This window comes from Theobroma cacao, chromosome 5 (assembly GCF_053813885.1).
Source record: "Theobroma cacao isolate CCN51 chromosome 5, ASM5381388v1, whole genome shotgun sequence".
In the NCBI taxonomy this organism is placed as follows: domain Eukaryota; kingdom Viridiplantae; phylum Streptophyta; class Magnoliopsida; order Malvales; family Malvaceae; genus Theobroma; species Theobroma cacao.
In genome coordinates, this window is record NC_142643.1 from 6,901,793 (window position 1) to 6,973,129 (window position 71,337).

General features: G+C 32.5%; 6 protein-coding genes across 13 annotated transcripts; 5 read left to right on the forward strand and 1 right to left on the reverse strand.

Moving 5' to 3' along the window:
* The first annotated feature begins 12,236 nt into the window (after window positions 1–12,236).
* On the forward strand, window positions 12,237–22,518 carry SPY (Tetratricopeptide repeat (TPR)-like superfamily protein). The gene is made up of 18 exons (XM_007027776.3): window positions 12,237–12,605; window positions 13,528–13,961; window positions 14,078–14,239; window positions 14,405–14,580; window positions 14,699–14,774; window positions 15,880–16,008; window positions 16,178–16,297; window positions 16,387–16,455; window positions 16,885–16,966; window positions 17,139–17,233; window positions 17,465–17,529; window positions 18,545–18,743; window positions 19,376–19,570; window positions 19,796–19,890; window positions 19,997–20,132; window positions 20,225–20,442; window positions 21,166–21,293; window positions 21,547–22,518. Exons 2-18 carry the CDS (start codon window positions 13,554–13,556, stop codon window positions 21,975–21,977), a joined length of 2,784 nt encoding a protein of 927 aa, XP_007027838.3. The 5' UTR covers window positions 12,237–12,605; window positions 13,528–13,553; the 3' UTR covers window positions 21,978–22,518.
* A 473-nt stretch (window positions 22,519–22,991) lies between these two features.
* On the reverse strand, window positions 22,992–26,468 carry LOC18598304 (Cyclophilin-like peptidyl-prolyl cis-trans isomerase family protein). The gene is made up of 6 exons (XM_007027777.3): window positions 26,181–26,468; window positions 25,968–26,063; window positions 25,815–25,876; window positions 25,304–25,437; window positions 24,192–24,276; window positions 22,992–23,193 (listed from the first exon to the last, which is right to left on the reverse strand). Exons 1-6 carry the CDS (start codon window positions 26,250–26,252, stop codon window positions 23,148–23,150), a joined length of 495 nt encoding a protein of 164 aa, XP_007027839.1. The 5' UTR covers window positions 26,253–26,468; the 3' UTR covers window positions 22,992–23,147.
* On the forward strand, window positions 26,463–30,849 carry LOC18598305 (mitochondrial fission protein ELM1). Of its 5 annotated transcripts, none has more exons than XR_001928067.2 (11): window positions 26,463–26,800; window positions 26,935–27,091; window positions 27,235–27,301; window positions 27,496–27,592; window positions 28,041–28,190; window positions 28,331–28,457; window positions 29,561–29,673; window positions 29,773–29,836; window positions 29,926–30,019; window positions 30,131–30,231; window positions 30,436–30,495. XR_001928067.2 is itself a non-coding variant. In XM_007027778.3 (11 exons), exons 1-11 carry the CDS (start codon window positions 26,618–26,620, stop codon window positions 30,535–30,537), a joined length of 1,263 nt encoding a protein of 420 aa, XP_007027840.2. In that variant the 5' UTR covers window positions 26,463–26,617; the 3' UTR covers window positions 30,538–30,849. The 5 variants fall into 5 exon arrangements, 1 of the variants encoding a protein (XP_007027840.2); XR_016026173.1 differs by having other exon boundaries at window positions 30,143–30,231; window positions 30,436–30,483; XR_016026174.1 differs by having other exon boundaries at window positions 29,926–30,023; window positions 30,123–30,231; window positions 30,436–30,452.
* Window positions 30,850–31,959: 1,110 nt separating this feature from the next.
* LOC18598306 (casparian strip membrane protein 1) lies at window positions 31,960–33,082 on the forward strand. The gene is given in 3 exon segments (NM_001404991.1): window positions 31,960–32,336; window positions 32,443–32,566; window positions 32,653–33,082. Coding segments are annotated over 3 exon segments (603 nt in total). The 5' UTR covers window positions 31,960–32,073; the 3' UTR covers window positions 32,869–33,082.
* Window positions 33,083–45,520: 12,438 nt separating this feature from the next.
* On the forward strand, window positions 45,521–49,048 carry LOC18598307 (mRNA-decapping enzyme-like protein). The gene is made up of 8 exons (XM_018122224.2): window positions 45,521–45,821; window positions 45,978–46,018; window positions 46,141–46,190; window positions 46,276–46,420; window positions 46,953–47,009; window positions 47,758–47,881; window positions 47,976–48,440; window positions 48,854–49,048. The coding sequence occupies exons 1-8, from the start codon at window positions 45,663–45,665 to the stop codon at window positions 48,908–48,910; spliced, it is 1,098 nt and encodes a 365-aa protein (XP_017977713.2). The 5' UTR covers window positions 45,521–45,662; the 3' UTR covers window positions 48,911–49,048.
* Window positions 49,049–50,605: 1,557 nt separating this feature from the next.
* Window positions 50,606–52,532, forward strand: LOC18598308 (RNA binding (RRM/RBD/RNP motifs) family protein). 4 transcript variants are annotated; one of them, XM_018120777.2, is made up of 6 exons: window positions 50,609–50,812; window positions 51,168–51,236; window positions 51,411–51,448; window positions 51,526–51,666; window positions 51,755–51,980; window positions 52,298–52,532. In XM_018120777.2, the coding sequence occupies exons 1-4, from the start codon at window positions 50,704–50,706 to the stop codon at window positions 51,628–51,630; spliced, it is 321 nt and encodes a 106-aa protein (XP_017976266.2). In that variant the 5' UTR covers window positions 50,609–50,703; the 3' UTR covers window positions 51,631–51,666; window positions 51,755–51,980; window positions 52,298–52,532. The 4 variants fall into 4 exon arrangements, with proteins under 4 accessions (XP_088662289.1, XP_017976266.2, XP_007027846.3 ...); XM_007027784.3 differs by having other exon boundaries at window positions 50,613–50,812; window positions 51,342–51,448; window positions 51,764–51,980; XM_007027785.3 differs by having other exon boundaries at window positions 50,614–50,812; window positions 51,342–51,448.
* Window positions 52,533–71,337: the final 18,805 nt, after the last annotated feature.

Genomic DNA, 71,337 nt, shown 5'->3' on the forward strand with positions numbered 1-71,337 from the left:
AAAACCTACTTAGAGAAAGCCTCTAGCCACATGAAAAACTAGGTAGATAAAAGTCGAAAGAAGCAACACTTTAAGGTGGGAAACCTGGTGCTAGTGAAGTTTGTGCCTAAACAACTTTGATTCTTAAGAAAAAGAAATCGAAGACTAATGCGAAAGTATGAAAGTCCAGTACCAGTTATTGCAAAGATGGGAAAGCCTTCTTACAAGATTGATCTGCCAAAGTGGATGAAGGTACACCTCATGTTTCACATCAACAACATGAAGTTGTTCCATGCAGATCCAACAAACGCAAGTAGAGTCAAGCCACCAGAGCCACCATTAACACCAAGCCACCATCACAACATAGAGTAGAGGAAACTTTAGCAAGAAAAACAACAATAATCATACAACGACCAACACAGAAGTATTTAGTGAATAGGAAGGTTTGGTGCTGGATGAAATCACTTGAGAGAAGGAAGTAGACCTACGTGCCTTCAAGCAAAAGATTGAAGAATTCCAAGTCAACAAGTCATCGATGACGTCAACAAATTAAGTGGGGGAAGATGTCATGAGCCAACCTTGTACAGTGCCATGACAAGATAAAATTCCCTAGGAGTTTAAGTCTTTTGTGCTTCTAAGCGAGATGTTCCCCTTTTCAAACATTGTAATGGCACTTGGTGATATTTGTAGAAATTCTTGTTAGGTCTTTAGGGGGAAAACCCTTTAGGAAAGAAATGCCCCCATCTAAAACATTGTAATGGTTATTGGTGAGATACTTGTAAAATCTTATAAACTCTTTATTAGGGGTGAACAGTCGGAGGATTGTTGCGCTACCTTACTAGTAAAGGTATGTTTGTAGTGAATCATCTAGGGCTGCCCTTATGGCCCAACAATGGCGTGTCTTGGTTCCTTTTTACTCATTTTCATATTAATAAAACACTTTTCTTTATTTGGCCTCAATGGTTGCGTATATGGCATTTAGTATGCCCTATATTTCGATGTGCATTACCTTAAGTCGTAACATGCAAGTCCGAGAACTCGACAGCTCAATGTGGAAAATTTAGGGAGACACCACTAATCTTTTTTGTTTGGTGCCATTGGCCACCTATTGATTTTGTTCTAGTCAATAAAGTCCTAAATTGATTTTAGGTCCATTGAGAGAACAATAAATTGGTCTGCTAGTTTTAGAGTGGGTTTGGGAATACAATTATACACGGGGAAAAATTAACACCCCCGTAACACCCGTTCCACTAACTGTACCATTTAATTATATTTATCCCATTTATACCTCAATTTTTATTTATTTTTGTGTTTCCTTATATATTATTTATTTATTTTATTAAATCAGGTTGTAACTTATTATTACATCGTGCAAATGATGCAATCATGAATTGCATGGTGCAAACACTAGTAAAATGTTGAATGAAAACCCTTTATTGAGGTTATTCCCCAAATCTGCCCATCATACTAGTGGAATTTAGGAATAACAACTCACATAGAGAATTTCTCGAGAAAACTCTCCTTCGCAAGTCTATCGGGTAAATCCCATTATCGGAGTAATCATCCATGTTTAAAAATAATATTTTTCGTGAATGCAAACCCTAATACGAGCGAAAGCCTTTTACTAAAGACATTATCTGAGCCTTGCCATCATACTGATAAGACTCAAAGATGTCCCTTCACCTAGGGAATTTTCCTATGGAATTCGCCTTCACAAACTCCCTTGGAAGGTCCCACCACTAGGGTTTTGACTTGTGCAGATAACATGTTTACATGTCATGACATTTAACAATGCAATTATGACACAAGAAGTGCCTATAAATTTCAATATTTGTTTCTTAACCTTCCTACAACTCTTTTGTTATTTCTTTGGGATTTCTTTTTTATTATTTTTCTTTGTATGCATATATATCATTAACTATATTTTTATGTTATTTTATTATTTATATCTTTTTATTCAGGTATTTATCTACTTTGCTATATAGATTCTCTTTTTACCTAAATATTATATCCTTTAAACAAAATATTTTATTTCATGATTATTATTATTTACGTATATATATTTTTTAACTCAACTTCTTTCCTTTTTTTTAATTACCTAACGTATTTTCTTTTTAAATAACTATTATATTATTTTCTCCTTTTTTATATTCTTATAAATCTATTTTTTATAACTAAGTATTTGCTTTTTATATTGTAGTTATATTCATTATTATAAATTTTCCATCTTTGGAAATTTTATTATTTTTTACTATTTATTTATCATCATGAATATCATTATTTTTCATAATCTTATATATTTTTTAAACTCTATATATCATCTATTCCTTCTTGTATTTATTATTATTATTATTATTATTATTATTATTATTATTATTATTATTATATTTATTATTTTCATTACGTCATTATTTTTTTTTTTGCTTCTATATTTTTGTTTGATTAGTAATTAGGTTAATGCATTTTTTTTATTCACTTAAGATTGAAAACATTAAGACTCCAAATTAAAACCCTCCCATCATACTGGTGGAGTTTTAATTGAAATCCCTAATCTAGAAAAATTTATTCGAGATTGCAACTTCTCTCATTCCGAATGAATATTCCATCATCGGTCTCGTCCAAGTAATAAGATATTATCCCCACTATTAGTGCTATATATTTTTTCTTTACCTAAATATTCTACTTTCCTAACCATTAATATTACCTATGTCTTAAATAATTATGGATATTATTTACTTCCCATATGTGTACTATTCTATCATTATTATTTTTTTTTTACCTAACCAAATCTACATATATTATTTTTGCTACTAGCCTTTACTCATTGTTTATATATATACATATATATATATATATATATATATATATCTAAATCTGTAAAATTGTTTATTAGATATTTTATTTATTTTTTAACCAAGTTTTTATCAATTATTTTTTTCTACCTATAGTTTTTTGTTTTTTTAATATATTTTTTATGTTCTTACCCTAAGTTAAATACACACACACACACACACACATATGCTCTCCATTATTATTATTCCTATTATTACTAATATTATTTTAACCATTAACTTTAAATAAGACTAAAAATAAGCCTAACTAAAATTAAGCTAACAAGTTAAATATCTTAATAAACATAAATACTGATATAGCTCAGCCCAATGAAATAACCCAAATAATCAAGTCAAAAAAAAAAAAGTCCATACCAAGTTTGGACTATTGAAGCCCAAAGTCCACTGAACCCAATAACACCCACTAGGTCTGGCACGTCCCACTTTAGCAATCCTTCTCCCAAAACTACGTCTTTTTGCCTCTCATCTACTAAACCTCTAAAATGACACCATTTTACCTTTCCAAGCCTAGGTATAAGAACTCTTCTTTTCACCTCCTCTTTTCAATTTACTCTCTTATTTTCTCTCTCTACCAGACGACACTCCCTCCTTTCTCTCCAAACTCCAACCCAAATCCTAAACCCTATCCACTTTCGTTTCTCCACCACCAACGACACCTCTTTCACTGAAACTTCTCCTTTCTTCCTCGCCTCCTTAGAAACTCCTTTTTCTTCCTTCAAAAACCTTAGCTTTCTCATTCTTCTTCACATTGCCAGAACCCTCCGTTCACCTTCACAATCAATCCCCACTCGAACCCATTTCCTAGATCGCTCTTTTTGTAAAAATTAGTTTTTTTGTTTAATGCTTTTTTTCCTTTCTTTGTGGTTTTTTTTTTTTGTGTGTTTTGCTTTTATTGTAGTTATCAACTAGTAGAAACTAGGGTAATTTTTTGTTTTAGGTTTTTTGGAAATAGGGGTTTCTCAGATTTTTTGAAAGCTAGCTTTTGTGATTTTTTTTTAGGATTTCATCTACGGTTCTTTGAAAATTCGGCCCTTCCTTTTATAAACAGGGAAAGAAGGATTTTGAAAATCTTTCCTCCTTGTTTGCTACCATTGGCAACGTCTTGGGTGTTACATGTTGCCAATGGCAGCGTCTTTGGGTTTGGCAACTTAATGCCAAACCTATAACTTTTTTAAATAGATTTTTTCTTTTCACAATTTGAAAGAAAGGGAAATGTGGGGTAAATCGTCAAAAGGAAGAAAGCTTAGCCAAAATTAGCATGCTTTGGGAGAAAAAAATGTTGATTCAATCTTGGAGAAAAAGAAAGTAGACTGCCATAGCAGTCCAGCCTTGGCTGGCTACCATAGCAACTGCCTCAACTACCATGCCAAGCATGGTAGCAAATCATTATTTTTTTTCTTTATTTATTTATTTATTATTTTTTCAAAATAAGTTTTTCTTTTTTTTTACTTTTGCTTTAATCATGCTTTGTTATGTTTTGACCCATTCTAAGTTTAATTTTCGAGTTGAATATGAAAAAAGATAATGTAGTAAAAATGGGTGTCTAAAACTTAGTCTAATTTGTTGCTATTATTGATATTTAATCAAATATAAACAAGTTAGTGGCTGGCTTGCATGGATGCATTCACTCAAGCGTCGCACAAATTATCGTATACTTAAGTGAAGGAGTGTACTTCATGACAACTTGCATGGTAAATCTGACAACAACACCCTGTACAGTTCCAATATATTCTAGAAGCATTTTAACAAAAACATTTACTTAGCCAAAAAGAGTTCTTAAGTCATCAACAGGTCATTTCACTTTGATAAAGCATATCTCAACAAAACCACACAAAGCATTCAGCACACCTTAGACTTTGGTCCGTAACCTAGAAAATGACAACAGCCTATAAATCCACCCAACAACTATTTTAGCAGCATCCATTGCATAAATGACACCCAGAACACCCATTCCAAAAATTCTTCATGTAGCAAATTTTCAAAAATTCCTAATGAAATTCTTTCATGGTGAAAGAATTGATTCTTTCGTGTATGTTTTAAATGCTTGAAGTCTTCAACTCTTAGTTTGATAGCTTAATTTCATCAATTAGGATTTAAAAGGATGTTTTGCCATCATTGAACTGATTCTTTTCTTCTTTTTTTTTTTTTTTTTTTGCATTTCAAAAATAAAATAAAATTTATTTGTTGCACTTGAATATTTTATTTATTTCATATGGATAAAGATGCATATGTGATAACTCTATAATATAGAGTTATTTGAGCTTAATTTTGATAATAATTTGGCTTAGTTTTGTAGTAATGCATGGAAACTAGTAGATTTTATTTAATTATTTTAAATTAGTTATTTTAGGTGAGTCAATCTAATCATGGTTAATTTTATACTTAATTTGATGTTAATATAGTTAAGATAGATTGTTATTGATTTATTTGTGCTTTTGTAGGAATTTGAAAGAAGAATTTTAAAGGAAGAAGGAGAGCAATTTCGATATGCGGACTTACAATGCATATGTTTCGATTTTTTTGTCATAACTTTCTCTACAGAGCTCCAAATGAAGCGATTCTTGGACCATTGGAAAGATAAGAGAAAAATCTAAAATTTCATACTTACAACTTCACCCAGTTCAGCTTATAGGATGGTCAAAAATCATGTCGAAGTTGATGCACTATAGCAATCTTAGAGCAATTACAATTTCTGTTAATTAATTTGGCCAAGCTACGACTTACATAGTCTGATGAGGAAATCCCAACTGAAATTGAATTCTTTCTTCACCCAACTTGGTCTAACTTCAAAGCCTATAAAAACAACCTTTCGGAAGATTTGAGAGAAGGGAATGAAAGGAAGAAAAACACCATATTGAAAGCTGAGAGTCAAGCCACAAAGTCATTGAACCTAAGAAGATTTTGAAGGATTCAAGAAGACTTGGAAGATCAAGATTATAATTCTTGAGTTTTATCTTTTTTATTATTCTCTTATTTTCTTAGTTTGTTTTTATTGTTTAAACTTTATTCAATGATAATGTGTGACTTGATGGGGAACTAAATTTTTAATCTAAAATTATGATTGAACTAATATATAATATGAATTATTTATCTCTCTTTCACTTATATTTGATAGATTTAAGTTGTTTATTTTATTCTGTTTTTAATGCTTCTAATTGTCTGATCACCAATTAGATTGAATTGGAAACCTAGGTTAAACCTTAACAAAAGAGATTTAGGTAGACCTTGAATAAAATAGCGTATGATCAAATGCACTTAGTTAATTAGGTGGTTTGATTTGCATATAGGGTAGACATACACCTATAAGCCATACGTAGCCCAAATTAGAGCACAAACTTAATGAATCTTTTTTCAATTTAATTTGCATAGACATATAGTAAATTAATTGGGATTGGTATTTTTATGAGAAACTCGACAAAGACTTGTAAATAATTTAAGACTCTAGGTTAACAATTTGATCCATTAAACTAAGTTAAGAGAGAGAGACAATAATCAGATAAAGTATTGAGGGATATCATAATCTTAAGTTTGGTAGTCATTCACATTTAATAAAGTAAATTTGCTAATAGATTTTAGATTAAGTTTTAGTTTTCGTTATTAGTTTATTAATTTAAATTTTTCTTTTTTAATTTTAATTGTTTAGATAAAATTAAGGTGTGCTAATTTTAGTAGTTAACTGTAAGGATTAATTCTATTCTCTATGGGATCGACACTCTACTCATCTCTATATTATATTTGCGATACGTGCACTTGCGTGAGTAGAAAATTGAACAACAATATGCATCATATATCATGGCATGCAACTGAGGGAAAATGTTGAGATAATTTTATGTTTTTTGACAAGAAAAATGTTGAGATAAACTAATGGGAGTGAAAAGATTAATTAAAGGTTCTTCTTTTTCTTTTGTCTTTTCTCCTACTGCAACTTTGTCTTTACAATGCAAGTTACTTTTTTTCTTCTTCTTCTTTTTTTATGGATTGATTAAGGATCAATTGGTTGCTATACTATTTTGAAATTTTTGTACAGCACCATACCCTCGCCCCAATATTATTCTTGTACTGGATCCACTTGTTTTTTGTTTAGTTCATGTCAAAACACAATTGCAGGATTGTAATTTTCTTTGTGATTTCTCTAAGCCAATTGTTATGAATATATGGGTATTCTCAAATCAATGAGAGAATATTTTAGGAGGAATATTTCCCTATGTAATCTTTTCCTATTTTCTTTTTACTTTACTTATACTCCAAAAAGTCTAGAGTTAGAATATTTCTTTATTTGCTATTTACTTTACTTGCACACCAAGTAGGTGTAGGTCTAGTTGGTTATTATAAATAGCTCCTTATGTAGTCTTTTATTTCCATCAAGCAATCAAACAAATTAGCTATCAAGGAATTTAGTTCTTTACTTGGATCTTTGGTATTTTCTACATGATATCAGAGTCTAATTGGTCTTTTTTATGAAATTTTTTTTCTATGGCATAAAAACCTAAGCAAAATCTTCTACTAAAACCATAAACAACAAGTTACTCCACTATCATTTAAGTAATTCTAATAAACCAGGTGATTTATTGGTATCCCATGCACTAAAAGGGCCTACTATTCAACATGGATGAAAGTTGTTGTCAATGTTCTTGGATCAAAACGCAAGCTAGTATTTATGGATGAAAAATTACCAAAATCAGAAAAAGAGATCCAGAAAAAGATGATTGGCTTATTTGAAATGTTATAGTAGTAGCATGGTAGTTAAACTCACTCAATTACATAACAGTGTTGCATATCATGACACTACTTATGATATATGGAGAGATTTGGAAGAGAGCTTTTTACAAGGAAATGGACCTCAAATTTCATGAATTGAAAAAAGAAATAGTCAACATTAGACAAGGTGAATTGACAATCTCAACTTAATATGCAAAAATGAAAGAAGTTTAGAATCAACTTGAAAGTTTTTTCAAGTCTCATGGACAAGGATGTATGAGTTGTACATGTGGAGTCTTAACTAGGGAAAAAGAAAAAAAATTGCATCAGTTTTTAATGGGATTGAATGATTTCTATGCTATTATAAGATTGAATATTCTCTATAAGGATCCATTACTAACTTTAACAACTACTTATTCTCTATTGAGTTTAGAAGAGGTAACGATGTCAAGGACAATTATAGAGATAGCAACATTCAAAGTATATGCTGGAAATTGTAAGAAGACAGTTCATATAAAAGAAAATTGTTTTAAGATTGTAGGATATCCACCAAATTGGAAGATGAGGCAAAAATACATGTATTCCTAACAAAAAGCAAATCAACAGCAAATTGTTCTAAATCCAGTAGAGTTATCTCAAACTCATTTTGATCAACTCATAGCAATACTTGATGGAGACAAACAAAGCTTCCATTGTCAACTTTGTTAGGGTTCATTCTCCACTAATTTGAGAAAGGCACAAAGTGGATACCCACAATATCGATGGCAAGCTCGATAGAGTTTGAACCTGTCACTCACTCCAACTTGAGGGAGGTTTTTACAGAATATATAAGTATCCTCAAATCAAAAAGAGGATATCTTGAGAAGAATATTTCCTTATGTAATCTTTCTTTATTTATTTTTTACTTTACTTGTACTCCAAGGAAGTCTAGGATTAAAATATTTTCTTATTTGTTATTCATTTTATTTACACACCAAGCAAGTTTAAGTCTAGTTGGTTATTATAAATAACCCTTATGTAGTCTTTTATTTTCATCAAGCAATCAAACAAATTAGTTATCAAGTAATTTAATTCTTTACTTAAACCTTGGTATTTTCTACACCTATAAAAAATTTCCAACTCATCTTCCTAATAGTTGTCATTGTTTAACCAAGCATATGACTCTTACTTTCTTATTAGTAAAATTTTTGTAGATTCACTGATGTAAGTGAATTTTGTTTCTCTTGTTGACAAATGATGGGGAAAAAAGTGTGTTTGGGAATATTCTATGGAGCATTATAAAATTTGAAATATTAGCAAATATGACATCAATTCTCATATCCAAAATATAAAATCAATGTGCAGCCCTGCAAGAGAATTTGTTGTTGTATGGCCGACCCCATTTCTCGGCAAAATGTTCCATTTTCCTTTAAGATTTTGCCACTCAATTTCATGCCTCAGACCTCGTCATGGACCCTACCATTTCATATTTTTATCATACAGAAGCTTTGCAAATTTTACAATAGAGCTGGCATTCTAACTACACAGAGCTTCTATCAATGAAGAGCTACTAGTTTTTTGCCCAAAAGATATAGTCTTAGAAGAGAAACCAAGAAGATTGCTATAATTGTTATATTTATTATTTCATCCATGCAATGGTTTATTGATCGATCCTTTTGGCATTGACCAGGAAGTAGGAATTAAGAGCCACCAGGTTCATCTTAGAGAGAATAATTTCGAAAGGCCAAAATTGTAGCCCAAGCCTTAGAATTGGAGATTGTGTTTGTTTTTCTTTTCTTTTAGTTCGTAAGAAAAATAAATGTTGCAATATATTTACTAGTCAGTATAAGTAAAGATATTTAGTTGCCGACATGGTGGTTTCATGCACTTAAACGGTTGTTGGGTTGTTTTGGGTGGTCGTTAAATTATGGTTTTGCCTGGTGAAGATTTAATGACTGTCGGGTTTTGTTCCCCCACTTTTCCCTTTTCCATACTAGTATTTGCAAAATGACTGTTGCTCTGCCGAGGGTCACTCGCCCTTGGAAGTTTAGAGCGAGCTTGTTCTGAGTTACTTAACAGGCTAAAACCATACAGTTTGTGATTTTCTTTTTTAGGCTGTTCCTAGATTTCCTTTGAACTAAATAACCTAGCTCATCTGTGAAAATCATACACTAATATGTAAAAGTGGAAGCTATTAGCTATTACACCTGCACTACTTTTAAAAGTCTTGATTATTCATAGCATAATATCATATTAACAATATAAATGGTCAAGTTATTGAAAGTATGCTCAATATTTTTCTTGTAGGACATACATTTTCATAATGGTTTCAAGAATAAATCATTGTTAAATTGTGGTTTGTTGTTCATAAATACTACTGACAATCAACCTGCTTGGTTAACAACATTTGCTGACAAAAATTTGACAATGACTATAACGATTTAAATTAGAGCCAGAGGCACGAGTGAATTCAAAATTAAATTTATTTTAAAAAATAATAATAATAATGTAATTATTACATAGAAAGGTATAAAATAAAAATAAGGAGCATGGCAGTGTAAAAACTAAAAAGTAGAAGCCTTTGGGAATTGTATAGTAAAATCTTAAACTTTTGCATTTGTTGCACATTTGGGGGCATGACAAGGAAAAACGGCAGAATTCAATGGGCTTGTCCATAAAAAGAAGAGAATGCATTGAAGCATCCAAATGAGGGGTGGATGTGATGTTTTGTGTTGACCTGTAACCATTTAAAACGCATGCTCTTTGGGAACATCCGTTACCATTTCACAACTAAACCATCACCACCACGTCTCTTGCATCTAGTCTAGGAATGATTCCATGTGACCAAATTTTTGTCTAACTACGTAAGCTTTAAAAGTTTTTTTTTTTTTTAATTTTTCAGGGTTTTTTTATCATGAATATCAAATATTTTATAGGCAAAATATGTTATGTTCAAAAAGGATATAAAACATTTTTCATCTTCTTTTTCTTTTCTTTGGGAATGATCTCATTACATAAAAAAAATATTACTCTCTCTTTCTTATAGAATCGATTCACCAATCAGCAAAATAATAAAGAATCATTATTTTTCTTTTTTTTAATATCTTTATTTATTTACTTTTTCAATAAAATCATTAATTATTTTTATCCAATTATTTCATGAAGATTATTTCACTATAATTATTTTTACTAAAATACTATAATCTTTGATATAATACAAAATATTTAAGGTCAATTAAAGAAAAAAGTTTATATAAAATAAGAAATAAGTTTTTCACTCAAAATTTTCAATTTATGATTTATCCACTAAAGAAACTAACCAGTATAACATTATAATGAGAAATAAATAAATAAATAAGGTCAAATATTATTTATATATAATTTTTTTAATATTGAAAAAAGTATTTTGGATGTCTTGTATAATTGATGAATGTTGATATCTTTGTAGTGTTATGATAAAAGAATTATTGAAGATAGGTTATGATGGAAAAGATTTTTTTATAAGAAGATACGCACAATAGAAAATATACAGTTTATTTAAATAAAAAAAATATTAGACTTTTCAATAAAATATTTTACACAAAAAAAAGTTTTCTTTGAACGAGTTATTTTCTAATTACCAAACCGAACCTAACATGTCAAAATTTGTTGTTATAAAAAAAATATAATATTAGATAAGTAGTTTGGTCTTTGAACAAGATTTGTTATATATTATAACACTATGGACATCAACAATAAAGCATCGATAAAATTCAACATAAAATCAAGCTATTATCTTAATGAACTTATTAATTATCTATAAACCTCTTGCTAATTTTTTTTTTTTAAATGTATATTTGATCTTTCTAAAGTCTAATTAACTCGCTTCTAATTTAAGTACAAATTTCAAAATAGATTAAGTGCTAGATTAAACAAGTAGAATAAAACTAGGATGAATGATGAGAGATGGATCTTCTCTGATTTAGACAAAGTGATGCAAGCATGTGAAAAGGTTGGGCGTTATGCAAAGCTAGAATTGGATAGCCATCAAATCTCTCTGGGCTGAGTATGTTCCCACATGCAAAGGTAACAACAACAAACCACTATGCATAAAAAGTACTCTTCCTTCGCCTGAGTATGTTCCCACATGCAAAGGTAACAACAACAAACCACTATGCATAAAAAGTACTCTTCCTTCGCCGAAAGCTAAATGATTAGCAGCCTTAAAGCAGTATCCCCGAAAATATTACTTTTGACAGCTTAGAGTTGAGTATTGGCATGCAATCAAGGTTAACAAAAGGAGTGAAAATGAGCTACTACTTTAAATTAAATGGAGGAGAAAAAAAGGTTCATTGTCAATGTGGAAATATAGTGGAGGAAAGCTACATAAATTCTTCTTTCATAGAATCAACAACTTACATAATTTTCACTACTTTACTTAAATTGGAATGTCTTTTCATAATTATAGTTAAAAAGGAAAAAGCTTACAATTATGCTATGTTTGTTTTTGCATTATTCTTGTTTTTTCCGTCCTAAAAAAAAAACATAAGAAAATGCGAAACACAACAAAGAAAATATTTTGACATCCCAAACCGACAGTGACCCATAAAACTTGGAAACCAAGCCCCCAAAGTGAATAGAGCAGCAGCCATGAGCCATTGGAGGGAGAAGTGGCAAAAGATGCAAATACAAAGGAAAAGCAAGGGCTAAGAAACAAAGGCCCTGCCCCTCTTATGCCCAAAAAAAGTTGTAATTAACGAACATACACCACCAGGGGCTCTCTCGCTCTCTCTCTCTTCGTCTCAGTTTGGGAGAACATCCAACACCCTCAACCCCAACACACCATCTCCCCACCTCTCTGTCTGAGAAACGAGAGGGTGCCCCCTCTTCAAAGCTCCATTTTTCCTCTTTTCGTTACACCAAGAAAAGCACCCGCTTTTCTTAATCTAGAACCTACCCTGTTTTCTTTGTTTCTTAAACTTCAACTAACTCAGTCTTATTCTTAAACTACATCCACCTTTACTTTCATCCTACACCCGTCCTACCCTCATCTTTTTGGGTAGTTTTTGGCATTCGCTATGTTGTGTTAGTTTGGGGCAAAGTTCGGTTGCTTCAGAAGTAAGTGTTAAATTCCCAATCTTTTATCTTGTTTTGGTTTTCCTTGCTGGGTTTACAAAGTTTCATTTTTTATCAGAAAAACCCTAATTTTTTTTGGTTGATTAAAGTTTCAAGCTTTTCTGGGTTTTAAAGTGCGATTGTTAGTTTTGTTTATTTATTAGGGTTTTAAGCTTTTTTGGGTTTTGATCAGTTTGCTAAAATGGAATGCCTACTTGGATCATTTTGCTTTGCTTAGGGTTTCAATTCGTGTTCTTGAAGTTATTAGAATGATGCGAAGTCATTTTTTCTTTAATGGGTTTTGCTTTGTTGAGTTGGAGGAGCCTTGGTTGAGATTTAGTTTGGTTTGGCTCATTACTAAGCAAAGTTAAAAACCTTAATTTTCTTTTCCATTTTATTTTAATTGTTTGATCAGATTTTTATCAGCATTGTTTCATGCAGTCAGAGAAGTGCTATTAATTCTAGTTAAACCTAAAAAAGGTTTAGATTTTCAGCCAAATCGGTTAATTACTTTTGTTTCTGGCACATAGTTCACATGCAATCAACTGGTGGATCAAAAGTTTAAAACGTCATTTGTTGTTCGTTATTGGATTGACTTGAGGATATCATGTGGCAAGAAAAGCATTCAAATTGTGCCCTGAAACCATAACAATAGATTTTGGGTTAAAGTAATCAATTTAGAAGACTCTGATTCATCACTTATAATTTTAAGAAATCTATATTATAGTTAATTGATTAATCATGTTTGAAATAATTAGAGACTTGTTTGTGAATTTCAAAACTTGTTCTTGTTATAGTCGTTTGATCAGCTTTAGAGTAAGCTTTATATCACATGACACGAGAACTACTATACTAACGGTTTGAACTAAAAGATGTTACCTTTTAAGACTAATATATTTTGCTATCTTTGATTTTTTCTGCACAGAAACTTGAGAATATAGCTTTACCTAGATGGCCTGGACTGAGAAAGATGTAAATGGGAGAGAGAGGGACCTGATTGTAGAAAATGGTTTCTTAAAAGAACCACAGTCTTCTTCTGGTCTAAGTATTTCAACAGCTGATGCAACTCCAGCACAGAAGGTGTTTGAAGGGAAGGATGCTCTCTCTTATGCTAACATTCTTCGGTCCAGGAACAAGTTTGTCGACGCACTTGCCCTATATGACAGTGTCTTGGAGAAAGATAGTGGGAGTGTTGAAGCCCACATTGGAAAAGGGATATGCCTGCAGATGCAGAACATGGGAAGGCCTGCTTTTGAGAGCTTTGCAGAAGCCATTAGGTTGGATCCTCAGAATGCTTGTGCTCTCACTCACTGCGGTATACTGTACAAAGATGAGGGTCGTCTGGTAGATGCTGCTGAGGTATTCTCATGAGATTTTTAACCATTAACTGTGTTTGGATCATTGATTAGTGGTTCATTTGTGGGATCTACAATTCGAGTCTACACATGTTTACTTGTTTTGTTTTACTTTTGCAGTCATATCAAAAAGCTCTGAGAGCAGACCCTTCATACAAACCAGCTGCAGAATGCCTAGCCATTGTTCTAACTGATCTGGGAACCAGCTTAAAGCTTGCTGGCAATACACAGGAGGGAATTCAGAAGTATTATGAAGCTCTTAAAATAGATCCACACTATGCTGTAATTTCATTCTCTCTCATCCTCCATCATTAATCCTTGTCGTCATTTAAATTTTTACATGCAGTCACGGTCTTTCTAATTCACCATTTTCTCAAGCTCTGCTATTATATAGTCTTCCTTTTTACATTGAGTTTATATGCTTATGCTAATACCTAATTTATACAGCCTGCATACTATAACCTTGGTGTTGTCTATTCTGAGATGATGCAATATGAAACTGCCCTTGGTTGCTATGAGAAGGCTGCACTAGAGAGACCTATGTATGCTGAAGCATATTGCAACATGGGTGTCATTTACAAAAACCGTGGTGACTTGGAATCTGCCATTGCCTGTTATGAGAGGTAGTGTGCAGTTAGTTGCTTAAGCTTGTTGCCTGCTAAGCCTCACATGTAGTTGGCTTATTTGAGCGATGTCTCCATCTCTACTGATGCTCTCTTTTCTTGACTATTTTATTGCCAGGTGTCTAGCTGTGTCGCCTAATTTTGAGATTGCAAAAAATAATATGGCTATTGCCTTGACAGATTTGGGAACAAAGGTGCTTTCTCCCCCTCGTTTTAAATAGCATTATCCATTGAGGTTTTTGATTTCCTTTATAGTTTTGTTCCCAACTTTGTTTCATGACCTTTGGCCTATAGTTTACAGGATGTTTATTTTGTTGAGAATTGACCTTTTCAACACTCGAGGACTCAGGACTTGTGTCCACCTGTGTCCTGCTCTTGTACAGTTATTTATATAAGGATTTAGCTCAATTCACAGGAATGGCTCTATGAGTTCCGTGGGAGGCCATTGCTTTTTCTAGAAGAAAGTTATGTATTGTTATTGTTTTTGCTAATTTTTTCATCATCTATGGTTTGGATAATGACAAGTTGACATTTGGTAGTTGCAGAATATCTGCGTATTACATGATAAGATTTTGTTTGATAATAGATTGTTTCTCTATGGTCTAGATTTTTTGAGGCTGCTGTCTTCAACATATGGTGTCAGTGTCTAGCCAGAAGCTTGTGTTTGTGTCTGGGGATTATAGCTTTTGGTAGAATAATTTTTGTTAATTAGATAGAATGTAAAACCATGTTTTTAGCTTTGTGACCAGCAAGGCATCAGATACATGTAGATGTGCATGAAACTGATTAGAGTTCAGAATGGAGATGCTCATTACATGTTTTTGTTTATGTTGTTTCAAACATATAAGTGTTTGTCTATCTGTATGCATATTTTTGGATTGGAGAGACTATCTTCAGTGACTTCTTTATTATTTGATATTCTGAGAACCAGAAGCATTTAAACACGGGTCCTATACTTGGAGACAACTTTTAAAGGAAAACAGAGGTGCTTTTGTTGAAAATATTTAAATGCTGCCCTTCTATTTATTGATATTTGCATCTTTGATTGTCAAACATAATATTCTTAACTTATTATTTGCTTGGGACTCAATAGGATTGGTTTGGGAATTGTTTGCAGAATCTTTTATCACATTCCATTCATGGTTTTTAACCAACACTTGCATTAGATCAACATGCTTTCTTGCGTTATGGGCAACTCTTATGGACTTATATGTGGAAGTCACTTTGTGCTTTCTTTATTATCAGTAAGTTTGTAGATTTTCTATCCCTGATTTTGCATTCAGTGATATGTCTGTTCAGGTTAAGTTAGAGGGAGACATCAACCAAGGTGTGGCATATTACAAGAAGGCTTTGTATTATAATTGGCACTATGCAGATGCTATGTATAATCTTGGGGTTGCTTATGGTGAAATGCTGAAGTTTGATATGGTAAGTAATTACTTAAGATTTATTTGCTTGGAAGTGCATAATTTTCTTTGGGAAACTGAATTTCTATTTGTCATTAATGGTGAAAGATTTATGCATGCATACTTTATAGGTAGTTTCTGTATTGTTTGCATCAGATAACAATCTAACCATCAAACTTTTGTTTGTGCAGGCGATTGTTTTCTATGAACTTGCTTTCCATTTCAACCCCCATTGTGCAGAGGCATGCAACAATTTAGGAGTAATATACAAAGATAGAGACAACCTTGATAAAGCTGTAGAGTGTTATCAGGTAATATTTGATGTTTGTGTAACAATTCAAGCCTTCATTCTCTATTGCCTTCCATGAGCATCGTTGTTTATGATAATATTTTTTTGCAGTTGGCTTTGTCAATCAAACCGAACTTCTCTCAGTCATTGAACAACCTTGGTGTTGTCTACACAGTTCAGGTTTGAATTGAAATTATATATCTAGCTTAGAGCTGGCAAAAATGATCCAAACCCGGAAAACCCTTTTGACCTTCTTGAACCTGATCCAACCCAATTTGATCAGAAAAAGTTAACAACTTGAACCCGAATGATCTATACTCAACATGACCTGAACCCAGACAATCTGAAAGACCAATTTGAACCGGCTTGAACTTAAATTGATCTTACTTTAAAAGTCAACAACTTGAACCTTGAAATGATTGGAATGTGAATGACCTAAATCCAAATAACTTTAGTGTCAACCCTAGATGATTTGAACCTGAAATGACTTGAATTTACTTCAACCCCAAGGTGACCAGACCTGACCTGCCCATTTTTCACCTCTAAATTCTAACTATTAGACATGACAATGTCTCAAACAGTGATTGACTACATGCTTACTATTGGCAGGGTAAAATGGATGCTGCTGCTAGCATGATCGAGAAAGCTATCATTGCTAATCCCACATATGCAGAAGCATATAATAATTTAGGTTTTGCTCTTGCTTCTTATGTTGTTCCGAAATCTATATGCTAGGGCACCTTGTAATGCACCATCAGTTCCTCGCTTTCACGGATATACAATCTTGCATCATTTCCTTTGGAAGATAATTTTATTTTTTGTAATTTATTTATAATTTTTATCTCTGCATCCTTTTTGTTCAGGGGTTCTTTACAGAGATGCTGGCAATATATCCATGGCTATCACAGCTTATGAGCAATGCCTTAAGATAGATCCTGATTCACGTAATGCAGGACAGGTATCATTACACGAGTCTTTATGTTGCAGGTTTAGTTACCTTGGAGCATCTTTGGGTTTTCCATGGAAATGCTCTTTTTGATACATTTTTCATTGATGGCACTGGTGTGATTGATAGAAGATGGTTTTTGTTAGTTTCTGGATGCCTATGCTAGTTCCATACTGGTTTTTCAATTGTCCTTGTTTATTTATTGATTCTTTCTGTTTGTATCTTATTTCACAATTTTTGCAGAATCGGCTGCTTGCAATGAATTACATTAATGAAGGAGATGATGATAAACTTTTTGAGGCTCACAGGTTTATTGAACTCCTATCAACCTAGCTTGCACTTAATGTCAAATTTTTTCTTAGTATCATTTTAACATTTGGTTGGCATTGCAAACTTATAGTTTGTGGCATTTCTGGGAGCATCTAAGAATGATCACATCAACTAATTGCAAGTCTATTTATTAGCTGCATCATTACAAATATTTTTCTTGCTATTATTGGATTGCTATCTTTAGTTAGTTTATTTCTTATTTATAATGCATTTGTCTAAGCCTTCATTTATATAAGTATGAGCTAATACGTAGTGCAAAACTGTTAAATACTGTTAAATATTGAACCATATTCTATCAGCCATGCCATAATCCTGCTTTAAGCAATGGCTTTTTAGTGCCATTAGGCCATGTAGCTTCTTTGTGATAATTGTTTGTTTCAGAAATGCACTTTTGCTTTGGGATGTGTTACTATACTGTTGAAGCATTTTATCTGACGCACTTCTTTCCCATGCAACATACAAATGCATACTTTAAGCCATAATGCCAACATTCTTTCTAGTTTCCTTCTTGTTTTCTTCTCCCGACAAGTAAAAAGTATTTTGAAAGACTGAAAGTAGACTTTGATCTATTCTTGGTAAATATATCTATTTTCTTTTTTTTTTTTTTTCAAAAAAAGATTACCCAAGAGAAGTAGAAATGAAAACTTTGGGATGGTCAAGAATTTTAGAAAGAAATGGATGATGATAGCAGTAGCTACATTGAGAATTTTATCCTAAGTGTAGTGATGATATCTCCAATACCCTGCTATGTACACATTAAACAGATGCCAAAAGAAAAGATTTAGATATCCTTTTTTACTTTCCTTCTCAAAGCTGTGTTTTGATTTATGCCCTGTTTGACAAATTATACATTTCTTGGCTGAATGTTTGACCATTTACATATGAATACAAGTATTGGCACCTTCTTAAAACTGGTTGAAATTTAAATTTATCTTTTGACAAATCTCAAACTAGCTTTCTGGAGGCTTTCTAAATTGAATTTTTCACACACAGGGACTGGGGAAGGCGATTTATGAGGTTATATTCACAGTACAATTCATGGGACAACCCAAAAGATCCAGAACGACCTCTTGTGATTGGATATATTTCTCCAGATTATTTTACTCATTCTGTGTCTTATTTTATTGAAGCCCCTCTTGTTTATCATGACTATGGGAATTACCAGGTGGTCGTTTATTCAGCAGTAGTGAAGGTACTAATGCTTGGGTATATTTATGTCTATTGCTTGGTGATTTCTTCAGCATCTACCATCTGTAATCTTACAGAAACTAGAATTGTTTGCATATTTAGTTGAATAAGGCCAATCTTGCTTTGTCTTCCCTTTTGAAGCTCATGGACAATTTTCAGTGATATTTCTATAACAGATGTGGCACAGAGAATGCATTAGGACTGTTACCACTCTCTTAATTTACCTCTATTTTCACCAGCCATTGAAAGGAATCTCCTTGATTACACCAATGCCAGTTCTCATGGCTGTGCCTAAGCCCTTAACTTCGTTACAACTAATTTCTTATGTCTGACGTTTTATCATCTTCATAAACTGTCATCCTCTAAGCAGTACTGTTCTTGTCACTATGTTGTCCTCATCAATATTTATTGTGCAAATAATTTGTTCAAAAAGTTAGTGTGATGTATTCAATGTCCACCTACTTGTCTTCCAAAAAAAAAAAAAAAAGAGTAATATGTGTTTAAGTTACTCAAAAGTCTGGAGCTATGACTTTTGATATTCTATTATTATTACAAACAACTTAGTAAAGGTAATATCTTCTTTTTTTATATGATGGATTGTCTTCTCTCTGAACTTACATTCTTATGATTTTGCAGGCTGATGCAAAAACTAATAGATTTAGGGAAAAAGTCATGAAAAAGGGTGGGGTATGGAGAGATATATATGGTATCGATGAAAAGAAGGTTGCGAGCATGGTTAGAGATGATAAAATTGACATCTTGGTAGAGCTTACTGGTCATACAGCCAACAATAAGTTGGGAACAATGGCATGTCGACCAGCACCTGTTCAGGTATGCTTAAGGTTCCATATTTTTGGTTTTTTTGATCGTTTCATGTTTAAGTTCGTCAATGGAACTAAAAGAATTTTCGTAATAGAAGAAATCTTTTGGAGTGAAACTTGAGTTGGTCTTTGGGTGTTTGGTTTATGCATGGTGATTTTAATTTTGTGGTATGCATGATTTGTAAACTAGGTATTTGCTAGATCTTTCTTATTTCTTTCATATTTTATACTGTAGGTGACTTGGATTGGCTATCCCAACACTACTGGTTTGCCTAGCATTGATTATCGAATCACTGATCCACTTGCAGATCCTCCTGATACGAAGCAGAAGTACTGTTTTTACTTCAGCTGACTGCATTTTCAGTTAGAATTAGTGTTAGATGCGATATGCAAAATGAGTTCTACTTACTTGGACAATAATCGTACCCAATGGCAGGCATGTTGAGGAGTTAGTTCGACTACGAGAATGCTTTCTTTGTTATACCCCTTCCCCAGAGGCTGGGCCTGTTTCACCAACTCCTGCTCTATCCAATGGCTTCATTACATTTGGTAGCTTCAATAATCTGGCAAAGGTATTGTTTGGGTAACTACAACCTAAAGTTATATTTCGTGTTTCTAATTAGTTATAGCATTCATCATAAACCTCTTATTGGAACCTTTCCAGATAACACCCAAGGTCTTGCAAGTTTGGGCAAGGATATTATGTGCAGTTCCAAACTCTCGTCTTGTGGTAAAATGCAAGCCATTTTGTTGTGACAGTGTTAGGCAGAAATTTCTTACGACACTAGAGCAGCTGGGTTTAGAATCACTCCGTGTTGATCTTCTCCCTCTAATTCTTCTTAATCATGATCATATGCAAGCTTATTCTCTTATGGACATCAGGTAAAATCTAATTGCACACTTTGTGTTATTGGCAATTCTAAGTTCTCAATTTTTTTTCTCTTCTTATCTCTCTTTCCTTGTGGCATAACTATTCCTGTATTGTCCCTCTCATTTTCTTTACCTTTGTTTCTTCAGCTGTTCTCAGATTTTACTCATTTTCATCTCATCTTGATTTGTCTCTGCTCAAGTTTGAAACCATGAAAACCACTTCTTATAAAGCTCTCTGCTTCATAGTATGCTGGACTTTTAACATTAGCCATCAAGGATTTTCTTAATTTGTTGGGAAGCACATAGGGCATAAGGGAAGTAAAGATAGCAGGTTTGTTAAAATCTGGAATTTGCAGGCCAGTTCAGTCAGTTATGGTAAAGATGTTAAACACTGATCCTGAGGAAAAATGGGTTAAACACTGATCCTGAGGAAAAATGGGTTTAGGTCTTTGGCTTTCAAGTGATAGGCTGATAGCTCTGCATAATATGAAGACTTGGATGTTTCTCGATATTCTATTAAAAATAAGAGCTTTGTACAGACTCTAGATGTGTGACCCATCAATTATTATGAGTCACTAGCAGCTTGCTCTTTTGTTATTAGTTCCACCCTCCTCTCCCCTTTTGATTGAGTTTACTAAGTGTTTTACTTAGGAAATAAATTCATTTTTTAGTTGGTCCTGGTTTCTATTTGCATCCTTTTTAGATGTTCTAACTTTTGTTACATATCTTATGTAGTTTGGACACTTTTCCATATGCTGGAACAACGACAACGTGTGAATCTCTATATATGGGAGTTCCATGTGTTACCATGGCTGGATCGGTACATGCTCATAATGTTGGTGTTAGTCTTCTCAGCAAAGTTGGTAATGAGCTTCACTTTCTCTTGCTATGTCTATTATCTATTTATGTTGTTTTTGTCTGGCTTATGTTATGTCCTTGGCCTTTTTATTGTTTTTGCTTCTGGTTTTCACTCTGATATACCTAGTATTCAAATTATTGGAACATCCCAGGCAGGACTTGTCTCTTATTGTTGGTTGAGGATGTTTTTAATTTATTCTTCTGTGATTTTTATAGCACTGGCTAAATGATGTAGCATGCTGGATATTTGCAATGTAGGTTTACGACATCTGATAGCCAAAAATGAAGATGAATATGTCCAGTTGGCACTACAACTGGCCTCAGATGTCACTGCTCTCCAGAACCTGAGAATGAGTCTTCGAGACCTTATGTCTAAATCATCTGTCTGTGATGGAAAGAACTTTATCAGCGGTTTGGAGGCAACATATCGGAACATGTGGCGCAGGTACTGTAAGGGCGATGTCCCATCTTTACGGTGTATGGAAATGCTACAAAAAGAAGGTGCTCCTGAAGAGCTAACTATCAAAACCTCTGAAACAGAAAGGATCACAATCTTGAAAAACACCTCCACTGGATCAGTCAAGTCTAATGGATTTAATCAGATTCCATTGCCTATGCTGAATCTTACCAGTTGTGAAGAGAATGGGAGTCAATTGAACCAGACTACAAATTCAGGCAAGTTTAGCTGACATCTAAATTTTGGTGCATATGTAGTAACACTTTTGGTGGTTTTTTGAACTTGGAAACGAAGTCATTACCTCCACGGGGGATAATCCCCTGTAAGGTACAACCATTGTGGTCATATTATCCACAGGAATTGAGGTTGGTGGATAACTATAGTTGCAGTCCACCTTAAGTAGGATTCCAATTTTTTTTTGGGAGAAAGAATGCCGGCGAATGTTGGTAAAATATGATTTTATTGTGCACCATACAAAAGAATAGCGGATTGGGAAGAGATGATGCTATGAGCTACTGATATAGATACCTGGATTGCTGTCGCATTTTTTCCTCCTGAACTAGAGGAACTGTAGAAATTTAGCCTGGTTTGTATATTATGAGGACAGTTTTAATTTTTACCCCTTGAGCATGGCTTGTGTTTTAGTGGTTTTGGTAGTGGCATTGTTGGTTGGCTTGCTGGAAGGTGGTGTTATATATATTTTCATGTATTAATGTCGTCCTATAAACTCACAAAATTTGATGAAATAGAACAACCTAATCTTTAGGCATTTATATGGCTTCGCACAGTTAAAGTTGTACTCAATTCCATTATGTTTAATGCCTAAAATTGGTATTTTTGAGCTTGAAATGCAATGCCAACTGCACATCCATGATATTTCCCTTCCCTTGTCTTGAAAATTTGCCTTTGGTACCACCTACAGTTTTGGGGTTGAGGTAAATCAATTCCGACATACTGCTATACAGATGGGGAGTTGTAGTTAACAAGAGCAAGCTAATGATAATCGAATTCTTTCCATTTAGGTGGTAACAATACAATGGAGAAAAGCCTCTTTGCTAGTCATACTTGGCAGTTCAATTGGGAACATATCATAAGAAAGAAAGACCGAGAGCCTTCTGTAAGACGATGATTATAGGCTACCGGGTACAAGTCCTTAATAAGATTTGATATTCAAAGACAAAGAAGCGGGGGGTGGTGGGGGGGGGCGCGGGGGCGGCACCAAAATCGATAGAAGATAAGACAAATGTAAAGAGAAGCTCCAAGAAGTGCCGGTGGTTTTACTTCAGCTAAATTAACTCTTAACACAATGGATAACAAATTTATGAATGATCCAGTTCCAAAATAGTCAGGGAAAAGAAAAGCTTTCCTAAGCACTAGAATTTTCATCATTGCAGCGCTGGTGCTAGTCTTTGACAGAAGTCCTTAATATCTTCACATCATGAATGGGCCTGCATAAACAGGGAAAAACGGTTAAACATGAATTCATCTAAATGCTGAAGTCCAACCTAGAGCAGCTTCTAATATAACAAACTTTAGTCATTAGTTGAGTGTATGAACTTTAGTGCATTCGAAAATAAGAATTGGACAAATGAGATTGCTAGCATGCCCTGGCTAGGGGTGGCAATCCGTATTAATGTCTTGTTGCAATAAAAGAATAATAAGATATAGCTCAAACTATGATGACCCGTTCAGTTAATCGTATTGAAATGCTCAACCAAAACACATTCTTTATTAAACTGGTAAAATAACCCAGCTCTAGTAACCCTTTTATTAAATAAATCTTTTGAGGTTGACTTGACATGGATATGATTATTTAACCTAGTTCATTTATTGAATAATTAGAAAATAAGTAATTTAACATAAAATGATTCAATTAAATAAGCAACCTTAACTTGATTGTTATATTACCCTTGCACTCTTATTAATATCAGTTATTACTCATTCATTAGGTTTATTTTGTAATGCTTGAAATGGCTTTTTGACAATAAACTGCTATTACTAAATTCAAGTAAATTTGCAACTTTGAACTAATGAACTACACAAAATCATGCCTTAAAAGTGGTTGATGAAATCCAAGTTATGCATTCCCTTTTCCAATAATTTGGAAACAAAATTTTGTGAAGTTCACTTTCAAAATGTAACATAACAGGGATAATAATTCCATTTGCCCTGAATTGAGGCAATAAATTTTTTTTGCTTTCTCAACATAATAGTTCTTCTAATAATAAGATTGTCTAAACTCTTATCAAGATCTACTGTAAATTGTTTTTCCTCACAACATATAGCTGTATGCATGTTTCCTTCCATAAATATATTAACTTGCACCCAACTTTGACTAGTTTTATCTGTCAACTGGGAAATTGTGAGAAAGTATTACTCTATCTAGCCATTGCTGTCATTGAGGCAATAAATATAAGCAAAAATTATATATGACCAAAGAACTTACCTGTCATTGCTGTCAGTTTGGACACTACCAAGCCTCTTGATAATTTCCATTCCCCTACATACCCTTCCAAATATTGTGTGTTTACCTGTAGACAGAATCGTCAGTCAAAGCATTACGCACAAGGAAACTCCATCAGATGATTAGCCCAATGAGTAAAACTACCAGACATCAAATTGTCCGAATACAAAATCACACAGCATAAGGGAAAGAACTGAGCTTGCAGTTCTCATACCAAAACTCACTGATCTAAGTTTCTTGTGGGGGACGACCTAAAAGTTTATCAAAAGGAAAAAAGATGCAGGAAGGTAAATACCATTCAGCAGTGAAAATTGTTGTCATCATCTCAATTTATATAATTTTTTTGGTCTTCAAGGTCAAAGGGAGGGTTAGACAACTAATTGATCCAAAGCACATCAAAGAAAATTGAAAACCCCTGAAAATATCAATCAACTTCCACTGCCTTTGCTTTTCTTGACAAGCTCTAAAGATTTTAGTTTTATATATGATAAGCAGGATAATAACTCAGATATAGTTTAGGATGAGACTCTGCCCCAAATAGGTTGAATAATTGGTCTTGACACCAATCCAACCCAGTTCATTAACAATTCTCCACAGAAGTCTAACCATCACCTCAACAATTTCAAAACAATTTGAGATGCGAGTCTGCTCCCAATAGATTGGCCAATTTACCTAGCTACAAATTCCAACTTGATTCACAGACAAAATTATCTGTGTAATTGTGACCATCACCTTAAATCTTAAATAGCTTTTAACTTTCACCTTAATAAAACTTCTAAATTCTGAACAGTTGCAATTCTCTATACAGAGGTATCATGGAAACTACAAGTAAAAGCATTAGCAGAAAAAAAACAATACAGTTGGCAACAACATTTCAGGTTGGACGTCACACTATAATGTAGCTAATAAAAAAGGATCTCAACATTGAAAAAGAAAAAGTACTAGCTAGGTCTTATGAATCAACAGATTCCAACAATTTTCTCCAGAGGTTGACCACATAATTCTTATTGTAAATAAGAAGAATACCAAAATTCTTTTTTTTTTTTTTTGAAAGGCATAATTCTTATTGTAGCCACGAAGAATAACATCATTACCATCTAAAGATGGTGCTGGTGACAAAGTAATGAAGAACTGACTTCCATTTGTATTTGGACCGGCATTAGCCATGGATAAAATACCAGCTCCTGTATGCTTTAACTCAGACCTTATCTCATCATCAAACACAGGGCTGAAATCAATGACAAAAACAAAAATCAGACAATCATCCACCAAAAACGAAGAAACTTAAAATCAGAAATAGAAATATAACTTCTTGCCACAATAAAACACCACCACAGCTGCCAACAATTAAAGCAACCAGATGCCAAAACAATATAAAACCATGTTAATAAAACTTTTTACAATGTCACTTCGAGTGCCAAAAACGATAATAAAAACATCAGCTTTGATCACATTAAATAAATAAAGAACAAAAAAAAATCACGGGAATTCTCCAATATCAATTACAAAAAAGTCCATAAACCAATTAAAGATTAAGCCCTTAGTTAATGACAACAAATTTATGAACTGTAACTCATGTGAAAGAAAAGAAAAAAAGAAGCATACCCATATATAGATTCTCCACCTTTGCCAGTCCCAGTTGGATCCCCACCCTGAACTATAAAATCCTACTTCATAATAACCGTACACAGCTTCAATAAACGAGTTACTCAAAAATCCAATGAAGAAAATTAAAAGAACAAAAAAGAAAAAAGGAACCTTGATAATTCTATGGAATTTGACATTGTCATAATAACCTCTCCTGGAAAGTTCAATGAAGTTCCTACAAGTTCTTGGTGCATGCTTGTAATATAGCTGAAAATCCCAGTACGAAACACACAGAAAAAAAAATTAAAAACAGGTTTAAGCTACTGATTATATACCCAATATATACTGAAACAAGCTCAGTAAAAAAAAAATGTTAGGTTTTACCTCAACAGTGAAGGAGCCCATGGAGGTTTCTAAAGTAACCTCCGGTGGACCTCCTTCTGAACTTGCCCACATCTTTCAAAGAGAAAGAAAAAAGAAAGGGTTTTTGTTCGGACAAGGAATTCAGTGGCTTATTTGGCTGTTACGATCCAACAAGGGAAGTTGGATCTTGAAAAAGAGAAGAAGAGAGAGCAGAGAAGAGATAACGATTTCGAAGGGGTATATATAGTAAGATTACTTGGGCCTGGTCCAGATGGTTTTCAGGATAGACTTTAGTTCTTTAAGGGTAAACCCGGCCCTAAAGCTTCATGTTCCAAAAAAATGCAAATGTTTTTTAACTTTCAGGTGCCGAAGATCCTCCACTTTCTTTTCCTGGTTCTTTGAAAAGAACAAAGGTCTTCTTCAATTACGAAGTGACTGGATCATTTCAGAGGCGGTTAATGAGACCCAACAGGCTTCCTGAACAGCCCGTAGGGAGGAGGAGCAGGGCGGAGGTGTTCGAAGGTGTGATTAATGGGGCGATAAAACGGGTTGTTGTGATTGGAAACGGCTTCTCGGGAGCTGAGAGTCAATGCATCGGCTTGGTTCGGGCTTTAGGCCTCTCGGGTTGTCATTCCTTATACGTAAGCTTCTTTTTGTAGCTCTTTTTCAAAGTTCAGTTTTTCTTTTTCCTTGTTTCTTTAACGTGTCCCGAGATTCAAATTTATGTTAAAATAGAGCTAAATAAAAAATTGGTTTATTTAATACTGTTATGCAGCGTGTTACAAGGCCAAGAGGAGGGATTAATGAGTGGCTTCATTGGCTTCCTGTTTCTCTTCATAAAAAGGTGAATTATATTATAAGGCAAATTTATTCACGATTTCAAATGGAAGCTAAAGGGAATGAAGTGGTGCCTTTTTCAGTTCAAAAAACAGGTAACTTTGCTTTGTGCTCTCTAACTAGATGTTTTCATATTATAGCACTAAACATAGCACCCTTTTTGGCTGAAAAGTCGTTGGTTTGGTTAATTTGTTTAACCCAAACAAATAAAATTCATATGAGAATGGCTGTACTGTAGGCTTATCCAATGTTCTAGAAGCTGATGCCAAGCAGATTGCAATGATGGCTTGTGATACATTTGACAAGTATATTCTTCTAACTTGGAACTAGATGGTTTAGTTTTCTCTTATTATAGGTGTTTCCTCAATTTTTTTACGTTTAGATGCATTTTCTATGTTTTTCGTTTAGATATATGTACTCACGTAGTACTTATGGCTCGTTTAGCCTCATTTCTTCTCTTCTGACTAAATTATGTCATATTTCTTTTTTACCCTTTTAGGGATGGTCCTCTGCTGGTGGTCGCATCTGGTCGGGATACAATTCCTGTTGCGAGCTCCATTAAACGGTTAGCTCCAGAAAATGTTTTTGTTGTTCAGGTTAAACTTTTTTCTCATTTCTTTTGTTTGTTTATATTTGAGTGTGATATTTTATTGGAGTTTCCAAAATTTTGATAGACAAGGTATTTTGTATGTCTCCTGTGAAATTATTTAACTGTCTTACATGATTAATTTCATAGTTGGTTAAAAGGTGGTCAGAAGATTCAATCTTTTTATACTTCTTTTCTGGATGTATATCGACTTTCATATTTCTCATAAGAAAAACTCCTAGAAAAGTGGCTTGAAGTCATCAGCTAGTACTTTTATATTTTAGTCAAGAGTTACAGCTCTTGTTGATTCATTATGGTGGTATGATTTTTTACATTTCCGGCCTTTCTCTTGTCCACCTTTATTATACGATCATGAGTGTGTTAACTTTTTCTCTTTCAAATGCAAATATTGCAATGTATGGTTCTAATAGTTTCTTTTCTTTGATTACATTTTTCAGATACAACATCCACGGTCACAGCTGAATAGGTTTGATTTAGTTATTACTCCACGTCATGATTATTATCCATTGACTCCTCATGCACAGAAACAAATTCCTTGGTTTCTCCGGAGGTGGATAACTCCTCGTGAACCTCCTGATAGATGTGTGGTACGTATTTCAGTTGTAAAGTACTCACTCTGGAGGGTTCTTGATGTAGGAAAATCTTTGGTGGCTATTATATTTTAGCTGCTCTTGTTGTTGGTTATGTGTTGGTATCTAACTCATGGCAAAGGTTTTCTGAATATCAGGTTCTAACTGTGGGAGCTCTTCATCAGGCTGATTCTCCTGCACTCAGAAGTGCTGCTTCTGTCTGGCATTATGAACTGTCATCACTTCCAAAGCCCTTGCTTGTTGTCAACATTGGAGGGCCAACAAGTAATATTCTGTGCATCATGGAGTTTGTTATCAATTGCTATTTATCATCTTTCTAAGGATCTATTTGTTGGATTTTGCAGTCTTTTATACTTTAGTTGATACTTAGTGATTTTTTTTAAGTCGACTGTAGTTTAAATTAATATATTCTTTTTTTTTTCTTTTGGTTCATTATTAATGTATCCTTTGACTATGTTGGAATTTGTCAGACTCTATTGCACCTAATAGAACGTGATGCTGGCAGATGTTCATGAAAAGATAATTGACTTTGTGCATTTGACCAACTTGGTTGGACAGAGAATATGAGGCATTACTTGTCGATAACCTAAAAAGACTGGTTATTTTTCATTCCACTTACTATCCTGAACTTTGGAAGTTTCCACAAACATTTAGGTTTTTTCACTAATTTAAGAACTTGCTACAATATAGGTTTGGTGATTGCTCTGTCTATTGAGACCATATAGCCTAGAGATTTTAGGTGATAAGGGAACTAGAAATAATCCTCACAGTGATATTTCACTGTGTGTAAAGTTGGTAGTGCATGTATACTTGGGGGGTGGTATTGCTGCAATCAAAACTTAAACAATGCTGTTATATGGAAAGAGTATTTTTTTAGTACTCTCTCAACTTTCACAAGCACAAAAGGAAATGTTGGGTTTGTCTCGTCCACTGTGGGATGATTATGGCTTATGTCAAGTTGCTTCAATTCTATTAGGCATTAACTATACCTCTTTCTACCAAAAAATAAAAAATAAAAAAGGCATTAGCTATACTCTTCTATGACTTTTCTTCCTGAAAGGAAAGTATTTCTATTGTCATTGTTGAACTGTGTTTTAAATTGTCATATTTGTCATTTTTACAATGATATGGGCAGAAGAATCTTGATCCACGAACTTGGTCAAATTTCCAGTCATAAACACCCGAATTTCTTTTAGTTATAATGTGATTGTGTCATTGGGCTGTTATTACTTTATAAGCAAATTTTTAATTGCTATTGGTATACAAAAATGAATGCATGATATCTTAGTCAAAAATGTCTACCATTCGACCTTTTAAACCTTATGTGCTAGTCTTACTACATATGCTAAATCAAAAGCTTTATGCAGGGAGCTGCCAGTATGGTGTGGATCTTGCAAAGCAGTTAACAGCTATGCTGCAAAATGTCCTTTGGAGTTGTGGCAGCCTTAGAATATCTTTCTCTAGAAGGACTCCTGAGAAGGTAAAACTTGAATGTTTTTATTGCTATATTTCTCAATTAGAACTCATATGTTGGTTTTCTGATGAGTACTCAGGTTTTTCTTGGTGCCTGTACTGATAGGTATCAAAAATCTTATTGAAAGAGCTTAGTGCTAATCCAAAGGTTTACATCTGGGTTGGTGAAGGTACACAGTTTCCAGTCTTCGAGTGATTGTTTTTCCAACTTTTACAGTAACTAAGTTTATTCCCCGTGGATTGATATTATGTTCTTCAGGTCCTAACCCACATATGGGACATCTAGCTTGGGCCGATGCTTTTGTTATCACAGCTGACTCAGTAAGCATGTTGAGTGAGGCTTGCACTACTGGGTAGGTCTGGACTACCATAACCAACCTCGTATTATTAACTTTTTATATCATTCTTTAGAATCTAGGCATGCCTTGCCTTAAGTAAGTTTTCACTGTGCTTCAGAAAACCAGTCTATGTTGTAGGAGCTGAGAGATGCACATGGAAGTTTGCAGACTTCCAAAAGTCTCTGCAGGAACGAGGAGTGGTTCGCCCTTTCACTGGCAAAGAGGATGTAAGTTATCTGATGCATGTAATTTTTCTTCCTTGCTGATTTATTAAGGAAAGCCACCGCAATTTTTTTTTCTTGCAAGTGTAATTACCACTCCCTTCTTTACAGAACACAACAGGAGTAAAATTTTGAATGCAACAAGGATTATGTGAAATAACAATGACAAACATGTAATATTGCATGGCTTCTGATGTTTTGGTTTTACAGATTTCTGAGAGCTGGGGGTATCCTCCATTAAATGACACTGCAGAGGCTGCTAGCCAGGTGATCAAAGCACTTGCTGAGCGTGGATGGACAATTCATAGATAATCAGCTTGTACCATTTGATTATTAGGCAAGCATTTGCAATTGCTTCGTTCTGTGATCAGAGTTTCATCCCGTTTTTACCAATAGAGTGATTGGCTTTTACACAAATGTCCAATGGCCCACACATGATAAAAGTTGTCTTTTTTTTTTTTCACAATCAATTTTGTCACACCTTGTTTGTTGTCCAACACCACTACAATTTTGAGCAGAAGAGCCTGTTATGTTAGCTAAAAAGCAGACATGAATTCTACCGTATTCATCATGTTTTGGTCCAAATTCTAATCAACGAAAGAATCACAGTTTTATATTGCTCCAGCTCCTCTGTGAAATATATAGATTAAGAACTATAGAGTAGATGCATCATTAAACTTAGCTTCCCCTCTCCCCATGTTCAGTACACATGTACGCAATGAGATTAAGATCCTGTTTATGGAGCACTTAAGAATTCAGTGTCCATCGAAAACAGGTTGACTGAGATTTGTTATTAGTTGGCTTGGCTGAAATTCAAGTTATTCCAAGATGGACATTCAAGGGAAGTTGTTAACACAATTGATCTTACATATAGTTCTCCCTCTTGGTATTGCTGAGTGAATTGGGAATCAAACATAATGGTACATGACATCAATGGAATGCAAGCTTGCAGACAACCTTGAAGAATGTATCAAAGGTGTATTTTCTATGACAACATGCCATACCCCTTGTGTGAAGTAGATGAGAAAGATCATTTTTATATCGTTGGGGTGTAGGCAACAATCCATCTTGGTATTGTTGGATTAGGGAGGTCAGGTGGGTTTTAGTTGACTGATTCAGAGAGTAACACACTTTTGTGAGTTGGTATTTTGTCACAGTTGTGTTTGACTTAATAACAAATTCCTACTCCATCTTTATTCTGTCTTATCAAGTCAAAGCTATAGTTGCAAATGACCAGAAAAACTTCCTTTTAATTGGAACCTCAGCTCATGTAAATTGACTTTAAAATTTTCTTCTCTGATCATACTCTTATATGAAAAGCAAAAATCAATGAAATTTCATGCTTGCATATGTACATTGGCGTTGTGACTTTATAACAAATAAATAGATGGAACAAAATTGGTGGGGAAAATACTTAAATTTCATACTTCATTTCATCTAATTCATAACAATAACTCGAGAAATATTGATCCAAATTGTTTGGCTGAGTTGACCAGCGTCCATTAATGGATGCCTTGCATGCCTATCCACTGAGATTTCTCTACCAACTTCAATGCTATATTTTAAATAGTTGTAGTAATATGAAGAAATTAGGCAGAGAATTACCCTACTCCAATAGCAACGTAACGTTTTCCTTTTCTGTCAGCAATAATTTATTGATACATGCTTTCCTAACCAACTATTCTTTCTCTTTTGAGCCCCCTCTATATAAACTTCATCCACTTAGCCATTTTCATCACAGCAAGCTTCAACTTGTCTTCTCTCAGCTTCAGCTAGCTAAGCTCTCCACTACTCTTAACAGCTCTTAATTCCCCTCTTCTCTCTCCCAAAACAAGAAGGAAAAAGAAAATGAAGAGCGGTGATCACGCAGCCATTGATGTCCCAGAGTCCAGCGCAGTTGCAAAAGGTAAAGCACCTCTAATTGCTACTCCCAGGGAGCAAAAGAGCGGATTCAAGAAGGGATTGGGAATTTTCGACTTCCTTTTGAGACTAGGAGCCATAATTGCAGCTCTTGCTGCTGCTGCCACCATGGGAACCAGTGATGAGACGCTCCCTTTCTTCACTCAATTCTTCCAGTTCGAAGCTAGCTATGATGATCTGCCCACATTTATGTACGTTAGCACATCATTTATCTTTTTTTTTTTTTTTCTGTAGATTATATGGGAATTAACATATAGTTGGTGGCAAACTGAGACATAAATATTGATTTGTTTGCAGGTTTTTTGTCATCGCAATGGCACTAATTGGCGGCTATCTCGTCCTTTCCCTCCCTTTCTCCATAGTCACCATCGTCCGCCCTCATGCAGTTGCACCAAGACTCCTCCTATTCATTTTGGACATCGTAAGCATACTGCAATAAATATGATAGACTGACCTCAGTGACATGTTTATTTCTTAATACGTAGTAACATGAAAAACTAATCGCAGGTGGCATTAACTCTGACCACGGCCGCCGGGGCCGCCGCAGCTGCCATAGTGTACTTGGCTCACAATGGGAATCCTAACACAAACTGGCTAGCCATCTGCCAACAATTTGGAGACTTTTGCCAGAAAGTGAGCGGAGCTGTGGTGGCGTCTTTCGTGACTGTTGTGGTATTGATGTCGTTGGTTCTACTGTCTGGTGTTGCTCTGAAAAAGCACTAAAACAGATTGCTGAAGAGAGCATGAGTGCATGACATTTGTTACGACTTGATAATTATGTGCTTTAATTTCCTATGTTTCTTTTTTTTTTTTAAAGTGTGTTTATAATTGTTAAAATTATCACTGTTTCGCTGTCTGAGGACAATTAAGATACCGTTTAATTCTCTTGTACTCGAGCAAATTGCAAATTAATGAAAAATATTAAACGTGTTTGGTGTCCAACAAATCTATCTCTTCCTTTTTTTCTTATAAATTTTTATGAGGAGAAACTTATTTAGATTGATAATTTATTTATACATTCTATTATATCTTTTCATATGATTTATATTTAGTTAATTCAACCTCGAGTTTCATGCTTTATTATATTATAAATGACAAATTTTAATTTAATCGAAAATATTTAACCATTTATTTTATATAATGAAATTTCAATCGTTAGATATATATTAAAAAATATAATATTCGTGATTGATATGAGAAAGATATTAAATTAATTTAAAACTTTACGTATATAACAATCAATGACGAAATCAAGATTTCCCGTTTGAGAAGATTGTAGCATCCCATCTCTCGATATGTTAGTTTAATAAAAATATTTTACCAATAAAAATTAATTATGGCTATTATCAATAAGAAACGTCAAGGGAAAATAGAGTAGTTGACATAAAACGAAAATAATAATTTTATAATAAAATATTGAAATAGGAAAAAGGACTTGGTAGAATCCGCCCATCAATAATCAAGTGATCTGCCCACTTTTCATCCAAATTTAAACCGGAGCACCCTTGCTATGTTCCAAGGTATTCTAAGCTTCCAAACAAATCAAGAGAGTTAGAGAATTTTTGCAAGGAGTCAAGCTTAGAACAGAAGGGAGAAAAGTACATAAAAAGGTGCTTGGCAACTTGGGAAGTTCCGTCCACTCTTTGTAAATTGGAGGCGTTCGACTAACAGCCTTCAAGCTACCTGAAACCAAATATAAAACCCTCCCCATGAATCTTTACTTCTTTCATCATTCAAGCAAGAGTTCAGAAGCCATTGACATCCAAATAAATTTGTTAATTCCCTTCAAAACACAAGCTACCCGAAGGCCTCCAAAAGTCCACTTCAAAGATTGATTCAATGGTACTTGTTATACAATTTTCTACTCACGCAAGTACACATATCGCAAAGATAATATAGAGATGAATAGAGTGTCGATTCCACATAGAATTGAATTAATTCTTATTGTTAATTACTAAAATTAACACTTCTTAATTTTATCAAAATAATTAAAATTAAAAAAAATTAAATTAATAACTAATAATTAAAATTAATATATCAGTAAATTTTACTTCAGTGATTAACAAACCTAAGATTATTATATCCCTCAATACTTTATCTGAATATTGTCTCTCTCTCTTAACTTAGTTTAATGGATTAAGTTGCTAACCTAAAGTTCTAAATTATTTACAAGTTTCTGCCGAGTTTCTTATAAAAATACCTATCCCAATTAATTTACTATATGTCTATGCAAATTATAATAAAGAAATATTTATTAAGTTTATGCTCTAATTTTAGCTATGTATTATAGGTGTATATCTATCCTACATGCAAATCAAATCACCTAGTCAACTAAGTGTATTCGATCATACACTATTCTATTTTATGTCTACCTAAATTTTCTTTATCAAGGTTTGACCTAGGTTTCCAATTCAATCTAATTGGTGGCCAATCAACTAGAAGCATTAAAAACAGAATAAAATAAACAACTTAAATCTATCAAACATAAGTAAAAGAGAGATAAATAATTCAAACTACATATTAAGTTCAACAATAATCTTAGATTAATAATTTAGTTCCCCATCAAGTCACACATCATCATTGAATAAAATTTAAACATTCAAATCAAACTAAGAAAAATAAGAAAATAAAAAAAGATAGAAAAACCAAAGGATTGTATTCTTGATCTCCAAATCTCCTTGAATTCTTCAAATTCTTCTTAGCTTCAATGACTCTGTGGCTTAACTCTCAATTGTTAATCTGGTGTTTCGTTCTTTTTTTTTTCTTTTCTCTTCTGAAAGATTGTTTTTATAGGCTTTGAAATTAGACCAAGTTGGGTGAAGAAAGAAGTCAATTTCAGTTGGAATTTTCTCACTAGACTATATGAGTCGCAACCTTACCCAATTAATTAACAGAAATCGTAATTGCTTTAGGATTGCTACAGTATATCAAATTTTACAATATTTTTAACCATTTTCCAAGCCGAATTAGGCAAAGTGATAAACATGAAAGTTGTAGCTTTTTCTCTTATCTTTCTAATGGTTTAAGAATCACTTCATTTGGAGCTCTGTAAAGAAAGTTATGGCTAAAATATGGAAATATGTGTAGTGAAAGTTTGCACCTTGAAATTGCTCTCCTTCTTTTACTAAAATTCTTCTTTCAAACATTTACAAAAGTACAAATAAATCAATAACAATCTATCTTAACCACATTAACACAAAATTAAGCATAAAATTAACCATAATTAGATTGATTCACCTAAAATAACTAATTTAAAATAATTAAATAAAATCTATTAATTTCTATGCATTACTAAAAGAACTAAGCTAAATTACTATTAAAATTAAGTTCAAATAACTTTATATCATAGAGTTATCAGTACCCCACGGGTGGTGAGGAAAACAAGTAAGAGAGCTTTGATTTCCATGGCAGTCGAGGATAATAATTTATTTTTGAAAGGGTTTGGGCTGTTCACAATGAAGGCTTAGTGGTGGAAATCAAAGCAAGGGTAAGGAAATTCTCATTTTGACATTAAATTTTATAGTGCAAAGGATTAATGATATTTTAATTTCATATGGCAGATTTGTTATCTTGGATTAATGAAGAGTTGAAAGTTATATTTTTGAATGAGTTAACCATCAAGCAAGGTAAAATGATTGTGGATATTTCTTAGTTATCTTTGCGAGTTAGCCACGGGTTGAGTAGAATAACTTTGATAGCTTGAATTTAAATGTGATGTATGAATATTGTTGCAAGGTTTGAAAGAATGAAAAGAAATTCTGTGAAAGCTGTCCAACCTGAAGCCTAACACAAGCCCTCAATGAGTTTGGTAAATTGGTTATAGTGATGGTGAAATTAGTAAGTTAAAAAGAGAGTTTCAATTATTAAATACTTGCTGGCTGAATGTACCCAATAATACAGCATTGGAAATGTACTAAAGAATGTGCGATGTTGACAATTAGGAGCTATTGAACTAGTACCTAAGCACTAAGCAAAAGCTATTGGAAATTCTATCTAACCGAGGCCTAGTACCGAAGGCAGATTAGTGAAGCTAAGAAGGTGAGAAAATGGATGTAATTTGAAATTTAATTGCTATAGTAATTGCTGGCCGAATGTGCAAATAGGTTTGGCATCAAACATTATGCTAAGAAATGCTATTATGTGTGTTGCTATTGATTGTTTGAGCTACTGCCTTAGCTGTCAAACAAAGTTTGTAAGCTACGGGTCATTGACACTTTAACCTAAGGCATTGAACTCCTAAGGGCTCGGGTGGTGGTGGTTTGAATGTTGCTAGAGTCTTTGGCCAAACCAAGCTTAAACTATGGAAGTGGTTTCGTAATTGGTGAGAATTCCTACCAAAAAAAAGGTGAGTGGGCAATTCCTTTTAATGTATAAAGGCCTTAGAGAGGCTAATCATAAACATTTTAAATTCTACCTTGGTGGCAATTTACATAATGCTTGAGTGAAATATTTTAACTATGCCATGCTTATTGATTTCATACGTGAACTTGCTAGTTTATTGTTCACTAATTTTATGATAAACTTGGTTATATATTGCTCACGGCTTTCATTATTTAAACATACATTCATGCCTATTGAGCTTATGATTGAAATTGATTCTACTTATTTGAAATTCCATTGGTTTATTTTCTTGGGTAAACTTTACGGGTATAGGTCCTATTACCACACTAGATTTGTGTGGTCTTTGTGCACAAATTAGTGATTATTGATGATTGATGATTGATAATTGATAATAAAGGGGGACTTGAAGCCCTGATTTATATTTATTGGTGTAGGGAGTTCCCACAAGTAAGTAAAGAGGGACCTGAAGCCCTCACTCACATTAGGTGGTGAGGGGAGTTCCCACTAGTAGGTAAAAAGTGGACCTCTCCCCACAAGTAGGTAAAAAGGGGATTTGAAGCCTTGACTCATACTTGGTAGCGTGAAGAGTTCCCACGAGTAGGTAAAGGAAGACTAAAGCCCTAACTCATTTGGTGGCATGGGTAGTTTCCATGAGTAGGTGTTGATGTTATTGATAAGATAGAGAGAGCCTATGAGCTATATTAGACCTACTTGAGAGTACCCTAATTGATATGTTTTTACTAATTTAGCAAGGCATTACTATTATATTTGTTTGAGAAAACCATGGCTTTGATTTATTAGTTTACATGACATTCGGGAAATTATATTGTTTGAGATTGCCATGGATAATTGATTTTATTGAGCATGAGATTTTTATGTTGCAGAAGTGATAAAAAATTTTGAGATTTAAACTCAAGCATTTTATATTGATTTGCACACGATTTATTAACTCTAAGCACAATTTATCTCATCATACGTATTATTATTAATATGTTTTATCAAAAGCTCTAGCCAAATGCTTGTTTCCTTTCCTAACCACTCACTGAGTATAAAAGGCTCACCCCAACTAATTGATATGGTAGATAAGTAAACTTTTGGGAGTCGTCGTGGTGAGAGAACTTCAGTTCGTTGTGTAGGTAATTGGTGTCTCATAGCCCTACCCTTATGTCATTCTGTTGTCTAGATGTCAAGTTGTCTACTATTTTTAAATAAAATGATGTATTCATAAAACTATTTTGGGCCAAGACCTTTGGATAATGTTTGATTAAATTTAAAATGGTGTAATGTTTGAAGGTTTACATTTTAAAACGTGTTGTACATATATTTTAAATCTCTTGCTAAGAATTTTTATGAGTATTTAAGAATTAAATTTACAATTTTGGTTATATAGCAGTGCTAGTATATGATAATGGAAATAATTTATTTGATGAGATTAATATATTTAGAAGGCTTGCCAGGTTGTGTAGGCTTGCCTATATGACTTGTGCACTGGTAACAATCGTAGGAGTGGGCTGTTACTGGAACGAAAACAATGTCTATAAAATAACCATACTAAAAGTTCAATGTTTGACAAAAACATAAAGTAACTTAGATAGAAAAAATTCATATGAAAATTACACAAATAACTCTAACTACATGTTAAGTACAAAATAAAGATATTCTTTAACAACTATTGCATGCTAAGATTGGAAATCTTTAATTGAGGTTGACGGTCTTTCATAGAGTTGAAGCCATCTATGACTGAATCAATGTCAATGCTTCAAATGATTTCTTTTTTCAAAGAGAATGATTCACAAATTTCTAAGAAAATTACCTGACATTCTATTACAAATCTTGTTCTTCACAAGTTTCAAAATAAAAAAAATGCATGCTCTGATGTTGTAGTAGAAACTAGAAATGTCAAACCCTACTCTATAAAGTAATTACGGTGTCATTCACATACTCGATGGAATGTTTGTATATTGAGAAAGCTCGAGAAACTAACAAAAGATGATATTGCCCCTAGAAGTACAGTTAAGTCAATTAAACATCGAACAAGATAAAATGGAGATCTTAAAGATGAAATTGAGAATTTTACAGTCCAGAGATGACTCAAAATGGTAATTTGGAGTTCGAGGTCTGATTTGGAGTCAATCCGGAAAATTGACCGGTTAGGGGTAAAATGGTCATTTTGTAATTTGAGGACAAAATGAGAATTTTTAGAAAGATTTTCTTAGCCCCATTTGACGTGTTTGAGTATGATATGATTATTGAAGTACAATTGGAAGATTTAGCAGTGAAAAATATGAGTTTTCAGTATTTTTAGAGTATAGGGGCAAAATGGTAATTTTACCACCCGAAATCGAAAATTTAATTTTTGAAAGGATTTTGATCAAATTTAATTATTTGGAGTGTGAAATGAGTATGATGAGTGAAAATTATGCATTATGGTCAATTTTCAATTTTTGGGGTAAAAATGTAATTTTTGAAAAGTTCGGGGGTAAAAGTGTAATTTTAAAAAATTTACTCCACCAAAACTTTGAAAAAATCTGAAAATTTTCACGTAAGACTTGGATAAGTCAAAGGGAATGAGTTGTGGAAAAAGTAGGACAAGTGAATGGCTAGAAAAAAAAATGAATTAATAAAATATTCAAAATATGAATAAAATAATATTATTTCATTAAACTAATAAAAAGGCATAAAAAAATCAGCCCATAACCCATTCTTTTTCTTCAACATTCGGCCAAGCAAGAAACACGAGAGAGAAAGGAGAAAATAAAACCCTAGCCAATAAATTTAAAGGGAAAAATGGTGAAAATTCAAAAATCAAGTGAAAAAAAGGTAACATTTCTTAAATTTGTCTTGTGCTTTACCTTTTCCATGCATTTTCCATCAATTTTCATGGTTGAATCATGTGATTTGAGGATGATTTCAATTCTGGTCATATGGGTTTAGAGAGAAAAAGTTGTTAGATAAATTTGATTTTGAGCTATGTTAGTATTTAGTGTTAGTTTAGCATGTTTATGAGTAAAAAAACAAGAAAAATATTTATTTTCTCCATGAATTTCTCTAGGCCAAATCTAGCCAATGGTATGTGAGGATGAGGTTGACTTTATTTTAAGAGAATTGGGTGGAAAAATGATGAATTATGAGGTTGGAAATTAAATGGGAATTTTCGGTGCAATAAATTGAAATTTTTACCCATTAGGGGTAAAAGCGTAATTTATAGTTCGAACTGATAAATTGGACCAAATTGACAGTCATTGAGGTATTGTGGATATAATTGGATAATTGAAATTGAAATGGATGGAATTGGAGTTGAATTGGGGATTTTAGGAATTTACATAGTGTATAAGCGAGTTAGGTCAAACATCGCAATTAAGTGATTGTCCAGACATTTCAAACCCTATCTAGTGCATACGCATAGATAAGAGCCTGAAATAATTTATGATAAATTGACACAATTTATTGAATTTTGTGTCATGGATTATGGATAGGTAGTGAGTCAATTGTTTCGAGTAAGAGACTGCACCCGAGGATAGAGGACATGAGTATTTCTACTCCTAATACTGTGAGTAAACTTATTATCATTTAATTTATCTAAGGTAGTTTTTATGAAATTTTATAAATTTTATGAAAAATGGATTTAAAAAGGATAAATTTCGTGTTTTATAAATAAATGTGTTTTTATAAAATGGTTTTATAAATTATTTGAAATTAATGATGAATGTTATTTTTTTTTTAAATAGAATACATGGAGACTGTGGTTGTTAAATATGAATTGTATTTTTAATTCAAATGGCTTATGATAGTGTGAGCATGCTTGGCTAGTTTATTGTATTGAAATTACATGAATTGTGGTTTGCCGTGCAAATTAGTTATTATAAAAAAATTGTCTTGTTATGCTGTTAAACTATTTTATGATTATGGTGGGGCTGACTTACACTGCAGTGGCGGGTTTCCGTGGACCATCCTATTAGAGGGGCTCAGTAAACCCGGCTAATTTATTTTACCTCTGTGGGAGAGGCGAGTAGGGTAACTCTTGTGGAGGGGTTTGAGTCCACTTCACGCTTTACCACCACGTGAAAGTGAGATTCAGTCAACGCCAAGGGACGACTGTTTTATATAAATAAGTCATTTTAACAGCCTTGACGGACTCGAGTGGATTCTTTGATGACGATCAAGTATCCCTGAGGATGAGTTTTGGCATAAGCCAAATTTTATGAGAAACATAAGCCTTGAAAATCATTTTAATTGAATTATAATTGTTTTCATGGGATGGAATAAATTTCTAAGTTATGAAATGTATATTGGGATGAGATATTTTATTGTCTCCATTTACTCGACTTTAGATACTTTAGATGGTATTTGTTTACTCACTGGGATTATAAAATCTCACCCCTTCTTCCTATACATTTTTCAGGCTCAGGACAATTTGTTGATAGTTGATTAAGATGAGAATTAATCTCGGAGTTGCATCCTAGAAAGTAAGGGTTCGTAGCCCTACATCTTCTTAGTCAATTGGGGCCCACGTGTCATTGTAAAAGTAATTTTATTCTTCAGTTATTTGATTTAAAGTATGTATGAATATATTTAGCTTTTATACCATATTTTTGGCGAGTTTCGGTATTTTCGAAAAAAATAATAAAAATGCCCCTATGAGCCAGAAAGTAATATTTTATTGTTTTGATTTGAAAATGACTTATAATTTCTTGAAATGTGAGATTTAATAACTGTCGCTCACCGGGGAGATGCGAAAGTTGATGCTAAGCCTTGCGAGGTTTCGATTGGCATTCGGGGTAATGAATGCCTATCTGGACGTCGCGGCGGTTGTCACGGGCTCGATGAGAGTTTTTATAAATTGTTTGAAATTAATGATGAATGTTATTTTTTTTTAAATAGAGTACATGGAGACTGTGGTTGTTAAGTATGAATTGTATTTTTAATTCAAATGGCTTATGATAGTGTGAGCATGCTTGGCTGGTTTATTGTATTGAAATTACATGAATTGTGGTTTGCCGTGCAAATTAGTTATTATAAAAAAATTGCCTTGTTATGCTGTTAAACTATTTTATGATTATGGTGGGGTTGACCTACACTGTAGTGGCGGGTTTTCGTGGACCGTCCTATTAGAGGGGCTCGGTAAACCAGGCTAATTTATTTTACCTCTGTGGGAGAGGCGCGTAGGGTAACTCTTGTGGAGGGGTTTGAGTCCACTTCACGCTTTACCACCACGTGAAAGTGAGATTCAGCCAACGCCAAGGGACGGCTGTTTTATATGAATAAGTCGTTTTAACAGCCTTGACGGACTCGAGTGGATGCTTTGATGACGATCAAGTATCCCCGAGGATGAGTTTTGGCATTAGCCAAATTTTATGAGAAACATAAGCCTTGAAAATCATTTTAATTGAATTATAATTGTTTTCATGAGATGGAATAAATTTCTAAGTTATGAAATGCATATTGGGATGGGATATTTTACTATCTTCATTTACTCGGCTTTAGATACTTTAGATGGTATCTGTTTACTCACTAGGATTACAAAATCTCACCCCTTCTTCCTATACATTTTTCAGGCTCAGGATAGTTTGTAGATAGTCGAGTAGGACGAGAACTAAGCTCGGAACTGCATTATAGAAAGTAAGAGTTCACAGTTTTACATTCTCTTGGTCAATTGGGGCCCACGTGTCATTGCAGATCAAATCTTATATTTTGGTTATCTGTATTTCTATTCATACAATTTTTACTTTACTTTCATGTGCGAAAAAATTATTTACGAATATTTCTATAGAAATTTATTTTATGAGAAAATAGAATATTTTATTTATTATTTTTGAATAGTACTAATTGTCAACAATTTGCTTTTAAATGAATGTTTTAGATATCAAAACTTATTTCTAAGTATGAAATATACGTTTTCCACCTAATTATTATATTTTTAACCTGTCTCGAAATTTTTGACGAAAATGACAAAAATGCCCCTGTGAGGCAGAAATTAAAATTTTATTGTTTTTGGACGAAAAAAAATGATCTGTATTGTTTTAAAACATGATTTTTGTAAGAATAAATCACAGGGTAGATGAGGAACTGATACGAGAGCCTTGCGAGGTCTCGATAGGGTACTCGAAAGATGAGTGCCTATCGGGACATCGCGACGGTTGTCACGGACTCGAAGGTGGTTCCGGGTCGTGACAAGAAAAGTCCAAACAAATCAGATCAATTTGTCAAAAAAGAAGTAAACTTTTTATATTCCCGTCTTCTTTTAATACTTAATATAGTTCAAAAAGTGTAGATATATTTTTTAAAACCTGATTATGAAGAATGTCAAGCTTGAATAGATCCAATTGATAGCATAAATGCATTTTATCATACTCAGTAAAATCATTAGGATAATATTTATTTGTAATGTTACAAGTACTTTAAACATCAAATGATTCAAAATCATTATGAGGGTCCAAAGATGTATCTAGAATGAGCAACTCCATCACATTTTTATTAAATCTGAAATTCAATTCTTGCAAAAATAAATCAATAATAGTAAGAAATAAGTCACATCGACAATGATGCTTAATTGTGCCATGATCCTTTTGAAGACAACCTATACCTAATTTATATCTAGCCTTCATGTCAGGAATCTCAATTTCATAATTCTCACAAAATTTCTTCACTGATACAAGTAAAGTTTCCCATCAATCTTCTCTCAATTGTTGTAGATGCTTTTTAGTAAGTGATACTAAATGATTTGCATTCAATAAGTTTTTATATTTAAGTTGTAAAGCTTTTAAGAGGTCATTTGTTATCTTCAACAACTCCCTCATAAGATGCAAGATAAACACAAATTCAAATGACATATTAGTATGTTATATAAAGTATAAAATAAAAAGTGAAATTATAAAATTTCTAATAAAAAAAGAGAAGAGTATGTTATAAAAATTTATTATAGAGGTAAAATTATAAAATTTTAAAAAATAAATGTTGCTATAAAAATTTTAAAATTTTTAGAAGAGGTGGGGGCCCTATTAGCACCCCTTCCTTCTGGCTCACTATGAGCATGTTACTAAATTATTTATAAAGTTATAAAAAATATAAAACTAATTAATTTTACAATAATATAATTTAAGATAAAATACCTTTACCTCTATAAATTTTAATCAAAATTATACGAAGGTCTACTAGTTTTCAAAATGAACATTCTGTCCCAAAAAATATTTTTCACTGGACATTTAAGTCTAGTCGTTAGTCAACCGTTAGTATTTTTGTCCATTTGATGACGTGGTAAGGATAAAAAGATAATTTTACCTTTGATTAATTTTTAAAATTACTATTATATAATTTTATTAATTTTTTATTAATTAAAAAAAACTTTCCCCAGATGGGGAGCACTTGGTGCTCCCCTCCCTTGGGGATCACCAATTAGTGCTATCTTTTTTTTTGAAAAAAATATAATAATAATTTTTAAAATTAATAAAGAAAGAAAGAGCATTTTAGTCTTTTTTTAATTTCTATTAACAGTGTTTGTATTTTTGAAGCGGAGTGTCTCTATTTCAAAAATTAATTAACTCGTTTAAAATTTCGACTAAAACTTAGAGGTGAGGGGTATTTTACCTTATAATTTATCATCTTCTTTCTTTATTTATTGAAAGTCTCTTTCTATTTGATTGTAATAAAATTGAAAGTCTATCAACCTAACAATTTTAGTTATTAGTTGAATATAATTATGCATAGTATTTAAAAAACCTTTTAAATTATTTTTAAAAATTCAAATAAGTTTTTATTTTTTTTATTAGTTTCATCAAATTTTATACTTTTAAGTCAAATAAACTCTTTGACTATTTGTTATTAGTGAAAACAGTATTTGTCATTTTATAACATATGATGTTATGATAATATGATAACATGTCATAGTGGATGATGATGCGGCATATCAATATAATATAATAATATGATTACGTGATATTTTCACTTTTTACATCAACGTTATATCAGTGTCATGTAATATAAAAAATAACAAGTGACATTTTAATTAACGAAAATTAATCAAGCATGATTATAAAAATCTATTTAACTCAAATTAAAAATACAAAAATTACTTGATCAGTAAAAATTTATTTTTAATTTTCTTAAATAATTCAAAGTTTTTTTAAAATATTATATCATACAATTATTATCAACTAGTTAATAAAGCAAAAGGACATAACAAGCCCCAATCTCACGAAACTTTATATCAAAAAATGATAAGTAAAAAACATATAAATTTGGCTAAAATACATAGGGAAACGTGGATTCAAATATTAAATTCAAATCATATAATTTTTCTACAATCAATTTTTAGAAGTTAAAATTTGTGATGAGTATACGATCATCTATATCATTATTATCATATGTAAAAGTAACTTTTAAAAAATAAGATTGCATTAATTCAAAAAACATTTTATTAAAAAATCTTTTTCTATTAAACTAATTGAATCAATCTTTAAAAAATTAAAAACTCCTAAAATGAAGAAACTTGAGTAAAAATAATTACTGTTAGTTTAACAAAATAACAAATCTTGATAATTAAATTTGAGTAAAATTTAGTAGTTTAAAAATTTTGAGTATTTAGTTCATTAATTAGTGAATGATTTCTCTGTTAAAGGGAGTGGGTTCGAATCTTCCTATTAGTGCATGATCTCTTTCTCAAAAAAAGTAAAATTCGAATCTTTCTTCTCTAAATACATAAAAAAATAATTTAATTGAAAATAATCATTATAGTTTATTTTCTTAAAATAATTTGAAGATAATAAGATTTTAATTAAAATAACTAAGATTAAGATAAAATAATATGATTACATTGTACATTTAATAAAAGCAAGTAACAAAAAAATAATAAAAGTACTACTAGCTTCATATGAATTCATCTGATTGAATTAAAAATTTAATTTTGATTTAGAAATTAAAAAAAATTATTTATCCCCTTATTGGTGTAAAGTTCTAGATGACAAAAGGCCATTTTGGTCATTTAGGAATCAGTAAAGTAAACTGCCAACTGCCGAATTTCTAAAGAATTGAACGACGAGTGTTCAACTCCTATCATCGTTAAGCTACAACACTAACAAAAGAAAAAACTTTTCTACAAAAAATAGAAAATAAATTTTCCCGGGAAAATCATCAAGAAAATCGAAATTAGGGTTTGGGGTTTCAAATTTCCGAATCGGAGAATGTCTCAGACTGGAAAGTTGATGCCGAATCTCGATCAGCAGAGCACGAAGATGCTGAATCTCACTGTTCTCCAACGAATCGATCCTTTCATCGAAGAGATTTTGATTACTGCCGCTCACGTCACCTTCTACGAATTCAACATCGATAGCAATCAATGGGTTCGCTTTCTCACAAATCTCTTTTAAGTTTTTGGAATCTTAATTTTTTTAATTTTTGGTTTAGAATTTGGATTGCTTAAATTACCAAGTTTTTTACTTTTCAGTTTTAGATCCTTTCTCTTTTTTGTTTTTGATATATTTTATTTTGAAATTTAGAGTCGAAAAGATGTTGAAGGATCTCTCTTTGTTGTTAAGAGGTAAAACAGTATAATATTTGTTGAGCTTTTTTCTTAGCATTAACTTTGTTAGAAGCATGTAATTAACTTGGGATATTGTTTAGCTTATATTAATGATTTCTGATTTTGTTGTCGTTTTTAAGGAATACGCAACCTCGGTTCCAGTTCATTGTAATGAATCGGCGTAACACAGGTCAAAATCCTTAACCTTAATGAAAGAAAGCGGACTTTTTGTTTTCTTTGCTTGATTTGATATTAAAGCTGTTTTTAACAAACAGATAATTTGGTGGAGAATCTACTCGGAGATTTTGAATACGAGGTTCAAGTTCCGTACTTGTTGTATCGCAATGCAGCACAAGAAGTTAATGGCATTTGGTTTTACAATCCGCGTGAATGTGAGGATGTTGCAAATCTCTTTAGCAGGTATAGCATCTTTTTTATTTTTATCCATTTAGCTGACTTTTAATCGAGTTTGAGCATGGTTATCCCAAGTGAATTCAAACATGGAAGTTTAGATCTTTGATATCTTAATATTATGCGTTATTTATCACTTATTATTAATTTTCCCCTAAATGAAGGGTTTAGTACTTGAGGCATTCCTTTGTGGTTTTAGTTTTACACCATTCTTCTGGTTGATTGAATTTTTCACTACTAACAAATGTGGTCACAAGATTCTAGATAAGTGGGGTCAATGCACTCTAATATTGCAAACAGATAATGTATGTGTTCTTAGCCCCACAATAAGTAATTTGGCAATTCATCATAATTTCTAATAAAAAATCCCTTGCACTTATGGCAATCTTTAAACTTCCCTAATTTAAGAAAATACTTTAAAAGCACCCAAATGCAATTTGTATTAATGTGTTTTTTGAGTTTTGATATCAACAAGATAAGTTCTTGGTCTCTTGCATTGATAGTTTGAATTGTAACATTGTATTTGTTTTCTTTTTCGCAGAATACTTAATGCATATTCAAAAGTTCCTGCAAAGCCAAAAGTATCTTCAAGCAAAAGGTAATGGCTTCTATAACGCATTTATAAGGAAGTTATTGCTTTTTTGAAACCTTAGAACATGGTTACCTGTTGAATTTGCCACGGCAGCTTGTGGGGTGTCTGTATTTGATATAAATTTCATAATTAGTGCTTTGGGTACCATATGTTCTTTTGAATAAAACAATGTCTTGTCAATTGTCTGTGTTTTATGTGTGGAGGATCCTTCTGGTGTGAGGTGAGGTATCATTGCAACAAGTGAAGGATTGAGGTAAAGGAGTTAGAGAGGAGGACTAGAGTGAACTTTGTGGTATCAAATGTTGTGCCATGTGAAGGAAATAGAAGGTAGGAAGTGGAGAATGGGGAACAGTTAGGAGGTGGAATTAAGTATTGGAATTGGAAATGGGTGATTGAAAAAAGAGCTTCTTGTGAAAAGTTTATTGTTATAAGAATGAGCCTTAACTACCATATCTATAGGCTATGAGGTGCATCCATAATGTAATTTAATGGATAATACCTGCAAGACATGCTAAGGCACATGGGTAAATTTGGAATTTCATATTTAGCCAAAAAACAAGCATCTACTTGGTGTAATATAAAGACTATCATGGAATGTAATGATTTTAAGGTTGATCCTTGGAAATCCAGTATCCTTGTTTTAGAGCATCTTGCTTCTCCTGCCTCCTGTTGCTATATTTTGGTAGTCACATGCTTAATTTCCTTTCTTCTTATGATGCAAAGTTTTCTAAGCTAATGTGTTATTGTAATGCAGTGAATTTGAGGAGCTAGAAGCAGTTCCTAGCATGTCTGTGATAGAAGGCCCCTTGGAGCCGCCAGCAACTGCCTCTCCTGCCACTGATGCTCCTGAAGATTCATCATTTGTCAACTTCTTTAGTGTATGTTCACTGCTGACACTCACGTTTGGGCTCTTCAAGACCTAATATTTATCCAATGTCTCTGATCTCAAATTATTTTGTTCACTAATTTCAGGCTGCTATGAATCTTGGAACTAATGCTCCAAATGGTGCAAATTCAATACAGCCTTACCATTCTATCTCAACCACCCCTCTGTCTTCTCATGTACCACCTGCTGTCTCCACTTCTGCATCTGCTCCGTCAGTTTCATCCCTTACTCTTTCTGCTCCTCCTTCGCTTGATTCATTAAGTAGCAGCAACCGGGTAACCAATCTCGTTAAGCCTTCTGCATTTTTTGCACCACCCCCTTCTTCATCGTCGTCATCATTGATCATGCCGCCTCTCTCTTCATCCATGCCAACTGCTTCTGCTCTTCATCCACCCCTCAATCTGCAACGTCCTTATGGCACTCCAATGCTTCAACCTTTTCCACCACCTACTCCACCTGCATCTCTGACTCCTGGTGTGCCACCTACTTTGCATGATGGACCTCTTATTAGCAGGGATAAAGTTCGTGATGCACTACTAATGCTTGTTCAGGTATTTTTTGACTTTTTGCCTCTTGGTTTGTGCTTTATAACTTATAATGTTAATTAATAGTGGCAAATATGGCTTGGTATATATCATTAATTAGCATTCAGCAAAAAGATAGATACAAAAAAAAAAAGGGAAGGTAAGAAAAAAACTTATCATTCTTCATACTATGAGTATAAAATGCAAATGCCCCTGAAAACGAGAGATGCGATTGGTATTGTCCAAATGTGAACATCTTCGCACCTGTGGAATAGTAATGATGATAATTCTTCGTAGCATTCTGAAGACTGAACTGGATGTCGAATGCTTGGGAGGCCACCGATAAATTCCTGTTTGCATACATTTATTCATAATTTGAAGCCTCCTTATGATGAAGGCTTCTAGGTATTGATTGACTCTTTTTTCTGTTCTTATGCCAGGATGATCAATTCATTGACATGTTCTACCAGGCATTGCAAAAGGTGCATCATTCTTGAGCATCTAAAGTTGATCCTCTAAACTTCCTTTCAATGTTCCATGTGCACCATATACTTTTATTTTCTTCAGTCAGGTATCTCAGCTTTGACACATGATTCGATCTGCCCTGATTGTTAAAGGAGCACAAGGTGTGAAAACGTACTTTGAGTTGCTGATGTGGCATAAAGGCTGTAGGTCACATAGAAATAAACCTAAACTCTCACCTTCATTTCCTCCACAAACAAGGTCACCATAGTTCCATCCCCATCAAACGTTGCAGCAGATGTGGTGAGTGGAGGATAAGGTGAAAAATTACCGCATTAGTTTTGGTTCAGGATTTTCAGGCAGCTTGATGGCATGTGTTTTTGTGGACTCTAATCTGCTCTGCTGTCAGTTGATCGAATCAATCACAGAAGATTGAATGCCCAATTCAACAAAGTAAAAGTCTGAGGTGTGGAATGGACATTGAAACAGAGTTTGAGGGTTAAAATGGCGTTTAGACTTAAAGCAGTAATGGAATTCCCCTTGCCAGATTTCTTGGATTCCTCAATGATTGTAAAATTGATTCTGTTTATAGTGAGACCACTCTGTCCTGTCAATTTATAGGAGAAGTTGCTCGTGTCAGTGTTAGCTCTTTCCGTCTCTTGGAAGCATTGGAAGCTTGGTTTAACATGGTTGTATCGTTTGTTTGGTGGAGTGTAATAGTAGGAAAAAGAAGTTGTTCTTTTCTTTTATTCGGCTTAAGTGCTAATGATGTATGATGTAAGTTCCTGGGAATATTTAGGATTCTGCAAGCATTTGTCCAAGACTTTGCTAATGTGACTTCAAAGTTATATTTAGCCACTTGAGAAATATAGGCTAGGCTAGGCTAGGCTAGGGTAGCAGGAGCACCATTTTTGTCTAAAGATTGCTTAATCAAAGTTTAGCTAAAGTAGCTAATAATGAATTTTTAAACTTCCAAGTACTAAAGATTGTTTCACTATAATTAATTTGGGTATGAAATGAACAATCAACAGCGAAAGGGTTTTCTTTCTGTCTTTGGATTTGGAATTATTTAACACCATTTTTTGAGTGAATTTGTATTCTAGAAATCGAATCCTAGTATAGAAAATATCCAATTCTAAATTTATTCCCTTCACAATCTCAAGTTTGTACTTTTAATCTCTCAAGCCCGATCTTAATAAACTTAATCCTCACACCTTTATTAAAATTCCATTTAAAGATAATTGATATTAATAACCGTAATTCTTATAGTTTTATTAAAAATCGATTTACTGATAATTGATAACAGCATTAAACATTAATACGAAATAATTTTGTTTTTAATAAAAATATTTAGAAGACTTAAGAATCTTTAAAATACTCTACTGTTATTTAATTAAAATAATTTAAACTGTTACCCATTAGGTCGTCTGGTAAACCACATCAATATATAAGTTACTAGAAAATACTATATTAGCTAAGTTTAGATAAAAATCTTAACACTATTATCAATTATTCGTAAATGGATTTTTAACAAAAATTTAGAGACTAAGCTTGTCGGTATTGGGATAAAAGGACTGCAACTTCGGATCTAAAAAATCAAATTCAAACTTCGAACTAGTTTAAACTATCTACAGCGCAGTGATGCATACAGATTTTTGAGTGTAAATGGCAATTAGGCAAAGGACTTTAAACAGGCCCATGGAGATAGCGGCCTTCTTCATCTAGGTTGAGCCCGCCCAATCACGCAGTATTGTTCTGTGGCAACTGGCAGCAGGCAACACAAGGGAGCTGGGACTCGGCTTGTTCCTTACTTGCCTTTGCAGTAGACATGGCGGCACTTAGAAGACTTATTACTGGAAACCCAAAACACTCTTCCCTTATTCCTCCTACCCTTCTTATTTGCCGTAGAGGTATCGCCTCTAAGCTCTTCGTTGGAGGTACTCTTTTTCTCTTATTTTCATCCACTTTTTTATTATCCTATTGACTGATTTCAATCTTTTTTATTATCTGTTATTTTAATAGTTTCTGCTACAGAATCCGCTGCTTATCCTTTAAATAGAAATCTCAAATCAAAGTTATCTTTCAATGACAGATTCATAGTAATTGAAAATGAAAGCATGTTTAGGCTGAAATTACTTGAAATCAACAAACCCAAGTAATAAATCTGTTTATAACATCTTAGTACTTTGGTATGTTTATCATCCAATAGTGACAGTTACAACACTGAATAAAAAATGGTTGCTTAATCTCATAGTACTACTCTTTTGCTCATTACATTCCCTTTGTAAACAGGTCTATCATTTTACACCACAGAGAAAGGATTATTAGATGCATTTTCCCAGTATGGTCAAGTTATGGAAGGTCAGTAGGTGATTGGATCTATTTATGTGATAATATTGAGCAATAGTCTTAGGCTTTTAAGACTTTGTTCGCTTAAAAGTATACCGACATTGTTACTTTTGCCAGCCAAAATTGTAACCGATAGAGTTTCGGGTAAATCTAAAGGTTTTGGATTTGTTACTTATGCATGTGAAGATGAAGCTGAGAAAGCAATAACTCAGATGGACGGAAGGGTACAGCATTCTTTTCCTTTCCTTTTTTTATTATGGTATCTTAATGATTTCAGAAATAACAAAGTGATTATTGACAGGCTCTGAATGGACGTGTTATTTTTGTTGACTATGCAAAACCCACATCTAATTTGGGTGGTTCACCTATAGCCAGGGGACCTCCTGATCCAATAACCAAAAACTGACGGCTTTGATAAAGACACATACATTTCAAAGACACTGTCAGTGAGAATTAGATACAATCTTATGTTATATACAAAGCATATTATCCTAATAATTCATTTGCACAATGATAAAAGTGGTTCACAGTCATTTCAGATCAATCTAGCAGCCCAGAGGTCTGCTCAGCACTAGAAAGCAAGAGCTGATAGAAGTTTGCATCAAAATCTTGTGGTCAAAGAATCCAGTGAAGGACATTGGCTACTAAAGTTCATAGGTTGTTTTTGTATTTGTTATTGTAGTTGCTTGGGCATGATGCATTTGAGTATGTTGAAGTAGCAGATACTTAAAGCTGGCTTTATGGAGAACAAATAAGGTAGTTAGTCTCGAATCTTATAATACTCAATACTGATTTGTTTGTTTTTATTCAATAAACTATCTTCCTTTTAAGTAAGATCGTTAATGTGAATATTGCTGTACCTCCATTACCATGATATGAATGCAATTAATTTATCACTAGTATGCCAAGTTTATGCCAGTGACTTTCTTTCATTTGGAAGATTCCTTCATACTTGTGCATGTATGATCAAACTGGTGAGAGTGAACTGGGAAGATATCTTTTGTTTTGATTGGTGCTGGTGCTGGTGCTGAATGTGAAGATATTGGCTAAGCTGAATTTGTCATCTTTTGCAGCTAAGAAGCTTGAAGGCATCAGCGGTAGCAAGGGCTTAGGATTGAATCATAAGACAGTATTAATCATTTATGAATTTGAGTTATAGATGGGGCTTGTATTGAAAGTTTTTATTCATCATCATGTTGGTTGGTTATCATCCGTGATACTAAAATATCATTGTAGACCTTGAACAATAACTTGGGGCAACCTTTTTTTTTCAACCTATTTTGTTTTATTTGAGTAATATTTCACTAATTTGCATGTGTTTGAGAAAGACTATAGATCGTTTATGCTGCTTTGGGACATGTTTGGTTTGTTTATATACATGGTTGTAACTACTTGGTGTATGAGAATTTTATGGGGCTTGAGCAACGGAAAATGTTAAAAGAATCCAAAAAGAATAAGTCCTTAACTCTTTTCCTTTCAAGTTTGTATTATTTACACAAATTTCTATCTCCTTAGAAAAAATATGTTAAATGATGAGAAAGCAAGATAAGGACCTCAAACTCTCCATTTCGTGCTGGGATTCGACCTTATACTCAAATAAGAAAATAATTAAAAATTAAAAATATAACGCAAAAAAAAAAAAAACTAATATTTAATTAGAAAAATAGTCGAATTTTACAAGATTAAAGTTTGTACTTTTCATGTAACTTTCAAGTTAATTATAAACACTTATAAGTTTAATAGTTACATATCTTGTTTTATATATCGTAATCAAAAACCAATTAAATCCAAAATATTTGCTTCTTCACTGTTAGGATTTATCAAATCTTCAACCACTTAAGTGTTTGGCTTCTAACAGTAATCCAAATAGTGATCAAATAAGGCCTTCTCAAAGGTAAGACTTTTACTTGTGCTAGTAAGTTTTGTTTCTAAAACAAAAAGATAAAATTTTTTTGCCTAATCTTATTTTTGCCAAACAGAAAAAACTATTTTTCTTTTCTTATTTTATGAAACAGTTGAGAAATGGCTGGAGATTTAGAGTTTTAGTTTGCAAACATAATATATTTATATAGTCGAACTAAGTTGTGACCCTAAATACAATAGTTGTATTTTAATTTAATTAAGTTTCTATGAACTTAATTAATTTTTCACTTTATTTTGGTCTCTTTCAATTAAGTCAACTTAATTAAATGTCCTTATTTAATCCCAATCATGTCATTTAATGCATGTGACCCATTAGGCTTTTAACATGTTGGCAATAAATATAAATCCTAATCAAATATCAATTTGATAATTTATATGTATAGATCATGAGCAGCATCTAGCAATACATCATAAGCACCCAAATATTAGAGAGTTAATTAAAGAATTTGACAAAACCCTTCAGCGATAAGCCTATCAGTGCATACAGTCCTTTCATCAAATATCCCGGATATATCATTAAGCATGGCTCAATGTCTATTGGTGATATTCCATATTAGTTCTCATAATTCATGACTAACATTATGAATTTAGGAAACTAACTTTCCTCAAATTCATCATGCTTGAGCCAAAGACTTTATACAAGTTAATCAAGGATTAAGAACAAGTGAGATACATCCCCTCATATCACTTGGTGTGATGAATCCTCTTTTGACCACTCATTCACCTTCGCATGCTTCATGGCATACCCAAAAACACCCTGTTTAGGCATCTGGTCGCTTCTAAACCGGTAGGAGTGAAATCAAAATATGTCATTCCCCATACAAGATGACTTGGTGTCTCAAGTCTAAGGACTAGTTGCACGACTATTACATAAGAACATATTCCATAAGCACTTGAGTGAAATACCAAATGAAGTTCTCATAACAGGTCATGTTTCGTGAACTTGTTCTTTAACCAGTACCTACATGTTATCCTTAAGTATCCTATATACTTCAATTTATGAGATCGATTACTTACTTCCCAAGTAAGGAGGCTTAACATGTACCAGTCTTTAAACATTGTCAATGCCTTGTCTTGGTAATAGAATGGCTAAGAACAATTTTAAGAACATGGCTTTAATGCATAGTGATCTCATAATTGTAATAACTTTGCAATTCTCTAACAAGGCTTTTATGTTCCATGGGCTTCATCCAATTAGTACTTCATAACTACTTATTATTGCATTAAATGACAATATATATTAATTGACCAATCCAATTGGTTCAATGGCATATACCAACAATCTCCCACTTGCACTTGAGTCAATTGCTAACATATCCAATATCAAACTTTTTCGCTTAGCAATTGTGTCTCTACTAAGACAACTCAAATTGTAATATTTGAGAATATGTTAATTTATATGTTTGACAATCTCCATTATCATAATTGAAATATTACTTTAGATTACAACGAAACCTTGATTCCATTATTATGGCTCTTGTTGTTACTTTAACAACTTGGAATCGTTTATTGGTTCATTAAACCAATGATCCAAATATCTCTTCTTTTGTATCCTAAACAAAAAGTTTGTATCTGATTATAGATATAATCATATAGTTATCTCTTGTTTTGAAACCAGTCTAATACTGCTGCTCAATCATAACTTTATATTACTTTTAACATTTAGGATTCTCTCTATGTTAAACTCCTTTAACATGTAATCCTAAATTCTTTTGTTGAATCCCTTTTTAGGCTCTAACTCTTTACTCCCATTTTGTTTTTCTTAGACTGAAAAATGTATCTTATACACTATTAATGAGTAACTTATCTTGCTCCCACTAACCTTATGATGTGCACAAAATATGTTTATCTTATTCAATGCATTCAACTATTTTGAATTTATTACATTGAATGTCACGACTCAGAACTCCCCATCGAGCCCGTGACAACCGTCGCGAGGCCTCGACAAACATTCTTCACCCCGAATGTCGATCAAAACCTCGCAAGGCTCTCGTATCAGCTTTCGCACTTCCTCGGTGAGCAATAGTTATCAAATATCAAAATTCAAAGGATTACAAATCATTTCCAAATCAGAACATAACATATTATTTTCTAGCTCACAGGGGCATTTTCGTCATTTTTTTTTTCGAAAATCTCAAAACTTGTTAAAAATGTAGTCGGTAAGCCGAAAATATATATTTAATAATTTAAAAACAAATTAAGTATTTAAAACGTTCATTTGAAGTGAAAATTTGACCATTTAAATATAATAAAAATATTCATAAAATAAACTATTTTCTTGTAAAATAATTTTCATAAAACTATCGGTACATAATTCTTATAGCGTAAAAGTTAATTATATTCATGTATACTATAAAGCAGATAACCAAAGCATAAAATTTCTTTTACAGTGACACGTGGGCCCACATCTAACCAAAATGCATCGGAAGCTGGAAACCTACAGCTTTTATCGATTCGAGTCCAAATGAAAGTCTTTGTCAAAGTCAGCTAACTATGAAATTCCCCGAGCCTGAAATGTGAGGAAATGAGGGTGGTGAGATTATAAAATCTCAGTAAGTAAACAGATACCATCTAAACTATCTAAAGTCGAGTAAATAGAGACAATTAAAATAAGTCATCACATTGTAATTTCATTACCTTTCAACTCATTTCAACCAAATAAAATCAATCCATATAAATCAAGTAATCAACCTGGCTAATGAATTTTTTAAAACTTTGGCTCGTGCCAAAACTCATACTCGGTGATACCTTGCGCAAGGCATCCAATCGAGTCCGCCAAGGCTGTTAAAATTTTTGTATACACTTAAAATATATTTTTAGTTTGAGAAAAATACAGTCGTTCTTTGGCGTTGGCTGAGTTCCCCTTCACGTGGTGGTTTGACGTGAAGTGAACCTTAAGCTGTACCCCAGGAGATACCTTACGCGTCTCTCTGTTCGAGGTAAGAATATAATGGAGTTTACCGTGCTCCTCTAATAGGCTGGTCCACAGAACCCCTTCTGCAGTGAATAATTAATATATACTCCATTAATCAATAAAATTCATTCTAGCATGACATGACAATTTATTGCAACCTAGCCTCTCAAGGCTGAATACTCAGTACAAATAATTCTAAACCAAAATCAGTTTAGCCATTCATGTTCATATATTGTCATAAGCCATTCAATTTAAAACCATAAATTTACAACAGAAGCAGACAGTCTCCAATTACTCTATTTTCAAAACCAGTATTCGATTTTTCAGAAAATTTATAAAATCATTTTATAAAATCACAATTTCTCTTAAAGCATAGCAATGTACCATTTAAACCCATTTTTCATAAAATCACACAATTATATAAAACTACTCTAGATAATTAAGACGATAATGAGTTCACTCACAGTTCTAGGAGTCGATGTACTCCTAATCTCAGTCTCCAAGCGCAATCTCTGTACTTTTACCAGTGTACTTTGCTCATCACCTATCCACAATGTACAATACATAATTCACCACATCAATGCTTGACCATTATAAAATCAATTTAGGCTCGGTATATATGCATGATATGATATGCAACTTATCCGATTACCGCTTATATGCGGTGCTGACCTAATTCGGCCTATTATCTTCAATTTAATTCCAAATCAATTCTTCTCACTTTCTACACTCTAATTATACTTAAATTACCTTAGTAAGTGTGAATGAGATTCAATTTATCAGTCTCGATAGCAAATTACGAAAATAACCCCAGTGGGTAAAATTCATATTTTTGCTCCAAAAATTCCCATTATTTTTCTAAGCTCATAATTCATCATAATTCCTCAAATAAACATCAAGATCATTAGCCAATATTCGCCTAGAAAATTCGGCCAATAATGGTAATGGAGGAAAATAAATTCTTTTCTTATTGTTTTGTTCCTAAATATGCTAAACTAACTAAAAACACTAACATAACTTAAAATCAAATTAATCTAACAACTTTCTCTCTCCTAACCCATTTGATCAGCCACCAATTCATCATAAAAATGTGTAATTTAATCATGGAAAATAAGAAGAAATGCTTGGGAATAAGAAAACTCAAGCTTAATAGAAAAATTCTCACATTTTTCACTTAATTTCTTTGAAAATTCACACTTTTTCTTTGATTTTCTCTCTCTAGGGTTTTGTTTTTATTTTCTCTCTCTTCTTGCTGGTTTGGCCGGCCATGGGGTGGAAGATGGGCTGATTTTTGTGCCTTTTAAAAAGAAAAATAATAAATTAATAAAGGTGTGACACGTGGCATCATTTCATTGGCCTGTTTGTAAAACTTTAAAAATTTTAATCCTTTTTATCTCCACCACACAATTAGTCAATGGTCAAAATGAGGATAAGAGATGACTATGTGCTGAAAAAATGTCCTGGTGGTGGAAAATTACTGTTTTGCCCCTGGGGTGGTAAAATTACCATTTTACCCCTATACTCCAAATTATATCAGAATTAAAATTTTTCACTTCTAAACCTCAAATCATACTCCAATAAGTCAAATGGGCCAAAAATCTTTTCTAAAAATTCCCATTTTGTCTCTAGGTGGAAAATGACCATTTTGCCCTTAGATAGCGAGAATCTCGGTTTGACTCTAAATTGATCTTCGAACTCCGAATCACCATATTAAACTATTCTGGGACCTTAAAATTCTTAATTTCATTGTAAATTCTCTATTTGATCTAGTTTGAGACTTAAATCAACTTTGTTGTACCTCTAGGTATAATATCGACTTTTGTAAATTTTTCGGAACTCTCCTAGCATGCAAACATGCTATCCATCACATGTATGTCATGACAAATATTTTTATAGAGTCAGGCTTGTCATCTTCTCCCCCACTTGGATCAACCATATGATCCTTCTTCATGACTGATTTCGATATCCGTCTAAATATTAATATTTTAATATTATTTTATTAATAAAATATTATTTTATTCTAAAAATTTTATCTTGTCTCCTTGGTACCCAAAATACCTTATTATGCCTCACTTGACTTCCGAATCGCCTTTTATCTCACAAATTCTCCTCCGATAAAATTATTGTTATTTTCTCACTTGCAGAATATTTTATCCTAAACTACTCCTTTCATCTTTTATCACTTTTAAACATTTTAATTGACCTCAATTTGCATTTGATCAACTTTATTTATCACCATATCAAAGTATGGGGTATTTCATTGAATAAAGATTATTATCCAATCATTCATGTTGGATTTTTTAGTAGACTCATCTTACATGAGTAGGGCATCAATATGCATCCTATTAATGGTTTGTATTTAATGGATTTATCTTATGAATTATGCATCTTTATGCATCCTATTCAATCAATTTTTGTACATAGATCTTATCTATTGGATTTCATAATTTCACGACCCTTTGACCTTTAAAGTGTCATTAGCTCCCACTATTTCTATCATGTATAGAAATCTTGCTAAGTAAGCTTATTTACTTTCCTTTGGGGTGTTATATCCCTAACTTTTATGTATACTTACATGTCATTAGTCATTCATCATTGGTTATGGGATGAAATCCTCTCAAAGGTTAGTTCATGCAATTAATTGGGTTTGGAATGCTTTATAATTTATCTTTTATGATTTCAATATGATAATCAATTGTTATTTAGTTCTAAGTAATCTTAATTTAGATCTAAAATTTTAATAAGAATGCTTCTTGACTAAATATGTTTATAATCCTATTATGAATTCATTGAGTTATGACTCAATTTTATTTAGTCAACTCATTAATTCCCTTTTTGATTCATAATCAAAAGAAAAATAATCTCACAATGATATTATCATTATGACTTAGTATTGATTATCATATATTCAAGGTTATACTTAAGGATAAATAATTTAGAACAATTTCAAAATAAAATGAGATATAATGTAAATATATAAATATATATATATAAGCTAAGCATCTCATGCTAGCAAAATATAAGTCTATGTTTCCTAAACATAAAATAAATATTTAGCCATAAGCCCAACACCAAAACATCTCATCTTGACAATCATGTCATGAAAACATTCAATGTTCTAAAATTATTTATTGTTCCGCAATCGAATCTAGGTCGACAAGCTTGATCACCATTAACTAAGGTTGTCCCCTTCATGATCTTATTCTTCATTGCTCCTTCTCATTAGTTCCTTCAGTATGTCATACATATTAAAACCATTAATAAAGAGTAAGGTATCATATACAAAGTAGTGAAAAATTAATCACCATGTAATTCATATCTAAAGTGGAAGCTTCATTTTGTTTCTTCCCTTTGATGGATTCAAGATAATCCCTGCAATTGTGCCTCCAATGCCAAAGTTTGCCGCAGAAATGGCATTTATCATTATCCTTGTCTTTCTTCACTCCTCCAGTAAGCTTTATACCTTTTGAAGTTGATGCCTTTTCACCCTTGTCTTTCTTAGAATTTTTTTTTCTTTTTTTTATTTTTCTTAAAAGAGACAAGATGAATTGAAGGTGTCTCCTTCGCAATGGTGTTCTCAGCCTGTGTGAGTATATTCAATAAGTCTAAAAGGGTTACCTTAATCTTGTTCATGTTGAAGTTCAACACAAACTGTGAATAGCTCTTTGGTAGCGAAGAAAGTACAAGGTCTATGCTTAAATCATGATCCCTAACCCAACCTAACTACTCAAGTCGAGTGATAGATCCTATCATCTTAAGCACATAAGGCCTTACTGGGCTTCCCTTAGACATCTTATATCAAAACAATTCCCTTGAAATGTTGAATCTTTTTGTGTGACTTTTTTTATCGAACATTTCTCTAAGGTTTAGGATAATATCCAGAACATTCATAGCTTCATGTTGCTTTTGAAGATTTGGAGCCATACTAGCCAACATCACACATCTGGCTTGATCGAGATCATCCATATAAACTCTATAGGCCTCCTGTTCCTCATTTGTAGCATCATCGCTAAGCTCCTTAAGAATACGACCATCTAAGACATAAGCCCTTTTCTCTTGTTTCAAGATAATCTTGATATTGCGAGACCAATCAATGAAATTTGGGCCTGTCAACTTGTTTGCATCAAGTATGCTTCTAAGTGACAAACTATTTGCCATGATAGATTTATATCCTATATAAACCAACATATATGATTATTAGTCATTAACGCAAATTATATAATCATAAAGATAAGGTTTTAGAATCTTATATGATTATTCTCAATATTTTATCAAGATAATAACCCTCATCTACTATTTCAAGAAATTTAACCTTTGGACTTCTTATTGAGCTAGGACCTTTTTCATCCCACCATGACCTTGAGTGACTCAACAAGCCATAATGAAACTAATTAGGTAGTTAACTTAGCTTATCAATTGTATCTTATATAATTCCTAGATCAGTTAGGTGACAACGCTTTGTCTAAATACATCATATATATTTTGCCTAACTATACCTCTAATACTACGTGGTCATGTGTGACACATCCGAACAACATGGTACTAGTTGAGGAAGACCCATCAATAACTTAAACGTACTCGTGTAAAAGTTTGGCCTTGAGTGACTCAACAAGCCTCCAATTGAAAGAGCAGCCTGGTTGTCTTGGTATATGGTGGAAAGTAACTTTTTGACTCAATATATTAATAAGGGATTTTTATTTATTAATTCATTAATTAAGGTCTCATTGATTTGAAGTTGTTATTGACATGCATAACATTTATCACATTTCACATATATCATATATACATAAATATATATATACTGAAAAATAAATCTATCTCATGCCAACTACTAGGATGATTGTGGACTTTACTAATTCTAATTCCTTGAGCCATTAAGGAAATTAGTTGGTCAAATTCCTAGGGGATTTACACAAATATCGTCTTCTAGTTTTGCTTGTAATCTCTTTGAATCTCCATGGCGCCTTTGGATCTCCATCTTCAATTTACAAAAATTTTTCTAACTCTAGTTTTACACTTTGATGTAATTAATTACATTTTATAATCAAGAAACCTCGAGTTACATTCGAGGGGAGTTAGGTGAGAAAAGAATTTTACAACCCAGAGAAAATAGAGATAAGGAAGGGTGCGCAGACCTTATTTTAAAATAAATACCATGAGAAATAAATTTAACCATCCATGACGTAATCTTCAAAGGTCTAAGTCCATAATCATCCTCATACTTTATAATAACAATCAAAAGCATAGAAATAAATGCAAACTCAATATCACTTGGTGATCTTGTGTGTTATTTAAGAAAAACATCAATTAATTCACTTAAAGTGCTAGACTCAAATTATTTGGTATTGTTTTATTTCAATTTAGTGTTTAAGAAATTCTCATTTTCAAAACACTTAAAGTAAACATTTTACTCCTTATTTCTTATTAGAAATTCATTGAAATAAAACTTTCCTTTTTAAGACTTTCCATTTTAATTCTTTCCATAATTAAAACTCCTTTTAATCTTGGAAACTTCTTTATTTTAGGTAAACTTCCTAAAATATATCCAAGACAACATTTTAATTTCTAACATTTAGAACATGTATTAGTTTCCTAAATTGTATGTTGTTTAAGTTACCTAAATGGTGACTTAACTAATTTTTGGAAACTTCTAGTCAAACCAAAATTTTAAGGAAAGTTCAATGTTATCACATAACTTTAGGAATTTCTTTTAAAGTAGGAAACTATTTCCTGTGAATTTTCCAAATTAAAATACTATCCTTAATTTTAGGAATTGCTTTTAGAGTAGGAAACAATTTTCTATTTTTTATGAATCACCCAAAATTAAAGTAGATGGCATTTAAGTGCTCTTAAAACTCCATAAATCATGAGTCAAACTCATGAAAAAGCTGCTGAAATTTTCACCAAGTGTGTTGAACAATTAAATAAAAAATTCATGAAGAATTAAGCCCCCAAAAGCGATCATAGCTACCTAACATTTTCTACATTGAATCTTTGTTGTTTTGGAACTTGAAAACATGATTTTTATGAACCTTTTTCATAATAAATCAAGTTTGGCCAAAACATGAAGTAATTTAATTTGATAAAAAAATTTATAATAATTAAAGACTTGTTCATAACACTTACCCAATGTTAATAAAAATAATCGGCACATTAGTCCCCAAAACATCTCAAAACTATTCGGTTTTAACTTGGTTTCGCAAGCCTTTTAATCCATTCATTAATTCTTCAATTAAACATGATTTTAAACCTTTTAAAACATGTTTTAATGAATTAATTACATGCTGTCCGGATTTCAATTGAAACAAAAAAAATAAATTTTAAAGAAAGCCTTTAAAATTGATATATACCATTAATACACAAATCAATCCTATTGATTATCACTAAGAATCAAGCATGCCAATTACATAAAAAACATCAAACAAAAGCTCTGATACCACTGCAGGGATTCGACCTCATACTCAAATGAGAAAATAATCAAAAATTAAAAATGTAACGCAGTGAAAAAATAAACTGGTATTTAATGAGAGAAACAGTTGAATTCTATAGGATCTATGTTTGTGTTTTTCATGTAACTTTTAAATTAATTATGAATACTTATAAGTTTAATAGTTACATACCTTGCTCTAGATATCGTAATCAAAAGCCAATTAAATTCAAAATATTTGCTTCTTCACCTTTAGGATTTGTCAAATCTTCAGTCACTCAAGTGTTTGGCCTCTAATAGTAATCCACACAGTGACCGAATAAGACCTTCTCAAAGGTAAGACTTTTATTTGTACTAGCAAGTTTTGTTTTTAAACCAAAAAGATAAAAAATTCTTGCCGAATCTTATTTTTGTCAGACAAAGAAAACTATTTTTCTTTTCTTATTTTATGAAACGATTGAGAAGTGGCTGGAGGTTTGGAGTTTTAGTTTGCTAACATAACATATTTATATAGCTAAACTAAGTTGTAACCCTAAATACAACAGTTGTATATTAATTTAATTAAGTTTCTGTGAACTTAAGTAATTTACCACTTTATTTGATCTCTTTCAATTAAGTCCAACTTAATTAAATGTTCTTATTTAATCTCAATTATGTCACTTAATGTGTGTGACTCATTAGTCTTCTAAACTGTTGGCAATAAATATAAATCCTAATCAAATATCAATTTGATAGTTTATATTTATAAATCATGAGCAGCATCTAGCAAAACATCATAACCACCCAAATGTTAGAGAGTCAATTAAAGAATTTGACAAAGCCCTCCAGTGATAAGCCTCTCAGTGCAATACGATCTTTTCATCAAATATCCCGAATATATCATTAAGCATGGCTTGGTGTTTATTGATGACATTCCATATTAGTTCTCATAATTCATGACTAACGTTATGAATTTAGGAAACTAACTTTCCCTAAATTCATCATGCTTTGGCCAAATACTTTATACAAGTTAATCAAGGATTGAGAACAAGTGAGATACATCCCCTCATATCACTTGGGGTGATGAATCCTCTCTTGACCACTCATTCACCTTCGCATAATCAAGGATTGAGAACAAGTGAGATACATCCCCTCATATCACTTAAGGTGATGAATCCTCTCTTGACCACTCATTCACCTTCGCATGCTTCATGGCATACCCAAAAAACACCATGTTTAGGCATCTAGTCGCTTCCAAACCTGTATGGGTGAAATCAAAGTATGTCATTCCCCATACAAGATGACTTGGTGTCTCAAGTCTGAGGACTAGTTGCACGACTATTACATGAGAACATACTCCATAGACACTTGAGTGAAATACCAAATGGAGTTTTTATAGCAGGTCAGTTCAGTGAACTTGTTCTTTAACAAGCACCTACATGTTATCCTTAAGTATCCCATATATTTTAATCTATGAGATCGGTTGCTTACATCCCAAGTAAGGATGCTTAACATGTACCAGTCTTTGAGCATTGTCAATGCCCTATCTTGACAATACAGTGACTAAGAACAATTTTAGGAACATGACTTTAATGCATAATGATCTCATAATTGTAACAACTTTGCAATTCTTTGGCTAGACCTTTATGTTCCATGGGCTTCATTCAATTAGTACTTAATAACTCCTTATTATTGCACTAACATGAAGGAAAACCTTTATCACATATAGTTATGTGATTAAGTATGTATTAATGACAATATATATTCTTTGATCAATCCAATTGGCTCAAAGGCATATACCAACATTTCGTACAAGGTAATTTCCATGAAGCAAGGCAAGTGATTAACAAGTTTCGTGTCAGGGTTCATACCATTTAATTCATTGAGTCTCATGATTTTGTTCGACAAAAAGAATTTCATAGATTGAAGATGATGCGAACACTTAAATAATTTTAGTGTACAATCGATATTGGATTCTTTATTTTGCTCTATTGAACCTTATAATTATCTCACAAAAAACACCTTATTAGTCAAAGATGGTGTGATCACTTCAAATACCCAGTCTCATTTCACTAAAGGTATAGGAGAAGGGCAAGGGCAACACTCCATTTATGAATATCGGTGCCTAACCTACTTCCATACTTAATAGTGTTGCCTGATTGTGTTTCTTTACCATAACAGATATTTATTTTTTCTCGTACGTAAGCCAAACCTAACACTCTTTACCATAAATTTGTACCCCTCCTAAATTTTGATCCACGTGACATGTCATGGGTTTTTTTTTTGGGTGAGCTGTCGTGATACTTTTTGTTAACAATTAATAAAATCTTATTTTTCATGTTAAAAATTGAAACATTATTTGAAAAAACTACTTGTTGATCATAAATGCATTTTTTTTTACAGTCTCATGGGGTACAAACTAAAAAGTTCCTTCACAACACTTCAAAATGACAATTTGATTCTTTTGATTCAAAATGATGCCTTGAATCCTTTGGCTGTTAACACCATTAGTTAACGGTTAAAAAAATTATGACTAATACTACATAAATATTTTAAGACACAAATGCACTCTAAAAGAAAATCTGCTCATATTTTCTTTAAAAACTTAATAAAATTCAATTTAATATTTAATAAAATTCAATATTTGATAGAGAATAAAAAAACTTAAAACTTAATAAAATTCTAAAACAAGATTTGTGAATGCGGTAGTTTATCTCACTTTGATACTTAATAAATTCAATATTTGGCAGAGAAGAAAAAAAAACTTAAATCTTTTCATATATAGTAATCAAGTTAAAATTATGTCACCCTAACCTAGTCTCAAAGAACAAATTTTGGGTAAAAATTTTTCAACAAAATTAGTAAACGAGTAAGAAATTAATATCTTGACCCAACACTATCAAATTTGAAATATCCATTATTGAACAAAAGATTTACTTTGTAGTACATTCTTTTCAATGAAAAGAAATTCTTAAATAGTTGGAAAAATAAAGTGTTTGATGAAAATAGATTTTATGTCAAAAAAGAAGTTTATGGTTTTTAAGGTAGATACAACTTCAAATTTCAAAGTCTTCAAATAAAAAACATTTATTAAGGTTTTAGAGGGAACAATGAGCAAATCTTTTTAAATTTTTTTTTAAATTAAAAAATAATATAAAAGGTATTTATCACGATTCGAAATTTTCCTCGAGTTCGTGACAATCGCCGCGATACCCCGATCGACACTCATTACCTGGAATGTCAACCGGAACCCTGCAAGGCTTTAATATCAACTTCTCATTTCCCCTATGAGTAGCCAAATATCATGTTCTAAAAGATTTTAAGCTATTTTCAACTTAAAATAAATAAAATAATAATTTTCGTCTCACAGGGGTATTTTGGTCATTTTTCCTAAAAATTTTGAAACTAGCTAAAATGTAATATACAAGTACAAAACACATAATTCATAATCAAAATGAGTTTAAAAGTCTAAAATCTTCATTTAAAACGAAATTATGATTATTTGGATATAATAAGAAAATAAAAGGAATATTAAGCAAAATATTCTATTTTCTTATAAAACAATATTTTTAGAACACTGCGTAAATAATAATTTTTTTTATAGCGTAAAAGCAAAATAAATTCCTATATACAGTAGTACAGATAACTAGAGTATGAAATTTAATTTATAGTAACAAGTGGGTCCTCCGAATATTCAAAAGTAAAAAGGACTATGAACCTACAGTTTGGAAAATGCAATTCCCATGGTAGTCCTCGATGCGATCAGTTATCTACAGTCTATTCTGAGCCTGAAATGGGTTGAAATGAGGGTGGTGAGATTATAAAATCCCAGTGAGTAAACAAATATCATCTAAAATATCTAAAGTCGAGTAAATAGAGACAGATAAAATAAATCATCTTACTTTAATTTATCATCTTTCAACTCATTTCAACCAAATAAAATTCAATTCATTTAAATCGAGTAATCAACATGGCTTATGAATTTCTTAAAACTTGGCTCATGCCAAAAATTATTCTCATACTCAGTTATCAGGGATACCTTGGCCGAGGGCTATCCCAAACCGAGTTCGTCAAGGCTATTAAAAAGTTATATACTCATAAATCATGTTTTTATTTAGAAAATATAGCCGTTCCTTGGTGTTGGCCGAGTTCCCCCTCACGTGGTGGTTTGGCGTGAAGTGAACTCTAAAAGTTATACCTCGGGAGTTACCCTACTCGCCTCTCCAACCGAGGTAAAATATGTTAGGATTCCATGCCCCTCTAATAAGCTAGTCCACAGAACTTAGCCCACTGCAACAAGCAATACCCACCATACAATAAAATTCAATAACATGATATGGCAATTATTGTAATTCACAGCCTTTCAAGGTTAAATATATAGTTCATATATTTCAACACAAATATCAATTCAGCCATTCATGCAAATATTGTCATAAGCCATTTGATTTAAATCATAAACTTACAACATATCAGTGGTCTCCAATTAATCTATTTTTCAAAATCATTATTCAATTTCAAGACAATTTATAAAATTATTTCGTTTAAACACATTTTGTTTATAAAACATAAAGATTTGCCATTTAAACTCATTTTCTATAAAATTATAAAATCGGATAAAAATCACTTTAGATAATTAAGACGATAGTAAGATTACTCACTATTTCAGGAGTCAAATTTCTATAGTACTCCGACTATCGATCCTCGGGTACAATTTCCTTGCCCTTGTCGGAGGACTCACCACCTTGACACAGTACAAAATCGAGAAACTTACTACATTGGTACTAAATCGAAATTAAACTAATTGAGACTAATGCATGATATGGAATGCAAAATGTCTGATTAATCGCTTAAATGTGATATTCGACCTAAGTCACACTATACTCGGTCTAATCGGCTAAAATCTCCAATTTGACTCCAAATCAATTCTTCTCATTTTCTACACTCCAATTATACCTAAATTACCTCAGTGACTGTGAATAAGATTCAATTTATCAGTCCCGGATCAATAATCACACATGTCTATACGTTAAGCAAAAATTCAAATTTTCACACCAAAATTTCTCATTTAATTTCTAACCTCACCAAACATCAAATATCACCAAAATATCATTAAATATCATCAATTTTAGCCTTAATATTCTCCCTAGAAAATTCGGCTTCTTATGGGTAATGGGAGAAAATGAATTTTTCTTGTTGGCTTTTCTTGCTACACATCACTAACTAACTAAAAACACTAACATAACTCGAAATCAAATCAATCCAACATCATTCTCTCTCCATACCCATCAGGCCAGCCATGAATTCACCATGAAAACATGAAATTTAACCATGAAAAATAAGGAGAAATGCATGGGAAAGGTAGATCACAAGTCAAAATCAAGAAATTTTACCTTTGATTGCTTGATTACTTGAAATCCACCAATTTTCCCTTGAATTTTCCCACCTGGGGTTGTTGTTCTTCTTTTCTTCCTTTGTTCTTCCCTTTGTTTTCCTTTGGCCGGCCATATGAAGAAAATGGGCTGATTTTGTGCTAAATTTAAAGTTAAATAATAAATGGTTATAAACTTGACACATGTCACCTTATTATTGGTCCATGTGTCATTTCTTAACTATTAAGCTTTCTCTCTCCACCATATAAATTCCTTCCATTATCCATGATAATATTGGATAAAATTCATGTGCTGGACAAGTTTCGGTGGTGTAAAATTACAATTTTGCCACTGAGGTGGCCAAATTACCATTTTACCCCTATTCTCCGAAAAATATTGGAATTAAAATTTTGCACTTCTCAACCTCAAATCATACTCCAATAAGTCAAATGTGATCAAAATCTTTCAAAAAATTTTCTATTTTATCCTCGAGTGGCAATATTACCATTTTACCCTTAGATAGTGAAATTTTCGATTTAACTCCAAATTAATCCTTGAACTCCAAATCACCATTTTAAATCATTCTTGGACTGTAAAATTTTCAATTTCACCCTATAATCTCTATTTGATCCAGTTCGAGGCTTAAATCAACTTTGTTGTACCTCTAGGTACAATACCGACTTTTGTAAATTTTTCGAAACTCTCCTAGCATGCAAATATGTTATCCATCACATGTATGTCATGACAGGTATTTTATAAGGTCGGGCTTTATAGTATTTACATCTTAAAATATTTATGTATTATGAAGTCTATTTTTTTTAATAATTGACTAACGGTATAAACTGTTAAGGACCAAAAATGTCATTTTTAAAAAAGGAGGACCAAAGTGTCCTTTTGAAGTATTTTGAATAGACTTTTTTGGATTTTACTTGATTCTTATGTAATCTCACCTCATATTCTCACTATCCAAGTTTCAAACAATATTAAGATAATATATAATATTAAAATAATTATATAAATTATTTAATTAGAATTATAATATAATATTAGTACCTAGTTAAACTACAATACTTGAATAGATCGTTAAACTATGAATAGGATTAGTTAGTTATATATATATATATATATATATACATCATTCATTTTTATAACAATATACTTTTATATTATATACAAAATTGTCTTTTATTCTAACCAAATGAAACCTTATCATCTTTGAAAAATTATTCTTCTAAGGTTTTAGAAAAATAGCTGTGTCAAAAGGTTTATTATGAAAAAGGATAATGTCTCTGAATTAGATAATATAAATCTAATTATTCCATTAAAGATTATATTCTTTATCGAGATTAAGTATCCTATCCTCCAAGGATAGGTAGCAATCTTTAAAAAAAAGAAAAAAAAACGAGATTGAGATAATCAAATTAAGACTCAACCATTTTTTCAGAAGAAAAACGAACATGAAGTCAATACAAGGCCTTTAATTAATGACACCAGAGGTAAACTCGTATGTTGCACACAACTTGCCCAGCTTATACCCCTCAAGATGTGGCCCACCCGCCAAACATATCACAACTTCCCTCCTAAGGGTCCATGTGGCAAAATTTGGGAGTCTTGTTGGAAGTCCTCATAAAGCCTCCACGTGGCCAAATGTGGAAACCCCATTGGTGCTTCTTTTTATAAAGTATAAATAAGCTTGAACCTTCAATGCTTTCCTATTTACTACATTGTTTGGGACAACTCCTTAGTTTTCACTCTAAAAAATAAAGTTCGAGATTAAAGCATCTCTTCTTTGCTACAAAAGGTAGAAATATCCGCTACTTCATCTCAAAATGATTAATGCACAATAAAATTAATTTATGATTAAAATGTTAATGGCCTTAAATTGAATAAAAAGGTAGATAAAAATTAATTAAAAAATAAAATAAACAAATTATGATTTTTTTAAATACATATATATATTATTGGTGTATTTTTGAAATAAAAGGTTATGTCACATAGTGTGACTATTAAATGTAGGTGAGTTTTTCATGTAAATAGTTATGTCTCTTGAAAAAGTGACATATTGAAAAAACACTTCTAAATCTAAAGGTTATGTGTTAAATTTAACGTTTCATTTGATTCCTAGTTTTGATTTGACAAACAAGTGATCGAAATTGTTTTTTAGATGTTCAGATAAGTCCAAACAGTCTTTGAAAAAAGTTTTAATGAAAGAGCTAAGTACTTTAAATAGAAAACAAGTAAAGAGTCTCTTCAAATCTAAAAACTGTTTTCAATCTCTTCATCTATCAATAGATGAAGAAAATCTATTGATAGTTGGTTATTTTAGCACCTGGACATCAAAGACTGTGAATATCTATCTATAGATGTGCAACATCTATCGATAAATAGTGACTATGAACAATATAAAAGGACCTTGACTTGAAGATATTGATAGATACATGATATCTATCAATAGATAGCAGCTTGAGGATAGTTCAAAAAGACCTTAACTTGCATCTATAGGTAGATAGCCACCCAAGGATACTTCAAAATGATCATGAGTTGAATCTATATATAGATGGGCATGAATTTAAAAGTTATTGAAGGCAATCTATCGATAGATCAAGAAATCTATTGTTAAATGATTACCATTGGACCTTAGAACAGTGTGCTGAATGGCTATTTTCACATTTAATGCACCCCCAACCACCTTTGAAGCTTCAACAACTTTAAATTCAAGCTCCCACAACATTTATGAATGTTAAAAGACTCTGAAACACAACGCCAAAAAGAAAAATTTAGCTAAAATCATTCAATACTCTTTTTACTCTTCTTCTAACATTTAAGTCTTCTATTGTATCATTTATTAAGCTTCATTACTTATTCTTTTCTTCACCAACCATTGCACTTAACTTATTACTCAGCCTTTAAGAGGTATTCTAGCTGCACGTATATTTCTTTCATTATTTTCACTTGAGTGGTTATACCTTAACCGATTGAAAATGTCGTTTTTGAGTGGCTATACCTTAACCTAGATAAAAGGTAGAGTGGTTGTACTTTAATCATAAAAAGGCATTGTATTGAAAGGTTGTACTTGATCCACAAAAGGCATTGTTTTGAATCTTTTTCTAAATAGTGGATTTGAAACTCCTTAGTAAATCTAAGGGAGAAAACATAGGCAAGGAGACTGAACCTTTATAAAAACCATTGTGTTGATTTTTCTCTCTCACTCATTCAATCTTGTTTCTGTTTCTAACTTTTTTATTAGATACGAAATCAATTATCTTGTTTATTTACAAAAAGAGAATTTGACTTGAAGAAACCTCATTTTCTTGAAATTGAAAAGAAATTTTTCAAAATATCTTAGTAAATCTAAGGAAAAGGACGTAAGCAAGGAGGCTGAATCTTTATAAAAACCATTATGTTGATTTTTTTCTCTCACTCATTTAATCTTGTTTGTGTTTCTAACTTCTTTTATTAGATAAGAAATCAATTATCTTGTTTATTCACAAAAAAAATTAT

Bases quoted from the DNA above. Each gene is read 5' to 3' on its own strand.
- LOC18598304 (XM_007027777.3), bottom strand. From the start codon at position 26,252: ATGTGGGCAAGTTCAGAAGGAGGTCCACCGGAGGTTACTTTAGAAACC. The intron at 25,877-25,967 runs GTTCCTTTTTTC...ATTATGAAGTAG, and splicing joins AATTCCATAGAATTATCAAG to GATTTTATAGTTCAGGGTGG. The intron at 23,194-24,191 runs GTAAGTTCTTTG...CTGTTTATGCAG, and splicing joins CAAACTGACAGCAATGACAG to GCCCATTCATGATGTGAAGA.
- LOC18598308 (XM_007027784.3), top strand. From the start codon at position 50,704: ATGGCGGCACTTAGAAGACTTATTACTGGAAACCCAAAACACTCTTCC. The intron at 50,813-51,167 runs GTACTCTTTTTC...CTTTGTAAACAG, and splicing joins CTCTAAGCTCTTCGTTGGAG to GTCTATCATTTTACACCACA. The intron at 51,449-51,525 runs GTACAGCATTCT...GATTATTGACAG, and splicing joins TAACTCAGATGGACGGAAGG to GCTCTGAATGGACGTGTTAT.
- LOC18598305 (XM_007027778.3), top strand. From the start codon at position 26,618: ATGAGACCCAACAGGCTTCCTGAACAGCCCGTAGGGAGGAGGAGCAGG. The intron at 29,674-29,772 runs GTAAAACTTGAA...CTGTACTGATAG, and splicing joins CTAGAAGGACTCCTGAGAAG to GTATCAAAAATCTTATTGAA. The intron at 29,837-29,925 runs GTACACAGTTTC...TATGTTCTTCAG, and splicing joins TTACATCTGGGTTGGTGAAG to GTCCTAACCCACATATGGGA.
- LOC18598307 (XM_018122224.2), top strand. From the start codon at position 45,663: ATGTCTCAGACTGGAAAGTTGATGCCGAATCTCGATCAGCAGAGCACG. The intron at 46,191-46,275 runs GTCAAAATCCTT...TTTAACAAACAG, and splicing joins AATGAATCGGCGTAACACAG to ATAATTTGGTGGAGAATCTA. The intron at 47,882-47,975 runs GTATGTTCACTG...CACTAATTTCAG, and splicing joins CATTTGTCAACTTCTTTAGT to GCTGCTATGAATCTTGGAAC.
- SPY (XM_007027776.3), top strand. From the start codon at position 13,554: ATGGCCTGGACTGAGAAAGATGTAAATGGGAGAGAGAGGGACCTGATT. The intron at 16,298-16,386 runs GTAATATTTGAT...ATTTTTTTGCAG, and splicing joins AAGCTGTAGAGTGTTATCAG to TTGGCTTTGTCAATCAAACC. The intron at 16,967-17,138 runs GTTTTGCTCTTG...CTTTTTGTTCAG, and splicing joins AGAAGCATATAATAATTTAG to GGGTTCTTTACAGAGATGCT.